Source organism: Canis aureus, chromosome 1 (genome assembly GCF_053574225.1).
Source record: "Canis aureus isolate CA01 chromosome 1, VMU_Caureus_v.1.0, whole genome shotgun sequence".
NCBI classification, from domain to species: Eukaryota; Metazoa; Chordata; class Mammalia; order Carnivora; family Canidae; genus Canis; species Canis aureus.
This window is the reverse complement of record NC_135611.1, coordinates 3,055,949-3,116,896: the sequence shown is the minus strand read 5'-3', so window position 1 is coordinate 3,116,896 and position 60,948 is coordinate 3,055,949. Positions and strand designations below refer to the sequence as shown.

At 43.0% G+C, this 60,948-nt stretch overlaps 1 protein-coding gene across 1 annotated transcript; it reads left to right on the top strand.

The window, feature by feature from the left end:
* Positions 1-1,233: 1,233 nt before the first annotated feature.
* GALR1 (galanin receptor 1) lies at positions 1,234-21,950 on the top strand. The gene is made up of 3 exons (XM_077875570.1): positions 1,234-2,622; positions 6,992-7,057; positions 13,622-21,950. Exons 1-3 carry the CDS (start codon positions 1,951-1,953, stop codon positions 13,937-13,939), a joined length of 1,056 nt encoding a protein of 351 aa, XP_077731696.1. The 5' UTR covers positions 1,234-1,950; the 3' UTR covers positions 13,940-21,950.
* The last annotated feature ends 38,998 nt before the right edge of the window (positions 21,951-60,948 follow it).

The window sequence follows — 60,948 nt, the reverse complement described above, 5'->3', positions numbered from 1 at the left end:
CATCATATCTGTTCCATGTTGAAAATAATTCATAATTATTAAAAATTATGTGGCAAATGCCTGGAAGCATTAAAACAACTACCATCTACATCTCTTTCCCAAATCTGATTACAAATGACTTCCAATATAACAGAGCCACCCAGCACAGGATCCTATGAACATGTAGCTCAGAGAATCCCTTGGAGAGAAAAGTAAAGGCTGGACAAGATTTGGAGGCATCTTCCCCGGAAGGTAAGAGCCTTCTTGATTTAGTAAGGTGCTCTGCTAAACAGGTTACTTAAACTCAACTTCGTTCTATGGGAAATGTGTGTGGACATTAAAGAAACAGTGAATATAGGTGAAGTACTTGCTATGGGGGTGGAGGTCCAAGGAACTGTCTCAACATTTTCCTGGAAATGAGGCAGAGACAACAGGTGAGGCAGAATGAGAGTGGGATGCCAGCTACCTGCTCCCCATGCTCCCCGAGGCAGCTTTGTGCCTGCACTTGTCCTGTTCTCTAGATAATCTCTGTGTCACATGCACTAGATGCACTGCACCCCACTCGTCCTCGAGTGACCTGTGTCTGGCACATAATGAGCCCTCAATCATCATTTGGAAAGTGCTGAAAACACGGTGATCTCAAAAGTGAATTTAGAAATATCGTATCAGCGCTGCAAATAAATGAATCCGCTTCAGCTGTCTAGTTGGGACCTAGCAAGACTATCCATCAGGATAATGCTCACCCGCTCTCCTCCCTCAGCTCAGTTTCTTGGCGTATTCACGTTTTACAACAGGGATAAAATACTAGGCAAGTTCTTTCCACCTCACAAATCTGTCAGTACTTCTGCTCATGTCACTCAGATGAGAAACACAAGGTAAAACCGATCTAAAGTTGGATGATGTGAACACATCCTTAATATCGTATGTTTAGGATGAAAGCTCAAGCAGGCCATTCATGGGGTTTTTTCCTGCTTATTTCCTCTCTGGCGGTGGAAGGGTGGGGTTGGGGTTAGCAATTTCACAAAACTCCGGGTTGCAGCGCCAGTCCCTGATTTCCGGGGCTGTATTCCCGGGCGCGGGGCGCTCTCCGGGACCGCCACCCCGAGGCAAGAGGAGCGGCGCGCGCCGGCGGGTGGGAGGCTGCGCACCTGGCCTCCCCGCCCCGCGCGCGCCGGAGCGCGCTCCGCTCCCCCCGCCGCGGGCCCCGCTGCGCCGCCCGGCCGCTGCCGCCGTCTCTGGCCCCCAGCAGGTCCGCACCTTGCGGAGCGAGCGCGCGTCTGATCCCAGCCAGGAGGTGGGCGGCGACTCAGCCCGTTAGGACGCGGACACTCTCTGCGCGCGCCGCGACTTCCGGGGGGACGCGGGAGGCCCCCAGGGGCGCGGGTTTCAGCGGGCTGTGTCTTCCACGTCTCTTGCTCCGGAGAGGCCCCGGAGCACCCCCTCTGCCGGCCCTCAGCCCTCGGGAAAGCGCCGGGATCCCTACAGAAACTGGGAAGGGGGCCAAGGCGCCCCGGGCGTGGAGGCGCGGGCAGCCCTCTCCACGAACTGCGCCGCGCGGTGCAGCGCGCCGCCTGTGCCCCGGGAAGCGGCTCTGCATCAGAGCAACAGGTGCCGCCCGAAGCCACTCCCGGAACGAGGGAACGGCCGGCAGGGACCCGAACCGGTAAGGCGCCGGGGGTCTCCGCCTCTCGGCGGCCGCGCGGAGGGCAGAGGGAACCCCGCGCTCTCGGGACCCACCCTCGCCCCGGAAGGTCCAGATCGCGGCTCCTCGCGGGCGGCCTGGCACAAACCTGGTGCGAGTAGGCTCAGCCGCAGGGTGCAGGGTGCAGGGTGCAGGGTGCAGGGTGCGTGCCCATCGCGGAGCCTTAGGATCAGAGACTCGCGCTCTCCGTGCTGGGGCCAGGACCCCGCGTCCTCCGAGCCTTCTTCCACGGCGGGCACCGTCGCCAGCGCGCCCGGGCCGCTTGGGGCATGGAGCTGGCCGCCGGCAACCTCAGCGAGGGGAATGCGAGCGGGCCCGAGCCCCCAGCCCCGGAGCCCAGGCCGCTCTTCGGCATAGGCATCGGCGTCGAGAACTTCATCACTCTGGTGCTGTTTGGCCTGATCTTCGCGTTCGGGGTGCTGGGCAACAGTCTGGTGATCACGGTGCTGGCGCGCAGCAAGCCGGGCAAGCCGCGCAGCACCACCAACCTGTTCATCCTCAACCTGAGCATCGCCGACCTGGCCTACCTGCTCTTCTGCATCCCCTTCCAGGCCACGGTGTACGCGCTGCCCACCTGGGTGCTGGGCGCCTTCATCTGCAGGTTCATCCACTACTTCTTCACTGTCTCCATGCTGGTCAGCATCTTCACCCTGGCCGCGATGTCGGTGGACCGCTACGTGGCCATCGTGCACTCCCGGCGCTCCTCCTCCCTGCGGGTGTCCCGCAACGCGCTACTGGGCGTGGGCTTCATCTGGGCGCTGTCCATCGCCATGGCCTCCCCGGTGGCCTACCACCGCCGCCTCTTCCACTGGGAAGTCCGAAACCAGACCTTCTGCTGGGAAGAGTGGCCCAACCAGGGCCACAAGAAGGCCTACGTGGTGTGCACCTTTGTCTTCGGCTACCTGTTGCCGCTTCTGCTCATATGCTTCTGCTACGCCAAGGTGGGTGCGTGCAGGGCTCGGGCAGGGGCGCGGGCAGGGGTTCTGGCTCAGGCTCCTGTGATTCCAGGGTCGCCACCCCTCTGGCCCCTTTAGGAGCCCTGCTGCCCTTGCCGGCGGGGTGGATGGTGTGGGAGACGGTGCGCCAGAAAGTGACTTGGAGGCTGGGAGCGGCTGGGAAAGTTTGCAGGTCACTTCCAGGAGGTCCCGCCTCCCCTTGGCCTCCCTGACTTTGTCCCAGGGCCTCCAAATGCTAGAGAACCCCCTATCAGAGGAGGGGTGGTGCTGGGTTTGGGGCACTCACACCCGGCATAGCCTGGGGATCTGTGGGCCACCTGCAGAGCCCCAGGGGGAGCTCAGTCAGCCTGAGCAGGCCATGCCCCTCTCTCATGCTCCCCTCCCCAGTGGTCCCCCAGGGCCCCTGCTCCTCTGTGAAACCCCTGCTCCTGGTGACAGCAACAGCACTTTGAACTGGATTTTACCCCAAGCTTTAGCTTTATAAACCCAAGTGCTAAAAGAATATTTCTTCACAGAATCTTGACCTGAGGCTCCAGAGGACTTTGGATGCATGGGTTTCAATTCTGTTAAGAAGGGTTGTGTAGACAATATAAAGTGATTCAGGCCCAAATCCCTGACTCTCCTGGAGACGGGCATCATTGACAGTCTGGCCCAGCTACCCCCTCCCTCCTTACCCAGAAAATTTCCTACCCTCCCTTCCCAAAGCTCTGCAGAGCTCAGCACACTCACAGCGTCTCTCATTAATAACACAGGGTTTTGCAGATGGCATCCTGATCAGTCTTCAACTTTTTGGAGACACTTGTTTGTGTTTGAGTAAGAACAATGCTCTATCATGTGAACCCCAGGTCCCCAGCACACTCTCAGAATGTCATCGCCATAAGGAGAACATCTCTGTAGCCAAAGTTTGAAGTTCCCAGCATTTTATTTTCATCTTTCTCTGACTCTCATTCTGTTCCTGATGAGGCCATGACTATAGAGCCACGGATAACCAGATCACAGAGAGCAATAATTACCCACATTCAATTCATAAAGTGGTTTCCCCAGCAAAAGTGTTTACCACAAGCCCCCTGCTTTCTTTGTACCCTGCCCCATGTCATCTGTGTAGAGTTATATCTGTTTGAATGGTGATAGTATTGGATATTATCTGCAAGAGTGGCCTGCATCGAAGGGTTATATATAAGGAAACACAGAGGAGATGGGGCAGGAGAGGGCATTTGGAAGCTAGCTCTTTGATAAACTGCTGGTTTATTCACTTAGCCTTCTTCAAATGCAAAAAAATAAAAATAAAAATAAAAAATAATGTGGTTCTACCACTGTGGTAATCCCGTAAGCAGCTGTCTCACTGGAGCAAGCCTGTGAGTGGGAGCATCAGGGAAGGGCTTGGGGGATGTAAAGCAAGGGCCCAGATGATGACACTGGTAAATGGTTCAGAAAGGGTCCTAGGGCAGTTTCCAGTCACCGGGGAAGGGCCCTAGGGGCATGAAGCTCAGGACTAGAAGTGTTCTTAGGAGATTTGGTGTGACTCACTCACCTGAAGTAGAGCTGAAGCATGCTCTGCTTTCACCTCCCAGAACTCTATGAGTCTTCTCGATGGAAATGACAAGGCAAACTTTTTAAGAAAAATTAGCCTAAAAATTTCTATCATTTGAAAATTTATGAAAATCACACATAAGGCAAAGTTTCATCATAATTCTAAAAAATTCAACAAACACATGAACATCAGGATACTTTTTATATGGAAATAGCTTGTTTTTAAGCATAACTGGAAATTTCTTTTAAATCCAAGCTCATATTGGCACATTCGCTACAGGGCTTGGATAAGAGCTTAGGTGTTTTTTTCTAGCTGCTTTTCTTTGGTTCCATCATTAAAGAACGTTGTTGAGGTAATGATTCTTCTTCTTGAATGTGAGGTTCAGAACTGGCCGTTTCTCCAACGCCCAAGACTGATGGCCACAATGAAAAATCACAAATAGTCCCAAAGTCACCTGAAATTACATTTTCCCCTTTTTTTTCCCCAAGAAAGGAATTGCATTCAAGTGTTACCTTCTATTCCCCAAACCTTACGACTTTGTGTACAACAGTTTGTGTCTGCCAGTCCCTGAGAAACATGGAGAATGCCTGGGTTGGTGTGTACTTGCATGGGACTGTCCTCTCCTTTCTTGGAGGGAATTCTTGTTTGGGACCCTCCACCATCTGATCTGAGTGTAAACTCTTCACATGCCCACATGCCAAGTTCTCCCACATCTGATACCCAAGATGACGTTGGCTCGGGTTTGAACGTATGCCTCCTACACACACTCCTAAGTGCATAGAACCCGGGAGTGATACCATGATGCCATCATCATCCTTTAAAGGAATGTAGTTATAACCCATCATGATACCTTTGATGACAAGACCTCATTGAATACACATCAATATATGCATTGTAACACATCAGTGTGTGCTCATACTATGGGCTGTTGAAGGAAAACACAGTGAAGAAAACTATACTTGGGTATTTTTCTGTTGACCACTCAACAACATTCCACAGGTGGCCTCAGGTCACTGAGTTGTGATGCAACTGAGTTTGCTGAAGGGATGAATAGATCTCGGGCAGTGTTATGAAGCAGATAACATTTGACTTTTCTGTTTGGCCTCCTCTCTAATTGGCCCTTTCTGAATTTGTTTTGTTGCCTGTCCTCTGATCTCTCTTCCTGTCCTTTGTCCTCAATGACCAGTGTCCTCTTGTGGTCTCTTGGGGGAAGGCTGCCAGCAGGGAAACTCACTAGGCCCGTCCTCTCCAGACAAGATCCTGCAAAAGCTCCTCTGTTTTTCTCTTACCTTCAGTTCAGTTGTAAATCCCTACATATAACCCAAATGTTTCATGTCATTTCTCCTGAGTATTACACTGGCAAGAGAAGGCAAAAATAGTTTCTCATGAATGAAGCCAGCATCTCTCAGGAGATCCTCTGACAGGGATGTTCATTGTAAAACCTCGCAAAATGGTCTCTATATCCCCCAATCTCTGTTGGCAGAACAGTTAACTAATCCACTGTCAATCTACGGAAAGTGATCCCAAATGTTACTGTACCAAGTGATAGACTTGTCTTGTTGGAGATGATGCTGAGCCACTGTAGGAAGTGAGAAGCAGTTTAGTATGGCCGAGAATCTGGAGTCAGGAATTCACACCCCCGTGATGTCTGCTTAACTCACTTAGAGCTCATGGAGTTGGTAAATAAATCCTGTAGTTTCTTAATTAGGGTATAACTGATCACTGCAGAAATCCTGCATCTAGCTGAGGGCGGCAGACTTTTGCAGTAAGTCCAAACTGATTGCATTATTCCCACGCTGAAGTGCTGGAGGGAAACAAGACAGTGTCTGGAACGTGGTTTCTAGTTCTCTCAGAGCCTCATTTGGCAAACTACGGACAACCCAAAGCCCTTAGTCACCCAGAGGCTAATTTTTCCTTAGATGTTCACTCAGATGGTCTATAAAAATGAACACCAGCATGGGTCTGCAAGCTTGGCCCTGTTGGCAAGACCAAACCTCTGTTGTAAATCCCTACATGTAACCCAAATGTTTCATGTCGTTTCTCCTGAGTATTACACTGGCAAGAGGAGGCAAAAATAGTTTCTCTAATGAATGAAGCCAGTGTCTATCAGGAGATCCCCTGACAGGAATGTTCATTGTAAAACCTCACTAAATGGTCTCTAAATCCCCCAAGAAGCTGAATATCCCACATGTGAGTTGTTTAAAAGCACAGCACAGTGGGCAGGATTAGAATAAAGAGCTAAGGGAAACCAGGTGGGTGAGTATTTGGTGTAAGGACCCCACAACAGAAAACAGAAGGAATGAGAGGAGGCAAACATTGGCAGCACTGGACATCGGTCAGCGCACATCATCTGGATTGGCTCCCTTGCTTGCTTCCTCCATTGGGTGGTGCCCTGGAGGGACACCTTTAGTAGTTCCACACGCCTAGGATGTAGCCTTGCACCTGCCGTACAGAAAAGACCTGCTGATTGTTAAAATGTGGAATCTTGGGGAAACCGAGGTGGAATGTAAGCCAGTAAGAATGCATATGTGGGTAGCAGTGTGGTCCTTTCTGGACAAAACCTCAGAGCCACCCCCACCCCCCCAGAACTCTCTTCAGACAGATTCCGTGACCACAAACTGCCTCTGGATAGTCCCAAAAGGTAGAGAAACAGATGCAGTTGGCAGTCCATGTGCATCGTTACTTTGGCTTCTTATGTGCATTTCTATTTGAATGATTATTTTAAGTCATAGGATTCCTATGTCAGGTCGCGGATTGTCAGCGTGAATCAGACCATGAACAGTGGGCACCAGGTGGATGCTTTTATTAGTCTGTGTTTTCCAGGTGCTTAACCATTTGCATAAAAAGTTGAAGAACATGTCAAAGAAGTCTGAAGCATCGAAGAAAAAGGTAATATTCACAAATATATATTTATGTAGATAGATTGCTTAGTTGATTTTTAAGCCTGATTGTCCTTCTGTCCATTCACTGTCATGAAATTTAGGTTCCTTGGTACAGACATTTGAGACAAACCTCTTAATGTGAGGCACAGGATAGGGATGGAAAGTCGGTGCCAGAGTGCATCCCAGGTGACCAGATGCTGCATCAAAACTTAGACGGAGGTTTGGAGAGGTGAGGGAAGGGGTAGTTTTTTGGATTCTAAGCCTCTTTAGGAGGTGTGTTCTAGGCTGATCATTGTAGAGTTGCTGACATCCGTGATCTGCACACAACCATTTTATTGTATGTTTGCCATCACTGATGTGATTCTAGAAGGCTCTGGCTTGACTGCCTTTTCAGAGAATGTTACTTTAATCTCTCCCCTAAGCCCCAAGATCAGAGGCATTGTCCTTCTGTCTTCCTTCTGGACCTGAGTGGACCCTAGTCCTCCTAGGGAGGCAGGGGAGGGGCCTTAAGGGGACTTCTATTCATTTTTGATTGTCTTTCTCATCCAATGAATCCTGATTTAAACAAAGTTCTCCTGAATCGTATTAAAGCATCTAACATCCTGGTATTTATTATAGTTCACATTCTGAGACAAGACTATGTCACAAGTCAGAATTAATCTCACTCTTAACACAATAGCTGTGTAACCTCTGGCTTTAGAAAGTGGACTAAGAGTATTGGACAAGATGTTTAAGGAGGGGATCATAGCCAGACACCGTTATCCCCAAATGTCAGTCATAACATCCCAAAGTAGCTTGTTTGTCCTTCTAAACATTTATTATGATCAAGGACACATAATTGGCAGAAATTATAGTTTGATCACATTTATTTTAAAAAATTCTACTTAAATAAAGCCCTTCCTGACCTTCCCTGCTTATAACACAGCTGAAACCATGTCTGTTCTCAGACTGGATGGAAAGAAGTGGTAGGAACTGGTGAAGAAGCCTGCCGTGTAACCTGCGTTCCGAATACGGTCATGTGGTGTTTATGGTAGCCACCGAAGGATGAAAGGTGCAGCAGAGATAACAAGCATGTCTCGCCTCTTCCATTCATTGGTCCGTCCTTCCATCCCAGCCCTTTTGTGGGCTTCCTTCTAAGTTTCTGGATTCCTTTAAACAGCTGGCAGAGCGTATGGGTGGAGTCATCCCTGAAGCTGCTCTTTCTCTCCTCCGTTTTCAGGGATGTTGTTATGCTGGACTCTTCCCATTTCTTTAGTCTGCCTTTTAGCTTGTCCTCTGAGCCACTGTCTCCAAGAAAATGATTCATTACAAACAATTAAGGATTGTTTGTTGTTCCCCGGGGTAGTTCTGTGTGGAGCACCCGCCTGCCCTCTGGGCCAGAGCTGACCCTGTGGGACAGACGAGGACTCTTCCCATGTGGAGCTTGCCGGGGGGAGGCCCAGCGTGTGCCCGTGGGAGGACCTGGCCTGCCCACTTCCGCCGTGGGGATGCCCCGGTCCACGCCGTGTGCTTATCACCCAGGCTGGAACCAGTCGGGCTGTGGGTCCCATCAGGCGCTTGTGGTCACCAAGTGTTTCAGAGAAGCTGGGGAAGTTGGCAGTGAAGAACAAAGCAATGAGAAGAATGAAAATAGATCTTGTAAAAAATAATTGGAAAAGCTTCTTCTGCTTTACGGTGAAAATCTCTACAGATCAGTTTAACAGTTTCTGCATTTGGTTTTACAGATACGTATGTGTATGGTGTGTGTGTACACGTGTCTATATGCATCTGTGTGTGTATATTATATGTGTTTTATATGTGAGAGTGTATGTGTGTGTACAGGTGTGCATTTACCGTGTGTGCATGTATATGTGTATATGTGCACGTATACAACATATATGCACATATGTGTGTCACACAGAAGAAATATGTATATATACATGTGTGAGCACATGCATGTGTACATGCACACGTATATATTATAAATGCACACTTGCAATATGTGTGCATGTATGCACACATGCGAACATATCAGAACATGTGTGCATATCATATGCACATGTGTGTAAATATAGTTCTTATCATAGGAGAGGATTTAGCATTTGGAGGTGGGAAGGTTTTCTCTTCCATTGGCAAATCTTCTGACCCTTAACAGCCCTGAACAGATGTCAGATCTCTTTTGATACATTTAATTGCCTCCTTGTTTGCATAGAACAAACAAGGTGTGGTGCTGGTGGTGGTGTGCATGCCCACGTCTGAGCAAGAGGCAGCAGGGAGGTGCAGGGACAGGTAGGAAGAGGGCAAAGGGCGGGGAAGGGGAGGAGGCCTGGTCTGGTAGAGAAGCCCGGGTGGGCCGCACCTCACTGGTGGCAGAGACAGACCAGCTCCTGGTGGTTTTCCCCGCGGGTCTCCGCCCAGGCAAGTGTGTGACATGTGAATGCTCAGTCCCTGGGGGACAGGGCTCTGCTTGGTACAGATGCCCTTGTTCACTCATCTCAGCTGCACAGGTTTGCACCACAGCTCCTCCGCGGTGTAGAGCACCCTTCCTCCGCGCTGCCTCCATCCATGCAGGGGCTCTGTGTTCAGGTGCACAATGCTCGTGGGGTGGAGAGTTAGGACTTCATGCTGAGCAGTTATTCTGCGTGTTTGGAGGAACAAGGAAGAACGTGATCTCCAATGTAGAAATAATAGTAATGATAGTGCAGAGCGCTGGGGTTGATTGGACACTCTCCTATACACGAGAGATGTTTCCTGGCATGAGACTGATCAGACACGGGCCCGGGACTCTGTGGTCATTTCTGGAAGCCTCCAGAATGGGACATACATGTATGGGATGGGCATCTCTACGGGGAAACCGGATTAAAGGCTCCCTTGACACCTGTCGCCTGGGTTCCTTTAGCAGCTGCCCCCCCGCCTCCCACCACCACTACCCACATACCCTGGGCTTGAAGTAAGTCTGCAAGCTTCCTGTTGGGCATTTACTAGCTTAGGAAATGTTTTCATCATTCTCTTCTCTCGGCTAAGCTCCATTAGATGTATTGTGAGTAGGATTCTTTGAAGGAAGAACAGATGTCTCAGATGACTTTGAAGGAGAACATCTCACAGGAGGAAGAGAGATGAATATTTTTCAGATACTATCAGTATAAAGAGAAAAAAAGGAATACCCAACAAGGTTATAAAGGACTCAATCTCAAGGATAATGAGTTAGAGATTTTTATACATGACTTTAAAGTATGCTTTCTTTCTGTATCAAGAATCAGTGTTGGGATTCGATCCGCTGTACAAACAAGGGACATCACACATACCCTGGGTATGACTTCCTCTCTGATGATGTCAGTGATGGAATGAAAAAAAAAAAAAACGTGTAAGAAATTAAGAACAGTCAGCCTCATTCTCCACAGAGAGGCATCCTCTCGTTACAATCTGACCTTTCGAATAGAAAGAGAGCAAGGAGCTTCCCCCACAGTCTCTCCGAGGCAAAGACATGGTTTGGCGTCCATGGCTGTCAAGCTGGCGACAGCATCGCCTTTCATTCGAGGTGGATAAGGGCTTTCATGGCAGCTTTTATGTAATTCCCCAGAGGTTCTTCGAACACCACCAAGCTTTTCAGAAAGGCAAGTACCTAACATCCTTACCTACTGCACCAAGCCGTGGCAGCGAGGGGAGGCCCAGAGCTCTGTGTTTTCACAGGCGGCATCCTGGGTGATGACGGGCGCCCAGAGATGACGGCCCAGGTCTGGGGTTGGTCCAGTGCATTATTCTGAGCAGCTCTGTAAGTCAGAGCTGGTGTCATCGGTGCCGGCGGCCTGAGGGCAGAGCTGGAAGCCGCGGGTGGTGACAGAGGATGCCGTCTGCCCGTGCGGCCTCCCTTCCTGAGCGCGGCTGTGCAGAGGACCTGCAGGAGTCTGCGCCAGGGGGACAGAAGACGACAGACACCTGATGTCTCCGGCCACGCACCTGGACGCCGCAGAGGCTGACTGCATATCAGAGACTATTGTCTATTGTAAATGCAACCCTGTCGCATTCAACACCATGGATAGACCCAGAACAAAGCCTTGTTCTGGGTTCTGAGAAGACCCAGGCCATCACTAAAAATAAAAAGGTAAATTTTGAATGCATTGCAACGCACACGTACACAAAATATCCCACACTCATGCAATTTACCTGTGCCCCACAGATTTTGATACATTATGATCATATCAATAAGCTGCTGGGGCCTATTTCTGTCCTAGGCTTGGCACTTAGTAGAAACTTCCTGAGAGATGCTTGAAACGGGATCTCCAGAGGGTATTCATTTGGGGAAGTAGAAACATGTCCTCATTGTCTTAGAAGGAAAAGACGATGTGCTCTGTTCTATTTGTAGGTATAATTATGTCTAGATTGTTTTTGATGAAATCATCTGGGAAGGGAATCTCTCGTCCACTAATGGATAGTGGATTGATAGCAGACAATCTGCTAATACATGTGAGCAAATTTCATGTTTGCTTTGTGTATCATGGAGTAATTGGCTTTAATATGTAATCCTGTCACCCTATAAAAAACCTGTTGTCAGATTTTACCTGAGCTGTGAGCGTCTGAATGCATGAGGCATGGTCAGAGTCGTTTCGCCAAGGCCCAGGGAGGTTACCTCCTCTTCCTAAGGCTGCACAGCCAGGTTATAGCTGGCATTTGCACAGTTCTGGGCGCCTTGTGATGGTGAGCTGTCCTGTCACCCCTGCCGCTCCCGATGGGGTTGCTCTGACCTTGCCCTGGAATCCCACTCCCTCCAGCCTTTCTGCCCCCACCTGGTTACAGAATGCTTGGCTTCCAGCCCATGTCTTGGAGAGATGTGTGCGGTGTGTGGTTCACTGCCTGGCATGACAGAGGGGTCCTCACCGTGGACCTACATACTGCATCCTGCCCTCGCTCAGGATGCGAGGACATGAGAGTGAGCATCCCTGTGCTCTTAATTAAACCCTCTTCCTTCTGTCTGCATCCATCCTGCCAACCCTTCTCCCCCCTTATCCATCAATTCTGGTCAGGATTCGCTTTTCGGTGGAAGGGAAAGCCCTGGCGGGGACCAGGAAAAGTGTGGCCTTACCCTTTCCTGTGTGGGTCGGGTGCTGGTGACCGGGACATCAGACTTCCATGTTTCCACTGCACAGATTCACGCAACCTGGGCTCAGTCTGAGAGAGGACACCAAGGGGCTTCCAGCCTGCATCGCTCCTGTCCTATAGATCCCCTTGCTCTGCGAGGAGTGGGCCTACTGGTGGTGAACTGGGAGCCGGACAGCGGTGTACAGGGGGCTGGGACCGTTGTTCCGTCTGCGGGCCAGGCAACTTTGGTTGCCCACCTAGGTGCCCTGATGCTCTGCTTAACCTGCCGGCAGCCCAGGCAGTGAAGCAAAGCAGTAGACGGGCTTTAGTCTACTAAAGTCTACTTAGTCATGGGGGTCACATGACCTGGCTTCTGGCTCTAACGTGGCATTTGCCTCTGGAGCATTAAGGCACCTGTCTCGACCAGTCCAAACATCAGCTTTCTCATCTTGGACCCATGATCCTGACCAGGTCTGCTTCCTGCTCATGGCCAGCAGTCACACAGTGAGATGCCCAGTCCCCCACCACCACCCCGGTACCGCTGTGGCCATCGGGGGGTCAGGACCCTACTTGCTTCCTGAGCCACCACATGTTGGCAGGCTGGGCAACCTCTTAAGGAAGGAGCCAGCTGATCATGTTGTATGGCAGTTTAAAGAATATGAAGAGGCCACTGTCTTTTGTTTGAAGCCACAGATCGAGTTTCCAACTGATCACAGCATTAGTATCTAGTCATCGCCTTTCAAATGTGTACCAACCAGCTGCCATGAAACATGGAAAAGGTGGTCCTCAGGCTCAATCCCACCCACCGAGGAGGTAACAGGCACTAACTGGAAGCCAGAGGGAAGGCTCCTCTTGGGTTGAGGTCCAGAGGTCCTTAATCAGCTTCTGCTTTCTTACATCCCCTGCTTGGCCCAGAGCTCAAAGGAAACATGCGAGTCCTGCCTCTGCCTCTGCCTCTAGGTGTTTTCTGATTTAGGGGTGGCAAGGGAAGGGTCATGTGCAAGCCAGGAAATGGAGCTGACTGGCTCCCAGAAAGAAATGGAGGTGTCTCATGGGAATGTGTCAATGTGTTGAGGTCTTCCACTTGCCAGAGCTTAACAAGGAGAAACAAAAAAAATACACCATCTGTCGGGGCAACCGGGGGAGAGGGTGTGAGTGCTCACTGAGCTGCCTCTCACCTGGAACTGTTTCAGCATGCACCCTGCTCAGAGCTTTGTAGGTTTTGGAATTTAAAGATTAAATAGTGTTTCGTCTCTGTGCATTTCTATTCCCATGATCCAGTGTTTGCTTCCCGTGATCCTCAGGCATTTCACATACGTGGTGGACTTATTCCAGTGCAGGTCCCAAACAAGTGTTGAACAAAACCATGTATATGAAGTCCCGGTTAACACTTAAAGCAAAGTTTGATAGTCTTATTTCATGGCAATAGGCATAAAATGAGCTTAGAGCGTGTTTTAAGGCTCTGGATGCTTTTCCTGTGATAATTGATATGTGTGTTTTCCTCTTCCTCTCCTAGACTGCACAGACAGTTCTGGTGGTGGTTGTGGTTTTTGGGATATCCTGGCTGCCGCACCACGTCATCAATCTCTGGGCTGAGTTTGGGGTTTTTCCGCTGACCCCCGCCTCCTTCCTCTTCAGAATCGCTGCCCACTGCCTGGCGTACAGTAATTCCTCGGTGAATCCCATCATATATGCTTTTCTCTCCGAGAATTTTAGGAAGGCTTATAAGCAAGTGTTCAAGTGCCGCACTCACAGTGAATCGCCTCTTAATGATACTAAAGAGAACAGAAGTCGAGTAGACACCCCGCCATCCACCAACTGCACTCACGTGTGAGAACAGCAATAGCGCTCTTGTGCACCAGACACAAAGCTGTAGGGGAGGGGTTGAGCAAGGCTGCAACTTCTTATGCTCACCACCATTCATGTCATTCCCATTACATTACACTTGGTTTTTAAAAAAGTGCTTTGATCCGTTTGGGAAATCTCTAGGTCTAGTAAAGATTATTTCTAAATTTTATTTCAAAAACAAAAGGAGATGCTATGTAGTTTCATACTTCTACAGAAATGAAAGTTTAGTAGAGTTCCCTAGATATGATCAGTTCTTCATAGAATGAGGACTAAGGACCTATATATTGTTGGGAATATTGGCAATCTACATTTTGAAGCAACTTTATTTAGAAAATACAGCTACATGTTGATTCTTCAATTTTAAGAAAAGAGGTGATATTGTAAGCTGTGTGTTTTAGAATGTGATCACGGACACATGATCAAAGTTTTACCTGAATTTAATTTTTGTGGCTGTTTGTAGAGAGACACATCTATTAAGTGGAAGTAAGACTTGCCAAGCTTATTTGCACAGGCTGCATTTGCTGCCAACTGTAAATAGGGAGCAGGGTTTCTGGGGATGAGCTGCTCCCACCTGTGGTCTTGAGGTCCCTTAAGTATCTTCAGACATCAGCTGCTGTGTAGCAGTGATTCGGCGTGGCAGCCGTGGGTGCCGTCCTTACAACTATCCTGTGACGTAGGCTTTGTAGAATTAACTGAAAAAAAAAATCAGGGAAAAAAATGCCAAATACAACTATTCTGATAGTAGAAGCTTCAAGTGAGATTCGAGAAGGAAACTGGTCATTACAGTTTTACAAATCTACTTGCCTGGGGTATTAGCTGTGCCTCGAACAGAACTGAGCCAAAAGATAGTTAAAAAATAAATCAGTGAAGACACTGTGTAAATAACGATTTCTATGGGGCCAGAGAGAAGTCAGAATTCAGTGAGCCATGTGTGGCAATGGGTGTGTCACGTGCAGAAACCATACTCAACGTCTGATCCAGAAAACGTTTGAAGAAAAGGAATCTTCTGAACAGGTATACCCAGGGATATATGTTGTACAAACAAATGCTTTTTTCATTAAGTTTGTAGTAATGTTAAAACGCACATTTACCCAAAATATTACTTCCTCTGGAAATGTCACTTTGAGGTTAAAATGATCACAAGCTGAATTTCAGATGTGGGTTTCACAACAATTTCATATTTATTCATGTTTACAATGAAAAAAAAGGGATGAAAAGATTAACTTATCCTATCTTAGGACAGTAGTTTTCAGACTACAGGACTTTGATATATTTTAGAATACAAAAACAAGACTTTTTTTAAAACAGGATTAGCATAATGTACACCTGTGTCAAATCAAAATTCCATATGAAATAGCAAATTTTAGATAAAAACAAACTTGATATAAGTCTTTGCATGTTATGTATTTATTGTCACTAATTATGTTCCTCCCACAAACAATATTGACATTTGCAATGGTCTGATTTTGCCGCCAGAAGAGGAGAAAGTCTTTGAAAGGATGGGAAATCATGAGCTCTCATGTTGGGTGCCTAGAGAAACAACTTGTGTGTATGCATATGTGAGTATTTTGAAGAATAGTTTAAGTCCTTTGCATGGAAAATTTTTTGCACTTTATTCAAGTAGAGCAGCGGAAACATTGTGTCTTGATGATGATACCTCATGTGCTTTGTGGAATTTGAAGTTGCAATTGCAAATGCCACAAGTTGTGTGTGTCAACTCACACAGAGAAGTGCCCTGGCTGCCTTTGGACTTGCACAGTTGGCAAAGGCCTCCTACACCACAGCTGTTCATGTTCTCCCCTGCTGATTCCTCTACACATACATGGAAGTATTCAAGAAAAAATACAGTACCTAATGCTGCTATTTTGTAAGAAGCATGCGGAAGATGTCCTTGAACACGATGGACGTACTTACCCACATTGACTCCTCTGGTCTTTCCTATTTGTTTTTGGCACGACAGACGCTATTGGCATAGTCCCTAGCTGGTACCTGCAAAACCTCAAATGTGCTGCGTGTAGATGCAAATCACTTCATTTCGTATGTAGAGCCAGTGTTTCTCCTGCCCAACATCATTCCTCATATTCAGAGTGTAGGTGGTCCCTTGTATAACCAATTTCGATGTGGAGGGTCACTTACATCCTGCAAAGATCAGACCCTGTGAAGCTGTCTGCATGAGGAGTTCCGAGGGACAGTAACAGACTTCATCGCCCAGACAAGTGTTGGAGCATCTGCTTCCTAGGGGGCTGTTTTTCTAATATATCATCGATGCCACCAATCCAGAAGCACCTTTGCATCCTTCACTAAATAAAGAAGACCTCCCAAGGACACGCTTTTTCTCGCAGCAGCCAGAGTAAAGGAGAAATACAAAGCAAAGGCAAATACAGCACTGTATTTGCCTTTGAAGTTGAGCTGCTTGAGAACCATGTTTTTCATTGACCTTCAAAGAAAATTGATGTTTTCCCCTTAGATTTGGCTGCCTCAGTGTCCCAAAGTGGCTGTTATTTTTCTGGACATTTGCTTTCACATTTGTGGACTGGCTCTGCAATATTAAATAGCCAAATTCCTGGCAGCTGCATACGTGGGTGCCCTGGCTTCAGTCTCCTACTGATGAGTGTAGAGACGTGGTTGGAAAGACTTTCTCATCCTGCATTCCCAGGAGATCTGTTCAATAGATGCTCTCTGCTCTTCCAACCATGTGCGTGCTCAGAGGCCATTCTCTGAGTGTTTTAGGTACATATTTTTTATTAATGCAATTGTTCTATATCCACGTTGGGAGTAGAATAGTCATTTCGACCTCTTCCTCCATCACTCCCCCTTGTGTTTCTCTCAACTCTTGCTTCCATCTGAGTTTCTCACTGTGATGTTTACCATAGTGAAATCTCTCCTTCGACTCAGACGTACTGAGTGACAGTGAAGAGGGGACGTGGCTGCTGAGCTGCATGAACCACTCATGCAGCTAGAAGCTGCATGCGTTTCACTAGAAGCTGCTCTTGAGTCACTTGGGGTCTTGCAGACGACTGTGTTTACCCAACACCTTGGACACCCTGAGACCGTGCAGTTAATAGTTTCTACATGTTAGCTGAAAGCCAAGGTCAGACTTCTCCCGAGCAGGAGAGAGGAACCTGGCTGGGCATCCATTTCCTTCCCACAGATGCCAGACACTTGTGAGCCCCAAACTGCTCCTGTTGAAGCAGATTGCATTAAATAAAATAATGGATAGCTTCGCCATGTTCTTGCTTCAAGGGATCTACTAAATGCATGTATATAGACTACACAGTCATAATTTGGGTAAATATATCAATGTGGCTACTTCCTCTGGAAATTCGTCATCTAAAATTTGTAAATTTGATCTACACTGACTGCAGATTTCTCCCAGGTTTTAGATTTGTAAGTGGCTTTCTATGTAAGGTAATCTTGTTCTTCTTGGCCATTAAAAACTGTTGCATATTAGGTTATTTGTCTAGTGGATGTTAATGGCTTGTTTACGTAGAAAAGCCATATATAGCAAAAGTAGGTGGCTTAAAACGCTGATGGTTGCCTATTGCTTTGGAAAGAAAAAAATTACAGAATGCAATTATATCTGATTTTAATCTATAAAGTATTTTGATTTTTCCCTTTTAGAAGTGGAAAACTTGAACCTGCTGGACAAGTTAACACACGGAGAACCTCTGATGCAGGCTGTGTCTACATGACAAGCACGTCTAAGGATAGGGTGCGGATATTGTAATGCATTGGTTAGGATGTTGTGTTTGTTTACTCTTCTTACCAGGGCAGGTTCACTTACACCTACCTTTTTAACTCTGGCTGTCTGCCTGGGATTCTGAGGTGGGCACATCTACTTGTTTGGCAAGATCTTTAGAAACATTAACGGGCCCTGGGCATTTGCTTCTCTACTATGCTGGGCGCTACTCACTGCTGGTTCCTGAGTGCATGCTCAGTGCACCCCTCACCAGCCCTTGCTCACGTGCATCTGGGAACTCAGGCTCTATCCTGGGTGCAGGTGCACTGGGAGGGGCCATTCTGGTGGGTGGGGAGTAAGCTATTAGTGTTTGTGTACATTGTGGAAATAGCCTCAGCTGGACTTTCTCTCTCTATCTGTTCTGATGCTGGCTAAGTTACCCATGTTTAAACAATTGTTTGGAGAACTGGTCCTATAGTTAAAGATTTTGATGTGATTTTTGGGGTGGAAAGCCTCATCCTTTCTGCTGGTGATCAGATGTCTGGATATCTCTGGTATCTCTGGGTATGTTGTGTGCATCCAAATTTTCAGCATGAGAGAAGTCAAAGTAGAGGTCAGCAGCTGCTGGAATAGATGGCAAGTGGGATCGGCCATTCGAATTCCTTACTCTCAGGCAATGGTGATCAATAAGGTAACCTATCAACTGGGATGAATCTTAGGGTCCACTGTGGGTTTCCTAGGGGACACCATGCACTACAGCACCTTATTTCAAAAGATTGAACAGTGACTATTAAAACTGAAACATTTACGTGTCTTTCTGAAGCCCACTGTGGCTCCATTGAGCTCTTTTTCCCCTTTCAGTGAGCTTATTTTGGGGAGTCGAGGTAACATGCCATCCGGCGGGTAAAAGTGGGATGGCCCTGGCGCTGGAGCTGGAGAAGAACAGAAGTGTCTGGCTGCGCTTTACAGTGTGGTAAGCACCAGAGCACGTGTGAGGCACTCCTCCAGGACCAGAAAGGTAGTGGAGGCAAATCTCACACGGGACAGCTTACGTCCGCGTGACAGGGTGCACCTGGTGCCTGCACCGCCAATGTGGCAGGTGACATAGAGGTTTTGTTGTGATGGGATGTGTGTCAGCCCCTAGGAGAAAATAGGTGAAACCCCCGCTTATGAAGCAGGGCACCAGGGGTGAGACCGGAGGCCTTCGGGATGTAAGGGGCCGTGGCTAGTGCCTAAAGGGTCGCCAAAGGAACAAGGAATCACCGAGTGCCGCCTCTGTGTCGGTGGCAGAGCCTGCTCCTCAGGGCCCTTGGACGTCGCAGACCTTCGGGCCAGGCACTGGGCTGGGGAGCAGACGCCGGGCTCCTCCTCTGCGGTTCCGCCCGCCCCAGCGCTTCTGCTTCTGTCGCCCCGGACCTCCGCGTCACATTCCCCTGGAAGCTGGTTAGAGACGGCTCATCCGAGGCGCACGCTGCCCACTGTCTGTGTGGGTTTTCCTGGTCCTGCCCCACTCACATTTGCATTCCTTACACACCTGGCCTCTTCCCTTCTCCCCGGCTTCTTTCTTCAGATCAATCATGTTTCACACTCGCCGTCTTCCAAATTTGTCATCGTTGTGGGGTCTCCAAATGACTTACACTTTTTACATCTTCTTTCTTTGGCTGGACTGATGACTTTTTCCTGGTTACATTGTACCGTATTTCTCCCTTTAACAGTAAAAGGTCAGGGGATCCCTGGGTGGCGCAGTGGTTTGGCGCCTGCCTTTGGCCCAGGGCGCGATCCTGGAGACCCGGGATCGAGTCCCACGTCGGGCTCCCGGTGCATGGAGCCTGCTTCTCCCTCTGCCTGTGTCTCTGCCTCTCTCTCTCTCTGTGACTATCATAAATAAATAAATTAAAAAAAAATAACAGTGAAAGGTCAGAAACACATGGTTTAGAGAAAATCACTTTTGTAAGGATCACAGATGACCACTTTTTTTCAGAGAATGGGGAGTCCGTAGAGCAGGTCCATGGGCACATCTGTCCAGAGGGCCCCCTTTTGAGTGCTGGCTCTGGTGATGCCACACCTTCAAGAGCTCCCCTGTGCCCTCCCTGAGGCCCTGCCTGGTTGTGCTGGATGAGTCTTCCCAACCGACTCCGCCCCTCCCTGCATCCACTTTGCTAAGAGATTCGAGCAGGTGAATGGCCTTTCCGTGATGCCTTGGGCTAGCTAGAGCTCTTTCCGATCTGCCATGACTGAAGATGAAATTTAGTGGAGCACTTTGGGGAACAGAACAGCCAAGGGGAAAGCACCAGAATCCAATTATAAGTGGGTGTCTTGCCATTTAACCTGCTACTGTGGGTACCACTAGTTAAACAGTCTCTTTTTAGAAATGACCATATCCAAGAAAGCAGCAGTGCATGGGGGGGTCACATTGATTTTCAATGGAAACCTTCCCATCTTGTTAGAAAGAAAAATAGAAAAATCATTGTAAACATGCAGTTATGGCACATTTTTTCCAGCTTTGACTAAGAGAAACTACGGATGGAAAGCACATCATTTCCCATTAAAGAGACTGTTGCTGGTGTGTAGATGTAGCTAATGAAATGGATTGCAATGATGCAGCTCAGGGTTGAGCAGGGCCCAGTGATACAGGGAGGATCTTCAGGCATGTGTGTCCTATTTATCCTTGTCACCTCAGGGTCCCATGGGGAACCTCACAGGAAAGATAGTGAGTGAGCAGATGCCTTGTGTGTGATATTTTCAAAACAAGGCTGGCATTGATAAAGAATTAAATTTAATAATCCTTTTAATATTAAATCAGATTATCATTTAGGAATATTTACAAACTGAAATGGATACAGAAGTATCACTTTCCATTCACTGATTTTCTACGAGTCATACTTTATTGTCATATATTTCATAAAGATTGAAGATTTGACACCAAGGGATAGAAATGCAAAGTTTCCTTAAACATTGTTGGTATATCTTTTAATTTCTCAGGTTATACCTGCCTGAGTGAGGAGAGCTGTGCATTGTACCAAAGGTCATGGATGTTAGGGTACTTAGGGAGATTTGGTTTAATCCTGTTGGTCAGCTGCTGTTGGAAACACCGTCTTTGGCATTCTCACATATAAAAGAAGACTTGAAAGAGATGAACAAGTCTCAGAAACCCATTTGAATGAACTGAGACTTCTACAAGAAGGTACCAATGATGCTCTGGCCTCACCTTAGAGCCATGGTTCTCAATCTTGACCAAGTATCCGAATCTCTTGAAGAGCTTGTTTAAACAGATTACTGGGCCTCACCTCCAGAATTTCTGATTTGGTGCATTTGGGGTAGAGTCCCAAGATTTGCATTTCTAACAAGCTTTTTGGTAATATTCATTCTGCAAGTGCAGGGATCACATTTTTGGACCTCCTTCCCAATTTGAGTGGGTTGGAGATGGAGCCCAGGCATCTTTGTAAGGCCTCAGGCACACTGCCAGAGTTAAGAACCACTCAAGTTAAGTAGATGGCCCTCTGCACATCCAAACTTCTGTGGTTCTATGAAAAAGAAATTGCTTATACGGGATCTAAAGCATTCAGATTTTATTGTTTACATTGATCAGAGTCATAAAATATCTGTTCAACTATTATATTAGCCTATCTGCAGAAATTTACAAATTTTCAAAGTGTGAAGGAGTTTGATAACATACATTTAAGGATTTCAGAAATTATCATATTTTTCCCTTCAAAAAAATAGCTTGGTGGGAAAGGACACTTGTACATTAATTTTGTCCCCTCCCCTCCAATATATAGACTATAGCATTCTAATGTTACATGTGAATTTTTGAACTCAATGTTTAACTTAAATATATTCATGTCTTTCTATGCGACTGCTGATTTTTAACTACATTATTATCTCTAAGAGATAAATGTAACTTCTCTGTCTTTAAAGTTTTCAATTAATTATCTCATGATAATATAGTAGTATGGATAAAGAAGAAAATCTGTTTATATTGATTTTTTATTTTACTAATGTGATTGCTTAAACACTGCTGTATAAATAATGATGAGCATGGAACTTCTTATACCAGATGCTGTTACAACTACTCTCTGAGGTTTCTTTCTCTAAAATTTATCTTACCATCTATAAATTTAGTATGACTATCATATATAAGTTTAGCATGAATACCAGTAAACTTGCAAAGCCAAACACCAAAAATTGAGTTTATATTAATCCACTTAGTACCAGATGTGGTCATCCCCAATCACTTTGTGTTCTGCATGAAGTCTAGGTGGAATTTGTGATTTGAACCAATTTCTTGAATTGAAAATAAAATTTGTTCCTCGAAGTATTCTTACTTATGAGTATGCTATTTTCGAACAGAGTAATTGCCCCATTTTATAAGGCATATTTCCCTAAAGATAGGAATGCAATACAAAGTTGTTGAATTATATTAGTTTCACTCTTAGGGGAACCACTGTGGAAAATACAGAGGAATCATGTTGGTGGAAAACTGATGACTATGTTGATAAAAGTTTCCCCCCCCTTCCCTTCCTCTTCCTTTTGCCTCTCCTTCTTCCTCCTCTTATTCTCTTTCCCCTTCTCTGTTTTCTTTCTAAATACATGTCTATTGTTTTGTGAAAATGACACAGGATTACTATAAGAAATTATAAAGAAGAAAGAGCCATCATTAACATCTTTTAGACATCGCTTCAATGAATATACATACTAACAAAGGATGAAAGGAAGGGAGGGAGGGAGGGAGAAGGAAGTTCAGAAAAATTAGATCATAATATGCATTCTATTATAAATAATATTATTGACTTTAAAACTACTTGATTTTAATTGGCAAAATACAAAATGAAGTGAAATAAGAAGAATTGTTAAATTTTAAATAGTTGATCACTGTAAACTAAAACCAAAGATTATGTAAAGTTAATGGGAATCAGAGCCAAGTTGGTAACTACTAATACATTTAGGTTTAGACAGTATCTAATTTTCTTTCTCATAGAAAATTATTTTTCAAAAATCTTAATTCTTATTTCAGTTGACATATTGTTTACCAGTAGTTTTTTTAAAAAAATTCTCATATGAGCTCTTTATTTGGATTCATCTTGTCAAGTAGTATTTTGTTCCTCAAAGATGCTGTATTCTTGAGTTATTACATGTTGTAGAAGATTTATTTGTTGCCTTCATATATGGAGAAAAATCAAATATAAATTTATTTCATTGTACTGTATTTTCAAATGTATCTTTAGACCCAGCTCATAATTTTGATATTACTGGGAAGAAGTTGGGAGGTAAACTGATTTTCCCTATTTCAGATAACTAGCTTTCCCCCCTCCTCTGGATGCCCACTTGCTTTTTAGAATTATTGATGCCGGTATTTTCACTAGGATGGGTATTTTCATCACTCTCTAATGCCTGAGTATTCTTTACAGATTGAATTATGATTCCACACAAGTGAAAGGAATATTCATATCTTCTTAGCCAGGTAATTTCCAATCTTTTGGAATGTAAGGATTTTTTTTTTGAAACATAAACAATTACCAGGCTTTTATTATGAGAGTAATTGTGCTTTTAAAATATATTGATAGAGAAAGAGCAAAATGAAAAAAGGAGCGCAAACTACAGACTAATATCTCTTGTGAATATAGACATGAAATCCTCAATAAGATATTGGCAAATAATATCCAGCAATGTTTAAAAAGAATTATACACTGTGACCAAGGAGGATTTATTCTAGAAATGCAAGGCTAGATCATCATTCAAAAATTAATCAGTATGGGGAACCTGGGTGGCTCAGTAGGTTAAGTGTCTGCCTTTGGCTCAAGCCATGATCCCAGGGTCTTAGGAACGAGGCCACCAATCAGGCTCCCTGTTCAGCGGGGAGCTGCTTCTCCCTCTCCCCCTTACTCATTTCCTCTCTCTCTCTTTCTCTCTTTCTCACCATCTCTCTCTGTCAAATGGGTAATAAATAAAATCTTTTAAAAAATTAATCAGTGTAATCTAATATTAGCAGGCTAGTAAAAAAATCATAGGGTCATAACTGATGTAGAAGATGCATTTGACAAAATCTAACACCTATTTATACTTGAAAATTTTGAGCAAACAAGGAACAGAGGGGAACTTCCTCAACTTCATAAATATTATTTACATTAAACCTTACAGCTTACATCATACCTAATAGTGAAAGACTGAATGCTTTCCCCCTTATATCAGGAAAAAGACAAGAATATCTGTTCTTATTCAACATAGCATGGAAATTCTAGCCACTGCAATAAAGTAAGGAAAAATAATAAAAGGCATAAGATCAGAAAGGAAGGATTAAACTGTATTTGCAGTTGGTATGATTGTCTATGCAGAAAATCCTAAAGAATCTACCAGAAACCATTTGAACTATGAGTGATTTTAGCAAGGTCACAAGATACAAGATACGTACTAGATACAAAATACAAAATGAAAGAATGCTACAGCAAATCAGTTACATATTTAAATGATTTATACTTTATTAATCCCAGCATAATTTACATGCATTCCATGGAAATTAGCAATCCACAGAGTGAGAAATAGTAGACCCGTCTGCTGACAAAACTCTTTCAGATTTAACTTGATCATTGGAGAAACTTCAGAGCTCTCTACATCAAATTATGGGGCTTGATTGTACCCCTAAATGGGGGTCTTGGCCATGGTCAGGGGCTTTTGAATGTCCAAGCTTGGTCTCAAGATTCATCAAATTTAGTCTCCCTTTTCTGTCATGCTTCCTTTTCACTTTCTTGTTACGATTATAATTTTGAGGGACAGTGAAGTGAAATCTATCCTGAGTCCAATAATGCCTTTTAATATTGTTTGCTCTATAGTAAATTCTTCTGGCCAAATCTGCGGTGTGATGGAGGGTTGCATAGTGCCTTAATTGTGTCTTGACAAATGTTATTATCTTATTTAGTAAGAGGATGCTCCACATTTTCCTTTGGGTTACATACACAAATTTGATATAATTTTCCCTACAATACAAGAGAAAGATCTTGATTCTTAGGAATTTTGTCTGCTGTCAAGATAATTTTAAAAACAAATACAAAGATTACTATAATTATGATACATGGTATCAATAACATTAGTGGGTCATTTATGCTTCCTTTAAGTGAAAAATATTGTAAAAGTTAATAGTCTTGGGAATTAAGAGAAAATTGCCCCAATAAAAACCATTTTAAAATGGATATTCCAATTATCATTTTCCTTGAGTACAGGTACTACCTAATGACACAGTAAAATATCAGTTAAAAGTGGGAAAGATTCCATTGCTAATGGTATCCTGTAAATACTTACCCATTAGACATAGAGTTGCAATAGTGTAGACAGGCACATCTATCAGTGAGTTTGTGTCACAGCATAGCATCCTCTCTGTTCCTTTTTTTTTTTTTTGGATCACAACTTTTTACCACACTCAACAGTATCAACTGTGTCTCCCAGAACTTAGGTTGTTTGGGTCAGTTATTTTCTGTCTTAGACTCTTCAGGCTGCAGTGATAAAATACCACTGGCTGATAAACAACATAAATTCATTTCTCATAGTTCTGGAAGATGAAAGTCCAAGATCAAATCACAGGTAAATTTGGTGTCTAGTGAGGACCCATCTTCTTACTGTGTCCTCACATGGCAGAAGGGGCAAAGGACCTTTCTGGAGCCTCTTGTGTAAGGATGCTAATCCCATGTATGACCTAATCACCTCCCAAATGCCCCACCTCCTAACACGATCACAAATTAATTTGCAGAGGGGCACACACATTTAGTTGGTAACATCCTCCTTGATAGTCAGGGCCTGACCTACCATGGTTCTGCATTCCCCACCTTGCAGTTGCCCTGCTCACCTGCCCTGCAACCCCATGCTTGCAGCACAGCACAACATCTGGGTGAATTCGGAACCATCCCTACCTCATCCAAGACCCTCTTGGATGTGTCGATGATATCGGAAGGGGATCTCTGCCTATACCTCCTCCCACCCTTGATATCTACGACCTTTTTATGTAAATTGGATGGATGCAGGTGGCTAACACTATTTTCTTTGCTCCTAACCCATTAGTAACTATGACACCAGGGTTTCTCTGGGGCAGTGAAGGGAAGGCAAGTTCTCTCATCTGGGAACCCATAAGTCCAGGACATTGTTCCTACAGAGATGCTATAGCCCATGCCCACTAAATTAACTTCCAGTTCTAAGATTATAATTCTACTTTTTGAAGTCCAGGCCAGAGATATATCTACAGATAATATTATGTAGGCAGTTGCTTTTTCTATGGCTACATCTCCCCCTGAGGAGTACATTATTAAGTTTTAAAGTTCTCATTGTATAAACTTACAATAGTAAGCTTAAACTTCTCATTTTTTACACTGTTAGATAAAATATGATTTGAATGTGTTTGAGAACTGTGAGAAGAGAAAATGCTTGTTGACACTTGCAATAAGTATCACTACTACACACACATGCCTCTTCATCCTCCAAACTTAGAGGGTTTGTATCACAGTATGTCATTGAGATGTTGTGACGTCACTGAAAATGGCAGTCAGGACCTCTCAAGATCCACCCCTCTGTCCAAGCAATGAAAAACCTGGCAAAAATGGTCAGAATCAAGTTTTTCAGAATCAAACCATTGAAAGTCAAAACAAAGAGATAACTCTTTAAAGCAGCAAGAGAGTGTAACTTATCAGACACCAAACATGATTTGGAGCTAGTTTCTCATCAAAACCATCAAAGTCAGGAGGCAGTGGGGTACTATATTCAAAGTGTTGACATTTTAAAAGTCCTGTCAAGGGGATACCTGGGTGGCTCAGTGGTTTAGTGCCTGCCTTCGGCCCAGGGCGTGGTCCTGGAGTCCCAGGATCGAGTCCCGCATTGGGCTCCCTGCGTGGAGACTGCTTCTCCCTCTGCCTGTGTCTCTGCCTCTCTCTCACTCTCTCTCTGTCTCTCATGAATAAATATAATATTAAAAAAATAAAAATAAAATAAAAATCCTATCAACCAAGAGGTCTATATCTGTCAAAGCTATACTTTAAAAATGAATGGGAAATTAAGACATTCCCAGATTAAAAAAAAAAAAAAAACTGAGATCGTTTGTTGCCAACAGAACTGTCCTGCAAGAAATAGTAAAGGGAGTCCTTCAGACTGAAATGGGGAGGACACTAAACAGTAATGGATCTGGATGCATTCTGGGCATCCCCTGTGGGTAGGTGAGATCTAAAAGTCTTTGAAGTGTTTGTGTTTTCAGGAAAGCACAGAGTGGTTCCAGGTGGCAGTGCTCTGTGATATGATTGGAATTTTCTCATTTTAAAGTTCCTTTATCCAAAGTATTTCCTTTACTCCCCCACAGACAATCTAAAGAAGTCAAATTTCTACAATGTAGGTCATTCCTCTGTGGCCCACAGAACCAGTATCTACTGAACACTATATTATTGATAACACAGTATTAACCAAAGTTCACATGAGAAACAAAACTATATGTGTGCATGAAGAGATTTATTGTCAGGAGTTGGCCCACATGATCATGGAGGCTGAGAAGGGCCAACTCAGGGAGAGCCAACGGCAATTCCAGTCTGAGTCCAAAGGCCTGAGATGCAGGAGAGAATGGTGTTGGATCCAGACTGAGTCCTTTGTCCAAGCTTGAAGACATTCAGGAAGAGAGAGAATTCTCTTACTTAGCCTTCTTGTTCTCTCCAGGCTCTCTGTGGATTGGATGAGGCACAACCACACAGGAAGGCCATCTGCTTTACTCAGTCTACCGATTTGAGGATTAATCTTATCCAGACATGCCCAGATAATGTTTAACCAAATATCCGGGCATCCAGTCAAGTCGACACATAAAATTAAGCATCACAAATGCCCAAGATAATTATTGCTCAAGATTCTTTGCATTGATTATTTTACAGCATAATAAATCTATGAAATAAGTACCACTGTTCACATGTTACAGTTAAGGAAATGGATGTTCACAGATATAAATTGGTGTGCTCATTCATAGAGCAGAAATGAGTGGCAGGATTAGGTCTTTTTTTTAATTTTTTTTTTTAATTTTTATTTATTTATGATAGTCACAGAGAGAGAGAGAGAGGCAGAGACACAGGCAGAAGGAGAAGCAGGCTCCATGCACCGGGAGTCCGATGTGGGATTCGATCACGGGTCTCCGGGATTGCGCCCTGGGCCAAAGGCAGGTGCCAGACCGCTGCGCCACCCAGGGATCCCACAGGATTAGGTCTTAATCTCAGTCTATGTGATGACATAATTTCCCAGGATGCCTGGGGTCAGCGTGTAGCTCCTTCTCACCTGGTACTGACCTGTTATGGCCCAGCCTGTGTTTGTATTTCCATGGCAGCTGACCAAGCCTGGCATGGAGCAGGGTGCCTGAGGATGAATACAGGTGGCCAAGCCATCCAGGGTCCTTGAACATAGGAATGGTAGACTGGACACATTTCTGTGGGGAAGACAAGCTGGTAGGGCTGGTGTGCCTGGAGAGTTGCAGGGATCAGAGGCTTGAGTCAGAAGAGAACGTGGGGTGGGAAAGCAGATGAGAAGATGGAGTGACAGAGGGACAGACTGCCAGAGGAAGGGCAGGGGTCTCTACTGGAGCTCACCTGCCCATGGGCACCTGCCCCTTTATCAGATCTCTGCTCACATTGCCCCATGGAATCCTCATCCCCACCTCCCTCATGGTGTGGGGAGCTGGCATGGAGGTGCCACGTTGGTTGAGGAAGGCATGTTCCATGTGTTCAAGGCCTCCGGGGCAGCTGGCCTCCCATTAGTGAGCAGGTGAACCCCAGTGGCAGCCTGGCCGGTGGCAGACCCTTGTCCTTAGATTAGCCCTTGCTCCCACCCAGAAGAAGCCCTGCTTCTGTGAAGGTGTCTTTCTTTCTGAGAAGGCTGTTAGCACCTAAAATGCAATTTTATATGAAGAAAGTCTCTACCAGGAAAGGCCTTAGAATTTATGGATTTTTTGTTTGTTTGTTTAGTTTTTTTGATTTGTTCTTTCCCTGATCACTGTCAGATATTTTTAGCTGTTTTTGAAAAAAATGATTTCAAAACAAGTCAGAAGACTATACATTCGGTTCCTAACACAGAATTCCAATTCGCTCAGCACACAATTGGTGTCTGGGTCCCCTCTTGTTTCGTTTGGACACTAACCCCAGGCAAGGCCTCCCTCCTGGCTGGTTTGTATGGACTCACTGCATGTGTACAGTGGAGGTTCTCCTTGTGTTTGCTGCACGCAGAGCATTACATGCAAATGCAGCAAAACACCTCTCTGTTGGGATGGCTGCTAGCATCACAGATGGTCGGAGGAGCCTTGTCAAGAGTTAACCACCCTCCTCCAGGCTACTGGTCACTGTCATCACCATCGTGGTGTTTATATGCCCTGGCGCTGGAAGCAGGGCTTCAATTCTGCAGTCCCACTCTGAATCCTGTTAGGACACAGCCCTATCCTCCTTATCCTGGGATCTTCCTGGGGAATGCCTTTTGCAGGGTTGGCATGAGTCAGAGAGAGTTGCAGACCTTCCCCTGCAGCCCTTCTCCACTCATAGCAGCCCAGCTCCTACCCACGCAGGCGGCAGGGAGCCTGGCCTCGTGGGGCCACCTGGCTGGCCTCTGTCCTCCTCCCTGGCTCCTCAGCCTGATTACAAGGATGTCTCTAGGCCTGTGGTGGGTCCAGTGCCTTGGGCTCTTTGCCCCCAGGTCCCCTCTGTCCTCTTTAACCCTGAGTTTTCTCCTCTAATACCTGCAGGTGGATGAGAACTCAGGCACATTTTTCGGGTCCCTAGGTATCCATCAGCTTCCAGGAAGCCTGGGACCCAGAGTGTCACGTGTCAGTGCTCTCTGTGTGACTGCCATGTCCCCTGTCTCCCGGGGCCCCCACTCATCTATTCCCACTCTACCACATGGTGTGCATTGCCCACTGTACTGTGAGCCCCACCTGCTGCTCTGTGCAGTGGCTTCTTACCTGTGTCCCTGGAGACAGGATGGGGTGACACACCTGGCAGGCACTTGATGAACATTTGCTGCACCTGTGAAGAACCTTATTTAAAACCCCCGAGGGCACAAGTAAATTCAAATCCTCACCAAGGACAGGTGGAACAGTACGGTGTTCAACAGCGTAGGTCTCTGTTCCAGGGGATCTTTGATCACCCCTCCGTCTCGGTGTGGCTCAGCTTCATGTCTCTAAAGTGGGGGAGTGACAGTGGTAGCATAAATACTCTACATTTCAGTTGTGATTCACATTAGCAAAGGCTACTGTGGTCATGGTGGCAGTTTTCTGGTTTATGCCCTTAAATTGTAGAACGTCTTTATTTTAATCATATTGACCAGGCTGTAGGAATGTGTGTATATATACATGGATACTACATACATTTGTTAATTTACTGAAGACATTTTTATTGATTATAATAAATAGTTCTTCTATGACTTCTTCCCAAAAAAGTCATTGGTTTTAAATCTAAAACCATGAAGGTACACAAGAGAAACACACATCTGGGAAGTCAAAGGGCACACGTTGCTGTCACCCAGTGGTGCCACAATCAATGACCTATTATTTGGGGGGGAAGAGTAATGCCCTCATTTCTGTGTTGAGTCAGACTTTCATTCCAAACTTGTATTCAGCTAACTGCATATCATATATTTTCTTGATACTCTAAGTTCTTCAAAGATTTTGTGACTTGCATTTTGATGACACTTTCAATACCATGTTTTGGTTATTTTTTAAATGGAAAAATCCATGCATTTTCATCCACTGTGAGCAATCACAACTGGATGCCTCTCCAGGCTCCAGGAGCTTAAAAAATAAATGGTTCTCTTACTAACCTGTGTTGCACACAGTTTATTCTGGCCACAGACTTGACTTTGACTGTGTCTGATGTTGGGAGATGTGAAGGACCATTGATCCTTGCCTTTCTGAAGCTTCTCTTTACAATCCTGGCAGATAGCTGCTGTGGGAAGTTAGACACTCTCGTGAGTCATGTGTGGAGGTTAGGACACTTGTGGGTCATTCTCAGAGGTTAGGATACTTGTGGGTCATACTTTTAGGTTAGGACAATTTTGTGGGTTGTGCTGGGAGGTTAGGACACTAGTGTGTCATACTTCAAGGTTAGGACACTCTTGTGGGTTGTACTTTGACCCATGGCAGACAGCTCACACTGCATCAGAGCTATATCTTATTTGGCATTGCAAATATGTGGCTCATCAATGGTGTTTGTAGTTCTCAAAATGATATTACATTCTTACTCTGAGGAGTTGGTATTGTGGTTGGTTCATGAGTGAGAACCATAGCTCACTGTAGACTCTGACCCTCGGTTTTTCTTTCAGAGCCCGGTGGACTCTGTGAGCTTAGGTTTCCTTGTATGTGATGTGAAGAGGTCAGTACCTACATTACATGGAGGTCACAAGGAATGCATGACAAACCAATGAGGCTCAGAAAACCTATTCAATCAATGTCAGGTTGAGCAAGTCTGTGTGAGAAGATGGCATGGGGTGTTCACTGCCGGTGCCCACTGTTGGGCACCCCTTTTATTTCAGAGAAAAAACATGTCAATGACTCTATCAAGGTCAATGAAGACAGTGACAGGCCCAGAGCTGTGTCCCAGGCCCTCCGATTCTTGTACTAGAACAGTTGTTAATAGGCAGTGCTGACTGCTGCGTGCACGTTAGTTCAAGGAGGCGACCATGCAGCTAGGGGAAGTGAGAGCAAATGGGAGAAGTAAAAGGAAATTGCGTGCAGCTAACCCCACAATATTATTTAGAGGATTGTCTTCCTTAAGCAGAGGACAGTGATGATGATGGCAATGAGATAAGATACTGAAATACAGACATTTTACCCTCAGGCATCAGGGCAGTTCCAGGCATGAAGTGGCTGCGCACACAGCTGATATTGCCTGGTCCATCCTTCCTTTTTCTCTTCACTTTGCTTCTCTGCTTTGCTTCCTCCTTGCGGGTTCCTGTCTCTGTGATGAGCATGAGGATTGCCATTGGTCTTAGATGTGCACTGCCCAAATTCAATCAACAGCCAGGCAGATACATCTAGAGGGGACACACACACAGTGGTTAGGTTTTGGGGCACATGTTCAGAGGGGTGGGTACTCTGAGCCCCTGTTGCCCAGGGACACTGTGATGGGTTTCCCAATGGAAACACAGGAACTGGGGGAGGAGCACCACCCATGGCACATTGGGCATGATTATCAGAAGATGGCTAAGAAGAATATGGTTTAAGGCACCTTGTTAGGGTGCTTCCCCCTGTGCTTTCTGAATAAATGGACCTAGCAAGCAATAGCACATCTTTTTCAACACCCTACTAGGATATGCTCTCAAAATCTTTAAAGCAGATATGGAGCCTAAATAGCCCCAATCTGGTGGGTGGTTAGCAGACACCCTCCTGCTTTGCTAAACTGAAGAAAGTGGCTGAAAAAACCTTGAGAATTTTTTTTATATTTTATTTATTTATTCATGAGAGACACACAGAAAGAGGCAGAGACACAGGCAGAGGGAGGATCAGGCTTCCTGTGGGGGGCCCAATGCAGGGCTTGACCCCAAGACCCTGGGATCATGCCCTGAGCAGATGGCATGTTCAACCACTGAGCGACCCAGGCATACCTATTCAAATCTTATTCAAATCTTAACTAGAAGGCTTGCATTTCCTAAAAAACAAAATGAACTATCATTAGCTATAAAATTTCTTTTGCTCAGAAGTATAAGTGTCTGTTTGTCTTTGTCCCAACAGTGAGTGATCCCTGTGTGTGGGGCATTGGCTAGGTGCTGGAATAATGTAGTCAAACAGTATATCCTACCTGTTTGCATTATCTTTCTGACCTAAGTCACTTCCTTGTGCTATTGCAATAGGTACTTGGTATTATTTTTCATTATAATGCATTAAAAAACACTCCTAGGGGTGCCTGGGTGGCTCAGTCAGATGAGCATTGGTCCAACTTTTGATCTCAGCTCAGGTTATGATCTCAGAGTCATAAGTTCAAGTGGGAGCCAGATGAGGAGCCTACTTAAGAAAGAAAAACAACTCCTCAAAAGTCTAACTGGGTGAATATGAACCTTGGAGTTGAAAAAACTCCAAGGTAATGATCATAATCACCATTAAATTTTTGATGTAAAGAGGCTTTGAGAAATAAAATTGGAAATAAGCCTTTTTCAAAAAATCTGAAGGGGAGTATATTTCTCCAGTTTCTTTGGTAACAGATCTCCACACATTAAATCATTAAAATTATCACCAATTATATAATCTTTTAAGATATGGGTTCCCTGTGCACGTGGATTATGAATAAGAGGCACACTCAGACCAGCTCTGGGCACACCACCAACCGGACAACGTTCCCTTGCCCTCCTGAAGCCACGAGAGGACTCCAAAGGGAACACTGGTGTGTGCTGGAATTGACATGTCTGAACTAACTTCGGTAAAAAGTGGTGACAATCATTTAAACTGTTTCTTTTTAATAAGCCATTTATGAGTGATAGCAAAGAGAACAATGGAAAACCTGTGTTAGATCTCTTTCCTCCCCAGCTCTGTATGTGTGTGTGTGTGTGCACATGTATGTGTGTGGGTGCATGTGGGGAGGGCATGTGCTTGTGTGTGCATGTGTGTCTGTGCAGGTATGTGTGGGCATGTGGATGTGTGGGGGTGGGGGCATGTGTGTGCATGTGTGTGTTTGTGTGTCTATGCACATGCATGTATGTGTGGGCATGCGCGAGTCTCCTACATAAAATTAGCACTAAGGTGATGAAAAGGGAGCATTCCCGTATGAGTGTTGTGAGGCCGTTTGGCTGCACTGCAGGAAGAGTTGCCTGGTCTGCACCTTTCTGGGCAAGAGAGAGAGATTTGCTCTGCGCATCGTGAAGACGTGGGTCTGATGGAGTCTCAGGGAAACACTGCTCCTTGAGAGGTGAGAGAGCACACGGTGTGGTGTGGACATGAATGAATGGCTGGAGTGGGCTTGGGTCTTCTAGAACATGCTTCGTCCCTGCTGGGTGCTGAGATTTCATGCTGTGAGGCCTCCAAAGCCCTTTCCCTGGGGATGCATAGTCAAAGTGCATCTGTATCCTGCTCGCTGGTACTTTTACATTTTTAATTTATAATTTTATTATTAATTATAACATTTTGTTCATAATTTTATTATTCTTCTTTAGCTATTTTTATTGAGATACAATGGAAATGTGACATTACATTTGTTTCATGTGATGACATGACTGGATATTTGTGTATATGGGAGTATAATCACTGTGCTAAGTTTAGTTAACATCCATCACCACAGAGTTACAAGGTTTTTTCTCCTGATGATGACTTTATTTATTTTTTTAGAGAAAGAGAGAGGGAGAGCTCAAGTAGGGGGAGAAGCAGAGGGAGAGGCAGAGAGGGAATTCCAAGTAGGATTATCACTAGTGCAGAGCCCTACATGGGGCTCAATCTCATAACCCTGCAATCACAACCTGAGCCGAAATCAAGAATCTGTTGCTAAACTGACTGAGCTACCCAGGCGCACCTTATGATGACAACTTTTAAGACCTACACTCTTAACAAGTTTCAAATATACAATACAGTATTATTAACTACAGAATTTCAGTATTCTTGAATTTATTTTAATAATGACACATAGTAATGTAACTTAAGAATTTCTAAAATTATTGCCCTAACAAATAAGCTAACCAATCTACCACCAGGGTTTATAATGAAACATTCACTTCATAAACATTTCCTGGTTTTCTGCAATTTAAGGTGCTGACTTAAGATGGCCTGTCTGCCATAGGTAACCACATCATACTATTTGGAGAATGGAGGTTTTGTTTCTTTTTTTATGTCAGACTAGATTTTATACAAAGTATGTAGCAAGAGATAAAGATGGTCATTATATCATAATTAAGGACTCGCATACTTCAAGAAAATCTGACAATTCTAAATGTTTCTTCATTTAAAAAACTCTTTTTCAAGAACTAGTTTTGGTTTTATTGATTTTATTGATTTCAATTTTCCATTTTATCAATCTCTGCAGAAATTATTTTAATCCATGTGTTGCTTATTCTCCATATATTTTGGAATTTTCTAGTTATCTGTTTTAGCTTTCTATGTTCATGTTTTCCTTTTGGCTCTGACAGAAAATTTCTATGAATTCTCTTGTTTTAAATTTTATGAGGTGTGGGAGTTTCTTTCCCTCTGAACGTGGTTATGGTAGTCAATGCTCCACCTGAGTTTGGGAAGACTGTGTGTTCTGCTGTTTCTAGATAAAATATTTCCTAAATGTCATTTAGCATTGATCAAAATGACTGTTCAGTTCATCCTTAATACCTTTATGCCTGATGCATGTATCAGTTACTGAAAAACCAGGGTTTCATGCTGGATAACAGATTGGGAGTTTGAATGGCTATCCAACAAATGGATTTGTCCATTTTTCTTTCCAATCTTCAATACTTTTTGAATCACATACTTGATGTTGTGTAGTCAGATACGTTTACATGAAGGACTTGTTATGTCTTCTTGGAGAATAGACTCCTACCTCTTTAGGTAATGCCTCTCTTTACACCTGATCATTTTCCTGGTTCTGAACTCAGCTTTGTGTGAAATGCATGTGGCTACTCTGGGTTATGTTTGATTTGTGTTACCATGGTGGCTTACCTTTTTCTGTCTCTTTATTTTTAACTTCTTTGTATTGTGATAAAGGGAGTCTCTTGTAGAAAACGTATAGCTGGTTCTTATGTTTTTATATTTATTTATTTACTTATTTATTTATTTATTTATTTATTTATTATTTATTTATTGTGTTTGTAATACTTTTTTGTATTTTTTTATTGGAGATCGATTTGCCAACATATAGCATAACACCCAGTGCTCATCCCATCAAGTGCCCCCCTAAGTGCCCGTCACCTCATCACCCCAAACCCCTATCCACCTCCCTTTCTACCCCCTTGTTCATTCACAGAGTTAGGAGTCTCTCAAGCCCTGTCACCCTCTCTGATATTTCCCACTCATTTTCTCTCCTTTCCCCTATAATCTCTTTCACTATTTTTATATTCCCCATATGAGTGAAACTATATAATGTTTGTCCTTCTCTGATTGACTTACTTCACTAAGCATCATACCCTCCAGTTCTACCCACATTGAAGCAAATGGTAGGTATTCAATTCATCCTTTCTAATGGCTGAGTAATATCCCATTATATACATACATACACACACACACACACACACACACACACACACACACACACATACACCATATCTTCTTTATCCATTCATTTTTCGATGGGCACTGAGGCTCCTTCCACAGTTTGGCTATTGTGGACATTGCTGCTAGAAACATTGGGGTGCAGGTGTCCCGGTGTTTCACTGCATCTGTATCTTGGGGGTAAATCCCCAAACAGTGCAATTGCTGGGTCGTAGGGTAGCTCCATTTTTAACTCTTTGAGGAACCTCCACACAGTTTTCCAGAGTGGCTGCACCAGTTCACATTCCCACCAACAGTGCAAGAGGGTTCCCCTTTATCCACATCCTGTCCATTATTTGTTGTTTTCTGTCTTGTTAATTTTCTCCATTCTCACTGGTGTGAGGTGGTATCTCATTGTGGTTTTGATTTGCATTTCCCTGATGACAAGTGATATGGAGCATTTTCTCAGGTGCTTGTTGGCCATGTCTATGTCTTCTTTGATGAAATTTCTGTTCATGTCTTTGGCTCATTTCATGATTGGATTGTTTGTTTCTTTGCTGTTGAGTTTCATAAGTTCCTTATAGATCTTGGATACTAGCCCTTTATCTGATAGGTCATTTGCAAATGTCCTCTCCCATTCTGTAGGTTGTCTTTTAGTTTTGTTGAGTGTTTCTTTTGCTGTGCAGAAGCTCTTTATCTTGATTAGGTCCCAGTAGCTCATTTTTGCTTTTGTTTCCCTTGCCTTCATAGATGCATGTTGCAAGAAGTTGCTGTGGCCAAGATCAAAAAGGGTATTGCCTGTGTTTTCTTCTAGGATTTTGATGGATTCTTGTCTCACATGTAGATCTTTCATCCATTTTGAGTCTATCTTTGTGTCTGGTGTAAGATAATGGTCTAGTTTAATTCCTCTGCATGTGACTGTCCAATTTTCCCAGCACCATTTATTGAAGAGACTGTCCTTTTTCCAGTGGATAGTCTTTCTGCTTTGTCAAATATTAGTTGACCATAGAGTTGAGAGGCCATTTCTAGGCTCTCTATTCTGTTCCATTGATCTCTGTGTCTGTTTTTGTGCCAGTACCACACTGTCTTGATGATCATAGCTTTGTAGTACAACTTGAAATCTGGCATTGCGATATACCTGGCTCTGGATTTCTTTTTCAATATTCCTCTGGTTATTCGGGATCTTTTCTGATTCCCCACAAATCTTAAGAAGATTTGTTCCAACTCTCTGAAGAAAGTCCATGATATTTTGATAGGGATTGCATTGAACGTGTAAATTGCCCTGGCTAGCATAGACATTCTCACAATATTAATTCTTCCAATTCATGAGCATGGCATATTTTCCCATCTCTTTGTGTTTTCCTTAATTTCTTTCAGAAGCGTTCTGTAGTTTTTAGGGTATAGATCCTTTACCTCTTTGGTTAGTTTTATTCCTAGGTCTCTTATGTTTTTGGGTGCAACTGTAAATGGGATTGATTCCTTAATTTCTCTTTCTTCAGTCTCATTGTTAGTATAGAGAAATGCCACTGATTTCTGGGCATTGATTTTGTATCCTGCCACACTGCCAAATTGCTGTATGAGTTCCAGCAATCTTGGGGTGGAGTCTTTTGGGTTTTCTAGGTACAGTATCATGTCATCTGCAAAAAGGGTGAGTTTAACTTCTTCTTTGCCAATTTGAATGCCTTTTATTTCTTTTTGTTGTCTGATTGCTGAGGCTAGGAATTCTAGTACTATGTTGAATAGCAGTGGTGAGAGTGGACATCCCTGTCATGTTCCTGATGTTAGGGGAAAGGCTCTCAGTTTTTCCCATTAAGAATGATACTTTCTCATTCTTTTCATAGATGGCTTTTAATATGCTAAGGAATGTTCCCTCTATCCCTACACTCTGAAGAGTTTTGATCAGGAATGGATGCTGTATTTTGTCAAATGCTTTCTTTGCATCTATTGAGAGGATCATATGGTTCTTGTTTTTTTCTCTTGTTGATGTGATCTATCACGTTGATTGTTTTACCTGTTGAACCAACCTTGCATCCCGGGGATAAATCCCACTTGATCATGGTGAATAATCTTCTTAATGTACTGTTGGATCCTATTGGCTAGTATCTTGGCGAGAAATTTTGCATCTGTGTCCATCAGGGATATTGATCCATAGTTCTCCTTTTGGGGAGGTCTTTGTCTGATTTTGGAAATAAGGTGATGCCTCATGAAATAAGTTTGGAAGTATTCTGTCCCTTTCTATCTTTCAGAACAGCTTTAGTAGAATAGGTATTGTTTCTTTCTTCTTTAAATGTTTGATAGAATTCCCCTTGGAAGCCATCTGGCCCTGGACTTTTGTGTCTTGGGAGATTTTTGATGACTGCTTCAATGTCCTCCCTGGTTATTGGCCTGTCCAGGTTTTCTATTTCTTCCTGCTCCAGTATTGGTAGTTTGTGATTTTCCAGAAATGTATCCATTTCTCCTAGAGTGCCTAATTTATTGGAGTACAGCTGCTCATAATACATTTTTAAAATCATTTGTATTTCCTTGGTATTGGTTGTGATCTCTCTTCTTTCATTCATGATTTTATTAATTTGAGTCTTTTCTCTTTTCTTTTTAATAAGACTGGCTAATGGTTTATCTATCTTATGAATTCTTTCAAAGAACCAACTCCTGGTTTTGTTGATCTGTTCTACAGTTCTTCTGGTCTCTATTTCATTGAGTTCTGATTGAATCCTTATTATCTCTCTTCTTCTGCTTGATATATATTTTATTTGCTGTGCTTTTTCCAGGTCCTTTAGGTGGGAGGTTAACTTGTGTATTTGAGTTTTTTCCAATTTTTTGAGGGATGCTTGTATTGCGATGTATTTCCCTCTCAGGACTGTTTTTTGCTGTATCCCAAAGATTTTTTTTTTAATTTATTTATGATAGTCACAGAGAGAGAGAGAGAGAGGCAGAGACACAGGCAGAGGGAGAAGCAGGCTCCATGCACCGGGAGCCCGACATGGGATTCGATCCCGGGTCTCCAGGATCGCGCCCTGGGCCAAAGGCAGGCGCCAAACCGCTGCGCCACCCAGGGATCCCTATCCCAAAGATTTTGAACAGTTGTATCTTCATTTTCATTAGTTTCCATGAGTCTTTTTAATTCTTCTCTGATTTCCTGGTTGATCCTTTCATCTTTTAGTAGGATGCTCTTTAACATCCACGTGTTTGAGTCTCTTCCAAATTTCTTCATGTGATTGAGTTCTAGTTTCAAAGTATTATGGGCTGAAAATATGCAGGGGACAATCCCAATCTTTTGGTATCAGTTGAGACCTGATTTGTGACCCAGTATGTGGTCTATTCTGGAGAAAGTTCCAAGGGCACTTGAGAAGAATGTGTATTCAGATGCATTCAGATGCAAGGTTCTGTGTATATCTGTGTAATCCATCTGGTGAGAATGGAGGTTTGGATGAGAGTTTTAAACCAAATGGAGAATGTCACATAGTCCCATGCAGTCAGGGAGTGTTATAAGTGAAGTGACTCCATCCCCTTCCTCTACATCAAACTTCCACACTCCTCTCCCAGTTCCCTTGTTGGAACTTTATCCCACATCTGCGTCCCATGTTTGCATTTATAAATCAGTTTGAGTAAGATCTGTACTCTGAAAACTATAGAACACTTATGAAATAAATTGAGGAAGACACAAATAAATGGAAAATATTCCATATTCATGGATAAGAAGAACAAACATTGCTAAAATATCTGTGCTATCCAAAGCAATGCACTCCAATGCACTTCCTATCAGAATATTATTTCCATTTTTCACAGAGTTGGAACAAATAATCCTGAAATTTGTATGGAACCAGAAAAACCCTGAATAGCCAGAGGATTATTAAAAAAGAAAACTAACACTGGTGGCATCACAATTACAGACTTCAAGCTGTATTACAAAGCTGTGATCATCAAGACAGTATGGCACTGGCACAAAAACAGATGCACAGGTCAATGGAACAGAAGAGAGAACCCAGAAATGGACCCTCAACTCAATGGTGAACTAACCTTTGACAAAGTAGGAAAGAACATCCAATGGAGAAAAGACAGTCTCTTCAACAAATGGTTCTGGGATAATTGGACAGCCACATGCAGAAGAATGAAGTGAGACCATTTCCTTACATTATACACAAAAATAAATTCAAATGAATGAATCACCTTAATGTGAGAAAGGAAGCCATCAAAATCCTAGAGGAGAACACAGGCAGCAATCTTTTTGAATTTGGCTGCAGTAACTTCCTGCTAGACACATCTCTACATACAAGGGAAACAACAGGAAAAATGAACTATTGGAATTTCATCAAGATTAAAAGCTTTTGCGAACCAAAGGAAACAAAACAAAAGACAAACTTCAATGAGATAAGATATTTGCAAGTGATCTATCTGATAAAGGGTTAGTATCCAAAATAAAAAAATAACTTACCAAACTCAACACCCAGAAAACAAATAATCCAATCAAGAAATGGGCAGAAGACATGAACAGACATTTCTCTAAAGTCCTACAAATGGCCAACAGATGCATGAAAAAGTGCTCAGTATTATTCAGCATCAGGGAAATACAAATCAAAACTACCATGAGATACCACCTCACACCAGTAAGAATGGCTAAAATTAACAAGTCAGTAAATGACAGATGTTGGTAAGGATCTAAAGAAAGGGAAACCCTCTTACACTGTTGGTGGGAATGGAAACTGGTGCAGCCACTCTGGAAACAGTGTGGAGGCTCCTCAAAAAATTAAAAATAGAGCTACTCTATGACCCAGCCACTACACTATTGAGTATTTACCCCAAAGATCCAAATGTAGTGATCTAAAGGGACACCTGCACTACAATATTTTTAGCAGCCATGTCCCTGATAGTGAAACTGTGTGGAAAGGGCCCAGATGTCCATTGACAGATGAATGGATAAAGAAGATGTGATACTACTCAGCCATCGAAAAGAATGAAATCTTACCATTTGCAAGGAGGTGTATAGAACTAAAGGGTATTATGTTATTGAACTAAGTCAGTCAGAGAAAGACAAGTATCATACAGTTTCACTCAATCGTGGAATTTAAGAAACAAATCAGAAGATCATAGTGGAAGGGAGGGAAAAAATGGGAAGTTGTCAGAGGGAGACAAATAAGAGACTCCTAACTCTAGGAAACAAACTGAGGGTCGCTGGAGGGGAGGTGGGGACAGGGTCACTGGGTGATGGGCATTAAGGAGGGCATGTCATGTGATGAGCACTGGGTGTTATATACAACTGATGAGTCACTGAGCTCCACCTCTGAAACTAATAATACAATATATGTTGATTAATTGAATGTAAATAAATCAAAAAACCAAATAAATCGGTTTGAATTTCCAGCTAACTTTTCATATGCATTGTCTTATTTCACCATATTTTACAAGTATGTAATCCTTTGTATCCCTCCCTGTAGTTAAAGAGTTTTAGAGAAGGAAACATCAAGAACACACACAACTGACTTTGTCAACATGCTGTAACTCTGACATAATTGGAATCTTCCAGCCAAGGGTGCACCTCTTAAATTGGCTAATGTCTCTTTGGCTGCCATGCCTGTGGGATTCCTCTGTGTACTTGTTCACTCAAGAAAACACCACCGCTGTAATCCTGTTCTGCAAACATGAAAAATAGTCCTGGTGCAAGCTCCCAGGTATTCCCCCATGTAGCCTCTTCCCTACTTTGCATTCCTTTATCTATTCAACAATTTCTGGGGACACTTATATGTGCCTGAAGCAGCAATGCTCACTGAAGAGATGAAGATAAGTAGGACTCCAGGGTTTATGCACTCATGATGGAGACAGATATGTAAACAAACAAACATACAGCACTATCTGAGAAATAGATAATTGGAGCTCCAGGACCTGAAGCATTAGTAGAATCTTATGATGTTCCCTGTACATTATTAAGAATTGATTGAAATGAGGTCATTTGCTTCTTGTATAATCTACTTTGGTTCTCAAGGGCTGCTTTTCATGAGGTTTGAATTAAGTTTTATAATTCCAAGTGGAATGTTTGAAAATATTCTCATTACATTGGCAAGTTTTTGCTATTTCTCATGTGAATTTCTCTCTTTTATAGTTAACTGGGGGGGAAAGTTTTTGAAAACTGCAAAATGTTGTAGAGCTCATTCAATGCCATGTGCAATGCTACTAATATAATCTCATTAATTATGCAATGTGAGGAAGGCTGAGTATTAGATATATTCCAAAAAAAAAAAAAAAAAAAAAACAAGGAAAAATTTCTACCACTCTACCTTAATCATCTGTCTTATGTGGTAAGCCATCTGGTCCAGCCTCTGTGGTGTGGTGAGCTGGATCCAGCCCCAACACCTGCCAGGACCCCGAGGAGAAGCCCGCCAGATCCTGACCAGGGGAAGAGACATTGAGCAATGGCTGTTGCCAGGAACTAGTTTCCTTTGAATTTGCTCCAGCCACATCCAAACAGCATTGCTTTTCATGAACCTGAAAGCTGCCATCACAACATTTTGATCCCAAACTGTTTTCCTGAAAAATAAAAATGTTCTCTTGTGAGGCTTTGAATTAAAACGGAATAGAAATGAGATTTTCTATTTTTACAGCAGATGTTGCTCATTATAGATATTTGATTTGTTTGAAGAAATAAGATGATAAAAAATATGGGGAAGAATCATGGGAGGTTAGCCAAATTAGACTTTGGAGATCATGCAGTTAAAGGCCTTTGTGTTTTAAGATAGGATAGGGCTCCAAGGTTAAGAAAGTTGCCTAGGGCCATATAGACTCACAGCTCATTGATAGAGCTAGGGTTGCTCTGTCCCACACTGTTTTTCCACAGGATTTTTTTTGCGTGAAAATCAGCTTACCAAAGTCTACTAATGGAAGGAAAAACGACTTTCCTCTCTATGAATGTAACAGAAACCCTTAGTAAAATTAGAGGGTCAGTGAATCCTTCTTTGACTCAGTATCCTTAGTTTTGAGATTAATTATTTAAATATTTTAAATTATCTGAAGGATAACATATTGCACTAAATACACTAAATACTAAAGTAGAATTACCAGTTTGAGAGTCAATTCTGATTGTGATTTCTTTCATTTTCTCTGTGAAATAGTATTGCTTCAAAGAAAAAGCTGGAAATTTGCAATGCTCCTAAAAGCTAACAGACATCCTAATGTCCATGTCTGGGAGAAAATTTACTGCCTAAAAACAGCAAGATTGGTAAGAAATGCACATGGGCTTTTATTCATTGCATTGTCCTGGTTTTGCATCATAAGCACAGACTGTCTGATAAAAGGAACGAGGACATTTCACACCTCTGCTATGGTCTCTATGGAGACCCAGGGCTCATCAGCCGGGATGAGTCATTTTGTAGGAGATTCTTCAGTCCCCAACCTAAACTGTACCCTTTCAGAGATAGAAAATTCAACAAAACCAATCGGATAGGACAAAAGGAAGAAATCTCAAGTCCTTGTGTTGAATTTTGGAAATCTGGATTCTAGCAGAATGGAAGATGACCTCATCAAAGTAGAAAAGCATTAGAAATAGTGACTGAGTCAAAAAGGTGCTACCACATATGACAGAGGAAAGTAGATATGACAAAGCTGGAAGAAAGTGAAAATACTGTTATGAGAATTAAAATATTATTGGGCACGTGTAATGCTTTGCACATCAGAGGTGGGAAAAAAGTTTGAGAAACTCCCACAAAACAGTCAAGAATTAAAAACTACGATAGCAAGTAAATACAGGTGGAGCACAAAGTGTAGAAATCTCCAGCTCCCCCAGGAGAAGCCAAAGGACATAAAATGGAGACAATTATCCAAGACATAATAGAAGAAAAAAATTCTGATCCAAAGAAAACCCGAGAACAGGGTGGGTTTGGCCCACACTAGGAAATATCAAAAGTAAGAAACTGACATCTACACAAACTGTAATTTTTTGAATGATGAAATAAGGAAATTTTATGCAAACTTCCAGGCAGAAAACAGGTGACTTGCCAAGGAACATAGATCATCCAGCTTCAGCCAACTCCCTGTTGAACACTGACGTGGGCACCAGTGGTGCAGTCCTGCCCACCAACCTGCCTTCCTGAGTGAGAGACGAGCAGCCAAAGCCATGGCATTTTTCCCAGTTAAGCTCGTATGCCCATGGAGCCTCCACAAAGGCATTTTTGAAATGTGAACAAGCTAGAAAACACTGCACACATGCACTCTTCCTGAAAAACATTGCTGGAAATTTACTTCAGCCAATCATAAAAAGATGAAGATCAGAATGACAAAGTTGTAACAGAAATAGACTGGTAACTGAGCCTGTCCCTTGGCAAGTTTAAGTAATTGCTGTAAGGAGCAGAGATTGAAGATTATTGTATTTTGATTGCAGTAAAATTCACATAACATAAAATTAACCATTAATCATTCAGGAGTGGACAATTTGGTGGGATTTAGTAAGTTGACAATGTTATACAGCCATCACCCCTACCCGACTCCAAGTTATGCTCACCTCTCAGCAAGCAAACCTTGTATCTATTCACTCATCAAATGGCCACCCCAGGCTTCCTTCCCCCTAACCTCCACCATCTGCTGTCTATAGACTTACCTGCTGTGGATATTTCATATAGATGGAATCATACAACATGTGACCCTTGGACCCAGCTTCTTTCATCTAGCATCATATTTTCTATGTTCAGCCCTGTGATAGCAGATATCAGTACCCTCTTCTTTTTTATGGCTGAATAGTATTCTATTGCACGTTTGTCCACCTGTCAGTTGATGGACATTGGGGTTGTTTCCACCTTTTGGCTAGCATGAATATATTTCTAAGAATATTTGTGTGTGTAAATACCTGTTTAAGTCCCTGTTTCAGCCCTTTGGGGGCATACACTTAGGAAAGGAATCTGGGTGACATGATAATTCGATGTTTAACTTTGGGAGGAATCATCAAACTATTATATTCATAGCAGCTGACCTGTTTTACATTCCCACTTATAATGCATGAAGGTTCTCTACATTCTCACCAACACTTGATGTCTTCTATCTATCTATCTATCTATCTATCTATCTATCTATCATCTATCATCTCCCTACCAATCATGTATCATCTATCATCTATCTATCATCTACCTATCCAACTATCATCTATTTTAGCCACCTGTTAGATGTGAAGTGATATCTCACTGTGGTTTTGGTCTATATCTCACTAATGACTAGTGATGTTCAACCTCTTTTCATGTGCTTACTAACCATCTGTATATATTCTTTGGAAAAAGGTCTATTTAAGTCCCTTACTCACATTTAAATTATTCATCCTTTTGTTTTAAATCTAAGATATATAATTTTCAAAAATTCATAAAAAGTTCTACATAAACCTTGGTTATAAATAAACTCCCCACTCCATGAATAAATAAAAGCCAATTAAGAAAATGGTAAAAAAAAAAAAAAGAAAATGGTGAAATGAGAATACCTCAAAAAAGCTATGTGATTTTGTTAACATTCTAGTATTAGGTAAAGGAAAATGTCAAATTATTTAGAAAAATGATTGATTTCTCAATAATTGTTATTGGTAAAACTGGCATAACATTTGAGACATCAAAGGTAGATCCTTCATTCACATCATAAAATGAAATTAATTTGGGGTGGATAAGCTTAAATGAGGTTGTAGAATGAGAATATAGGCAAGATTTGACCTTAAGTCATGGGAATATATAAGGAAAAAGAATAATGGATTTGATCACGTGAAAATTTAAAACCAAAGACACCTGACACCATAAAACCACACATAGAAAGTCAGGTGTTGACCTTGAAAAATCAACTGCCCATCATCTGACAATGTGTCTGTGTCTTTACCTGCGTGTGCTATGTCAGTCAGCAAGAGTAAAGTGACACAGATTTTGGAGCAAGATGAATATAGAGAAGAGGGTATAGAAATGATCAATAAATATAGAAAAATCTTAATCTCAGAATTCCTTTTTTTAAGATTTTATTTACTTATTCATGAGAGACAGAGAGAGAGAGAGAGAGAGAGAAAGAGAGAGGCAGAGGGAGAAGCAGGCTCCATGGAGGGAGCCTGACCTGGGACTCGATCCCGGGTCTCCAGGATCACACCCTGGGCTAAAGGTGACGCTAAACCACTGAGCCACCAGGGCTGCCCAGTCTCAGAATTTCAAACAGAATTAAAATAAGATTTTTTCATCTATCAAATTTAAAACACTATAAATGGAGATGTTTAGTTTGTTGAGTGAAATGTACATTACCTTAGAGAGAGCTGTGCTAACAGAGGTAACCTTTCTAGAAATCAGTATCTGTATCAGGAGGCTCATTTTCTTGTTCCCTGTTGACTCATCCTTTATCCTGAAGATATAATAATGGATATGGACTAGTATCCATATCCATGTAACTATTGTGTAACTATTTACAGCAAAACTTAGAAACTACCTAAATGTCCAACATCATGGAATAGGAACACTAGTTATGATCTGTCTATATGATGAGATGCTTTTCAAGTATTCTGGGAAAGAATATTCAATAACAGAAAATTTCTGGCAACAATGTTAGTATTTATTTCCTGTTGTCAGGCATGGACAGGCTTGTGACAGAGGCAGACAGGGCACAAAGCCTTCATGGAGCCCACCTTGTAAGCGGTTTGCACAGACAATAATAGCTATTTGCACAAAGTAGAAAGTTAAAAAAAAGTACATCTCTGCTGTGTGTGCACACGAGCACCTTTATTATGCACGTTTCTTATAGACATATATTTAAGACCAACTGGCAAGAATTATGGATCATTCTCATGTCTTTCTTTGTACTTTAATATACTTTACAAATTAATTAAGTTAATAAGTAATAATTTTCCAATAAGAAAAGCATCATATTTGTTCCTCTTTAAAAACAGAAAGCTGATCTGGAAGCAGTCTTTCACACTGTTGCATGGGGTTGGTTCACATTCTTATTTATATTTCTATAAATACTTTGCCTACATCTTAACTTTTAAAACATGAAAAAGGAATATATATTGATGTATATTGCTGTGTAACCCAGATGCTTCAAGCTTCTTTAGCATAAAGATACCATATGTCCCTTTAGTGGGCAAATTATAATACACTGAAACCTTTCCCGCTGGATCCTAGGATGTCCAGATCCCTCCCTGCCTGCCTTCTTCTCTTCCCCCCTTCCCTCCTTTTCTGTCCTAACTATATTTCTTTCATGAAGTAATTCTGGGAATTTTCTCAAAAGAGTCTTTGTGTTTTTAAAAAAATTTATTTATTTATTCATGAGAGACCCAGAGAGAGAGGCAGAGACATAGGCAGAAGGAGAAGCAGGTTCCCTACAGGAAGCCCGATGCAGGACTGGATCCTGGGACTGCTGGATCAACCCCTGATCCAAAGGCAGATGCTGAACCACTGAGTCACCCAGGCATCCATCAAGAGTCTTAAATGCTCCCACAAATCTGCCTTTGTTACAGGGTATCAGCTCAGGCAGCTGACATGGATGCGTCTGTCTTTGACCAGACTCCGCCTGCCCACCTGGTCCCTCTCCTCCTGCCCTCCATCTAGTCCAGAGTCTCACCCAGAGAAGGCACAGAGACTCCTGTTCTCCTGATGTTGGAGCACATCACTCCCAGCCTGTACCACTAAGTGGAGTTTGACCGGGTATGTGGAAAGAGTGCAGGGCAGGATGTGAAGAGCATACACCAGAGGGTATGTAGAACTGGGGGACCATGTGATCCTGTTCCTTGACCATGAGCTCTAGCACTGCTCACAGTACCCAGTACTTGGAGTTAAGATGCACTAAGAGGAAACCAAGTAATACCTCCTCTAGTGGAAGCTAATCCATAGTGATGTAATGTCCCTTGCAATGCAGATGGCCATCTATCTAGTTGTCTACACAGTTCAGCACCTTATGACCTTTTCAAAATCTACTTCATTCTTAGAGTGGTTTCAGGTTCACAACAAAATTGAGTGGAAGGTAGAGATTTCCAACATGCCCCTAAACACACACGCACACCCTCCCCCATCATCAACCTCCCACCAGGTTGTGCCCATGACTATGAGGGACCTCCATGGACACATCATTATTACCCACAGTCCGTACTTGACGTCAGGGGTCCCTCTTGCTGGTGAACCTTCGATGGGTTTAGACAAATGTACAATGCCACGTGTCAACAATTACAGCATCATGCCGAGTAGTTTTCCATGCTAAAAGTCCTCTATCATATGCCTATTCATCCCTCCCTCTCCCTAAATCCTGACCACCACTCATCCTTTTACTGTCTCTGGTTTTGCTTTTTCTAGAATGTCATAGACTTGGAATCATAAAATATGTAGTCTTCCCAGAATTGCTTCTTTCAATTAGAGATATTCAATTAAGGTTCTTTTATATCTTTCCATGGCTTCACAGCTCATTTCTTTTTAGTGCTGAATAATATTCCATGGTCTGGATGGACCACAGTTTATTTATCCATCACCTACTGAAGGACATCTTATTTGTTTCCAAGTTTTGGTGATTATGAATAAAGCTGCTATAAGCACTCACATACAGGTTTTTGTGTGGACATGTTTTTAGTGCATTTGGGTAAATGCTAAGAAGTGGGATTGCTGGATCGTACAGTAGGAATATGCTTATTTTTGTAAGAAACCACCGAACTGTGTTCCACATTGGTGGCACCATCTGCATTCCCAGCAGCACTGAGCAACTCCACATCCTTGCCAGCACTGGGCATTGTCAGTGTTCCTGATTTGGGTTGCTCTAGTAGGTATCTGGGGGCATTTCGTTGTTGTTACTCCTCATGACTTTAACCTCTTTGTGCCAAGATACACTCTTTGTTTACCCTGTATTGCTAAAGGAGCCATCAAAATACTCCACCCTATGTAAAGGAATGAGTTGTCAGTAAGGGCTGTGTGGAGCCCCCACAACTAGAAAATCTGAAGCATCGGTTGCTGGTGTAAATTGCTCTCCTCCAACTTTAGCCATTGAGGTTTTCAACACAGTATTGGGGTTTGGTCCCTGGCAGAGTGCCAAGTCTTGGGCAGTAATGTGACATAAGCCATCCAAGTCCATCCTTCTGCTGCTGGTCATCTGGCTACAGACCAGGAGGGAAGGGGAGGTTCTCGAGGCTCTTCTCTCTGTGCCTTGTCCCTCCTCTGTGTGTTTCCATAACCAGTCACTGGTTTTGCCCAGATTTTTCTGGGGTGAGGATGTATGGCTCCCCATGACTGTGCTGGGACTATGCAGGTGAATTTATATGCCTTCTCTTATGTAAGCCTCACAGCAGCCATAGAGGGTAGATGCCCAGAGAAGGTGCCCAGAAGGCTTCAGAAATGGTGAAGTAATATGTCTCAGTTGCACAGCTGGTAAGTGATGGGTGACTTCACTGTGATTTTGTGGGGACATTTTTAATTTAAAGTAGGTTGGGTGGGACAGGCCAATACCAACATCTTAAAGGAGATTTTCAGCATCGCTGTCTGGCTGCCTGCCTTCGGTGCTCTCTATTTGGCTCCCAAACATGTTTCCATTCTAGTGCTTAAGATACTTTATTTCAGTGTTTTAAAGATTTTATCTGTTTACTTTGAGAGAAAGAGAGAGTACACATGAACTCAAGGGGGAGGGGCAGAGGGAGAGGGAGAGAGAATCTCATGCAGATTCCTTTTTTTAAAAGATTTTATTTATTTATTCATGAGACACACACACACACACACACACACACACAGAGGCAGAGACACAGGCAGAGGGAGAAGCAGGCTCCATGCAGGGAGCCCAATGTGGGACCCAATCCCAGGTCTCCAGGATCGCACCCCAGGCTGCAGGCAGCACTAAACCGCTGCGCCACCAGGGCTTCCCTCTCATGCAGATTCCATGCCCAACATGGAGCCCAATGTGGGGGGCTCAATCCCTTTGTCAAGGAGGTATGAGACCTTTTTCCTTACAGAGGTTCTTTCTCAAATGCAGATAGGATTTGCTACCCCTTAATATTAATTAATAATTAATTAATTAACTAATGCAGGTACTTTTCCTTGGAAGATAAATGATTCATTTTCTTAAAATATTTGAATGTCCAGAAACCAGGAAGTTTGATAGGTTTGGAAAAACACACTGAGGTTGGAGTGACAGTTGGGAAACCTTCCAAGTCTCTAAAAGCATGTTTGTCTTTTCAAGGTGGCTGAGCTCCAAGGCACTCCCTTACCTGCTTTTGACAACCTTTCACAGCACTTGTATTTTGAAACTTTTTTGACTTTGTATTGAATTCTTGGAATGATCCAAGGTAGAGTAGAAGATCTGCTGGGACTTGGACCTTAGACAGGTTCCCACTCCCCGGTTTCCTAGCTCACTTTGGGCAGCAGGTACATGTATGTCATGTGGATTCACAGTTAGCCTGCATGGTGAAGAGTGGGAACATAGAGTGTCGAGAAGCTTAGAATTACTGCAGGGTCATTCTTTACAATCTACTTTTAATTCCACTAATTTAACAAAGCAGCTTGTCCTGGAACTTCATTGTCTAGGTTGCATTGCATGGAATTCTATTCCTTCACCAAGTGTCCTGCTCTGACGTGGACGGAAGGACCATTCATAAGAGCTTCCGAGGTTGCAGCCTCATGATGTACAATAGGAAAGCTGCTCTGTGATGGAGTTCCTGGGGGACATTTGACCAGGCTGAGACCAGAGGTTCTCCCCTTGTCAGAGAGGACCTAGGAAAGTCATACCCTCTGTAGGCAACTCTCCTCCTGTGCTTCCTGGGGAGCTACAGGAAAAGTCAGAAGTGTCTGAATGGAGAGCGACACCACATGTGACGTGGGTCAGTCCCACCACATCTTTTGGGCTTCACCTCAGTTGAAAACTAAGGAGGCTATTCCTATATTCTCTCCAGCTTAACATTGGAAAGTTTTTTTATTTATTTTTTCTGAAATATGAGTAAAATTCTCAGAAGAGTTCCCTAAATATTGCTTTATTATATTATTCATTTTCTGACAATTGTACTTTAACATTAAATTTGCTCTGTTAACATGTAATCATTATTTGAAGGTCCAAGACACCGAGAGAGACCTGGTTTCTCCCGAAGGAACAAGCCATAACTGGGCTCCTAAATTGCCTCCCCATAGCACTCAGCATTATTAGATTTTTAAAAATTTGATAGCAGTCCCTGTTATCTGTATTTTTATTATATCCTTATTCATTTAAGAACTTTTTTCTTATACCCATAAGGCATATACCTATCTGATTACTTTATGAATAAAAACAAAATTAAAATGCAAATAAACCATGGCCAGATCCCCTTGGATATGTTAGTTTGCATAATTGTAAAATTCTAATATATTTTACCAATATTTTTATATGTTAAGTTTTGCTGTTGCTTTGGGTGAACATTACTTTTCTGTGTCTGAGATTTCTCAGAATTTTGCATATTGTAATATATTAGCTCTATTTTGTGCACAATAATACAATAACTCAGGTGATACAAATACCTTTATGAAGTGTCAGTTTGTCCCTGGTAGATTTTTAGAGGGTTTTAATTTTCTCTGGATGGTTTTGAACCATGTGTGTTTTACCGGGAGTCTTTTCCCTCCACATCTCTGTCTGTAGGACACACTCAGGTTTCAGCTCTCCCAGCAGAGGCAGGACCAGCTCCTCAGGCCACACAGATGTGTGGTCCTCCACAGGGGATGAAGAAGCACAACAAAGGGTTAGGATTCACGTTTATTCATCGCTTTCTCTTTTTCCCATATCACCTCCTCCTCCCCTGTATTCTTGCAGAAAACTTTAACCAGAATTGTGTTTCCTTAAATGTGTGTCCCTCGGGGTGACCAGCTGGCTCATCAGTGGAGCATGTAACTCTTGATCTCAGGGTTGTGCATTTGAGCCCCATGTTGGGTATGGAGATTTAAAGATTAAAAAAAAAAGATTAAAAAAATTTTAAAACTGTTTCTGTCACTTAATTACCTAAAGAATTTTATTTCTTGGTATGAGATAGAGAATACGTGGAGCTATGCATGTTGAATGAAAAAGAGAATTAAAACCTTTATAGACCATGGAGGTTGTGAACATTCTTTCTGGCCAGCTCCACAAACAGCTAGCACAAAGCAAAACATGGAACCTATTCCAGAACCTGGAATGGATCTGCCTCCCATGCACTGCACTACAGATATTCTGGTCCTTGTGAGATTAATAAGTGCACCAGCCTGACTTGAAAGAATGCAGACATTAGCAAGAAAACAAGCATTTGGAGATGCCTTGGGATGGCACAGACCTGGGATTCTTAGGTAACTGAAGCAACTGGTGGGTACCTGTTCCCCCAGGACTCGGTGTTAGGAGCCCCAGGTGTGAAACCCTTTTCCACTCTGGCTGTCTCGTTTCTACAAGTCCCCGAGACACACACTTATGTTTCCACTGCTGTTAAATCTGCGCTAGAAAGCTCTCGTAGGAGCTAGAATCTGTGACCAAGGAGGTGCTGAGGGAAACTTGAAAAAACCAGAACAGTGTGACATAATTTCAGCTGTAAGATTTTGAAGTCCTGTAGAAAGCTCTTTGGAGTCATTTCAAGGGAACCTTATGAAAATCTATTTGCCCAATCTTTAAACATTAAAAAACAATATATTTATATTTAATACAAGTTTAAGTATATATTTAGTATAGTAAGTATGCACTGCATATCAAATACACATTATGATAACACATATATTAAATACAAATATTTAGCACATCAGTTTATTACATATTGGTGTAATATATTAAGTACATTTAGTGCATGAATTTTTAATATATTAAGTATTGATATACATTTATTAATATTTAATGATACATATATTGAACATATTTTAATGTGTGTATACATGTGTATTTCTATGCACACTTAGAATATATGGATAATACATATGCACAAACTCATATATGTGTGTTGTGTATATATATGAGTGTGTATGCACACGCATAGATTTTTTAGCTCCCCGTGCATGCTGTGGTTCCATTCTTTCTGAGCTGCTCCCCACTTTCTAGCAGCCCAAGTCTGCCCCCAAGTTCTGGCCCCCCTGGGCTGGAGGTCTGCACTCAAGTCCTGGCTGACTTTCACAGTGGCTCTGAGGAGCACCTGCAGGTGAAAGCCACGCAAAGGTAAACCTACTCTGAACTCTGTTTTTCAAGGGGAAGCTCCCCCCAGTTTTTACCTGCCTTTCATCACTCCAGTGCTTTCAAGAGTAGCTGTGTATTCCACTCTGAGGCCAAATGTACTCTGCAGAAGGGCTATTGAGGACTAGGAACACAGCCCCCACTGGGAGAGGACAGCCGCATTCACTACATATGAGAGAGCGGAGGACGAACATTTAGACAAGTCCAGGAAAGGGCCGGAGGGTGGGACGGGCTCCTCATGGAGCCAGTCTGTAGCATCTCTCTGGGTGATGGGCAGAGGACAGCTAAGGGCAAACCCTGCAGTTGAGAATGGCGCCGTCTGGGCTGGATGGAGCCAGAGGGCTGAGTCTCACAGCTTGTGGGCCACCCAGGGAGTTGGGCTGCTACCCCATGGGTGTGGGTAGCTCTGATGGTCAGCTCACTGGGCAGGTTGTGGGGGCGTGGGAGGAATGGGGATTTACATGGAAATACATGGAATTCTCGCTAGCTGCAGGAAGAGAGAGTGACCATTCCCAAATCCCAAGCCCTGGAAGATATATTTTCGAAAGAAAAACTCAGAAGTATTTGTGTATATTTTCTGCCGTCCCACCAATTGCTGGGAACTTTGATGAAATCAGAGATGATATGAGTAAATAAACAGAAAGTCAGTGCCTGAAAAGAAGTTGTGCTAAATTAGAAGATGCGGAGTCAGAAAATGTTGCTGTTCATGCCATTCATGCAGCGAGAGTACAGGACGGTTGCTGAGGCTTGTGTGAAGCCCTTAGCACGGCCACATGAGTGATCCACTGGGTCCGTTTAACACTATGTGGTTATACAGATGAAACAACACCACTGAGACTTCTTCACTTGAAGTTTGAGTTTAGATAATAAATCTCAAGCAGCAGATATATTCATGGTGGAAACCTCCCCAAATATCCAGCAAAGGGCACGCTTCAGCAAAGCTGTGTCCTGATGATGTGTGCCCAGCCCCAGCACTCACAGACAGGTGGATACTCACGTGTGACTGACAGCAGAAACAAAAGTGCATAAAGGTGTATGTCTGTCCCGAGGGAGCATTTTATGAACATAGGAAAGCAGGGCTTATTTAGAAAATTGCTTATTATAACAAGCAAATTGTCCTTTGAAAAGGTTCGGGTAGTCAGGAAACACTCTATGGGTTGGGAGTTCGCTAATTGCATCCAGCAGGTAATGATCTCATGTCCCTAGTTAAAGTATATTAATGTGAACTGTGTGATCTCAGAAGGCATTTTGCTAAGTCCAACAGCACCCAGGAGAACTGTTTTCTAATCTCCTGCCCTGAACACTTAGCCATTAAAGCCAACAAAAGACAAGAAAGCAGCACCACTGCCAGAAAACTTATTTCATTTTGTTTCTTGTTTTATATTTTTTCTTTTTTTTGTATATTTTTTATTGGAGTTAAATTTGCCGACATATAGTATAACACCCAGTGCTCATCCCATCAAGTGCCCCCCTCAGTGCCTGTCATCCAGTCACCCCATCCCCGTGCCCACCTCCCCTTCCACTATCCCTTGTTTGTTTTATAGTTTTTTTCACTCACAGTTCTCCTATCTCTTTACGTACAAATGTCCCGTCAGAGTTTCTTCAGGCTGTCTGTAGAGACTATAAGATGGATGGATGAAAATTACACTTTTCCTTAATAAACACTGAGTTTTAAACAGGCAGGGGATGCAGAACAATTTGCATGAAAACAGTTATTCGTGGGTCAGACTAGCAATTAAAGATACAAAGAAGGTGCAGTGAATAATATCTCAGAAGTAACTAATAATACTTCAAGTTGTATCCTTAGTGACACACAGCCGATAGCAGGAAAGTTATTATCAGAGACCAGAATGTGCCACAGGTGACGCCTTCGAGCAGCATCAGACGTACATACGGGAGATTGGTAAACCATGGCCCATGGGCCATGTAGCCCTCTGCCTGGTTTGTGTAACCCGTAGGGTTTTTGCATTTTCAAGTGGTTGAAAAAAAAATAAAAAAGAAGAATATTTTGTGATGCATAAAGATGATATGAAATTCAAATCTCTAGTGCGCCTAAATGTCAGCAGAGCACGGCCTTGAGCAACTTCTGTTGGTGCTCTGGCGCTGCAAGGCAGAGCAGACCAGCCTGACAGAGCCCCTCGAGCCACAATGCCTAAAATGTTTAATATCTGGCTCTTTACGGAAAAAGTTTGCTGACTCTGGTGTCCACCGGTCTCCATAAAAGCGGAAGCACCAGGTTATCCCTGAGGAAAGGCCTTGGTACAGATGTGCCTGCGGGCTGGGCCCTGGCTCCCCCAGCAGGGCAGTACCTTGCGGGGGGGGGGGGGGGGCAGGAATTGGGTGTGTCCGAGTCAAAGCCAGGTCTCTGGGTCACGGTCAGGCATCACCTGGCTTCCTCTCAAAGCTTGCCAGCCTCTGGTCCCTGGGACGGAACCTGTCGTAGTTCTGTTTGCTGTTTGCTCTGAGTTCTTTCCTGTCCTTAGTGTCTGGAATGGTCCATGGAACTATCAGAGGCTGGGCTCTCTGGGCTCATCCAACCCAGAAAGGCATTTATTATTGGTGTCGATTTGCAGGGAATCCTTTTCCATTTCCAGAAGCCTAAATTGTTTGTTTAGCGCTGGGTTTGCCGAAGCGTGTCTGCCAGCGTACCAATCGTGAGTCACCGTCCAAGATCAGAAGTAAAAGCAAAAACCAAAACCAAGCAAAGTCTGAAAGCTTTCCATACACTTTGAATCTATAGCATCTCTGGGACACATCACATCTGTTCTCTGTGATGATTCAGAGACGCCGTGGCACTCAGCCTCTCCAATGATCCGACCAAAGAACCCCCTCCCAGCCCGACACATGCAGGTCTCACCATTTTGGGGAACTGGCTCCCAGCAAGGCCATGGGCATCTGACGCTTTTCACTGAGCTCAGCCTATTCCTGTTGAGGGTCGGATTTCTCGGAGGTCTAAAGAAGATCGTCACATTCATATTAGCTGCAGCGTTGCTTTCCCTATGGCTGGGAACATTTTTAACATCCAGACTATATTGGGAAATGGACATTGTAGTACATCGAAACAGCATTCCATGGCAGTGAGTCACGTCAAAGATTTCACCTGTTGACAATATGCTATTCAAATAGAGTTCATTCTATTTCATTTGTGGAGAATTAAATCATAATATTGTCTCCTGTGACTATTTCTGCTGCCTTGATAAAATATATGGATGGCTTTCACATTTTCACATAATTATAGAGGTAAGACAAGTATAGGTAGAAACACACAGGACAATGAGAAACTATCCCTAATTACATTATCATTTTCTTACAGCCTGCTTTTCTAGTTGACAGAAAATTGTGATCATATTGTACCATTAATGGATGCATGCAATAGCGTTTCTTTATGCCGTCTTACCATAATTCATGCAACCAATTGTTTTATATCTAGATTTCTTTTCTTTTGTAAACAAAACTATAGTGAACTGCAGGACAATGACATTTCCGATCCCATTTTACCTTTTATCTTAGGATAAAGATGGAAGTAATGTGCCTGCTTATACACATTTATGCACATTTTAATTTTAATATATTTTTTCTTATTTTCTTTTTTTACATTTCCTTCTTTGTTGATATTAACTATGGTAACATCAAAGCAGCAATCTGTATTTTTGACTGATGTTTTAAGAAAAGTTTTTAGAAATTCCAATTGTTGGGGCACCTAGGTGGCTCAGTGGTTGAGTGTCTGTTGAGTGCCTGCCTTCGGCTCAAGTCCTGATCCTAGAGTCCTGGGATTGAGTACAGCATCGGGCTCCCTGTGGAAAGCCTGCTTCTCCCTCTACCTATGTCTCTGCCTCTCTCTCTGTTTCTCTTATAAATAAATATATAACATCCTAAAGAAATTCCAATTGTTGAGATTTTTCCCTTGGTGTGTGTGTTACAAAATTTTAGACTTGTGACTGTGGCTAGAAAAATGGCCTGTACAATCTCTTTTTTGGAATTTGTTGAGATTTTCTGCCATGGCCTGATGAATGGTTTCTAGGAAAGCAAGTCAAACGCTGTCTGTACATGTATTAAATCTGACAATAAACATAAACTGAAGTTGGTAAATGGTTTACAGATAGGGCCAGACTGTAAGTATCTGTGTCAACCAGGCAGCTTTGCTGTTGCCACATGAAGGCAGCACAGAGAGGACAGCGTGCCTCTGCTCTGCACTCATGTCAATGGCAGGCAGGCCCGTGGGCCGAGGTGTGCTGACCCCTAGTGAAAATCCTCATTTCGGTTGCTTGATGGAGGGATGGGCTCGAGTGTTTTACTGCTATGGGAGGTCTTTTCATTTTTTTTGATTTAGTCAGAGAGAGAAAGAGAGAGAGAGTAATTCAAGACTCATATCCTTAGTTATACCCTAATTGGGACATGGTCTATTACATCAATCAAATGATGAACTTTTAAAAAGCTGATTAATAACTAATGAATTAATGAATTAATTCTGTGGACATTGTGTAAGTGCATTTTGTGGAATTTGTGTGTGTGTGTGTGTGTGTGTGTGTGTGTGTCATGGTAGCTGTTGCTGATACTATATGTGTGTTCCATGAGCAACTTTTCTATTGGTTTTTCCCTTTTAAATAGGATGGCTCTACTTGAAATAGTTATTTGCTTAAGTAAAGTGTGAGGAGGTGTGGATAATGAGGTGGCAAACAGGTGGCCTCTTCTTGGCATGTTTAAGAGGCTTTCCTGTCACCCATATGTTTTGCTGTGTGTGTGTGTGCAAATGTTGGCAGAGGGGCACATCTTCTTTGGTTTTGGGTTCTTCTCCACTTGGACGGGTGTTTGTCAGCAGAGTGGGGGAGAAGGCCTGCTGAGGTGGGTTGTAGGGTGTGGTGCCCACATTCCCCACTCACGGCACCCCCTATGTCCTTAAAGAGAAGGGATCCTGTCTCACCCCTGGTTACACATCTTTGCCTGGACACACAGTGACTCTGCAGGTACCTTGCTCTGGAGCTGCCAGGGGACCTGCCGAGTGCCTGGCTGCAGCGGCTCAGTCCTACCCCATCCACTCTTTTCCATATGCATTTCCAGGATGACCCAGCAGAACACCCCCATGCCCATTCCCACCTCAGACACCCACAGAACCAACAGTCCACGTGGTGATTTAGAGCTTATTCTTCACCCTGGAAATTCTAGTCTGGTCTGCAGAAAGGAAACATCCATCTCGGCCCCTCCTCTCCGGGATATAAATTTCACCTGTCATCTGGATGCTTGCTTCTCAAGTGGATTCTGTGGGCCTAAACCCTCACATGCTTAACAAAAAAGTGCTCTGTGTTCAATAGATTTTGAAAGGAGTGCTGATTATATTTCCTGCTTAACAAATTAGAATATTAACAACCTTGAACGATTGCATCATTAAGAACCTCATTTCAAGGGGAGTAATTTGGCATTTTTCAAACATATTTGCAGGAATTTCTTTTCTTATGTAACATTTATTAATTTTTTTTTTTTAGAATCATGTCCTCGGGAAATTTTCTTGTTGAAGGTGGCTCTAGAATGCTGACCTTTAGAAAGCAGACTTTCAGCTGACCATTGCAAGCTCTGAGAAACTCTAGGGAAACACTAGTTTGAGGGTATCATTCATTTCTAAATAAAGAAGCTGTAACATTTGCTAAATCATGACACTCCTGGATTCTAAGCAGTAATTTTTCTGTGTTGAAGCTCACATCTACCAGTGATTTATGTTTTACTTGGGTCCAGGCTATATTCCCATTTCCATAGGTCAATAGCAATTCAATTGGCTTAAATTTTATTACATACCCATATATCATTTTCTTTATGAGGTGATAGTGGAAGGAATTTTGAATTTGGAGTTGGAAATATGAGTTATTATTTGGTTCAGACAATGGGACCACCAAGCGTTCAGAGGCTCCATTTCTCATTCATTCAAGAGAGAGAGAACACCATGTACCTCATCTTTAAAGGTGGCCATGAATCTCACGCGGAACCTGAACGTTATTGGTTGAGTTCATTGGTTTTTCCAGGTTTTTGAAGGCAAAGAGTGTGTCAGCAGACACAGCACACGGAACTGTTGATGAAGTGCATCACTGGAAAGTCTGCCTGACAGGAGCCACTGAGCCCCATAGCTCTCCCTGTGGAGGAGACAACACTCTGGCCTATATAGACTCTGCCCTTTCTGGGTACTTCCCAGTGAAGTTACAGTGGCAGAAAGGATCGAGGGGCAGCTATCTTCCACTCCAATAGCAGCTGCTGTGTTTTACTTCAATTTCTCAGGGAACAATGCAAGTGTGTTCTTTCCATGTGATTTCTTCACATCAGATTTCTGGAGATTACAGCCTGTTGCTGAGACAGTGATCGCTTTACTAAACCAGGGTCAACTTAGTTACTGGTTATCTGATGAGTGAGAGATTTTGAAGATATGAGATGTGAAAATTAGCCTATTGATTCATCAAATACTTGAGGAAACTCTCATTTCAAGCTACATGCCTTTCTATTTCCTCTCTGAGGAAGAATAAAGTAATATAAGTGAATCCAGACAACCTGCGGCCATGGACAGTGGGGCATTCTCCCTCAGGTAGATGCACTGGGCCCCAGATAGCACCAGAGCCCACCATCCTGCACAGCAGACTGACAATGACTTCCCGTGAAGCAGACTGGGTGTCCACATCTGCCACATACCACTCAGTGTAGACACAGACACCCACTGAGTCCTTCACATTGGGCAAACTCAGCATATCTTCTGCAGTTGCTGGATCTCTAGAAAGTAGTATTGTTATGTGAAAGGCTTCAAACTGTTCCTTCTACAAAAGAAATAAGCTTTGGCATTGCATCTGACAGATGTATCTTACTGTTAAAAACAAAATGAAATGGTGCTTTATCACACTTTTAATGAGAACTGACAGCTGGGAAGTAAATATTTCAGTATCTCATATTCGGATTCACACTTAGGAATTGCAAGAGAACAGCAGAATCTGGTTCACTCTAGGTGGAATTTTTTTTTTAAAGATTTTATTTATTTGACAGAGAAAGAGGGAGAGAGGGAGAGAGAGAGAAACAGAGAGAGACAGAAAGAGAGAGAGAATGATTAGAGGGAGCAGCAGGGAGAAGGAAAGGGAGAAGCAGGCTCCCCATGGAGCTGGGAGCCCAACATGGGGCTTGATCCTAGGACCTAGGATCATGACCTGACCCAAAGGCAGACGCTTAACCGTTGGAGCCACCCAGGTGCCCCTCCAGGTGGGATTTTAAATTCATGATGGGACAGTGAGAATGTCTTCTTTTGTAGTTAGGGATCAAGTCTATAGTGTCAACTCACTGAATCAGATAATTCTGTTTTATGATTGTAAACACCTGTCTTTAATGCTCAAGATTGAATCCAAAATAAAAAGGTTGAAAGTAAAGTCTTCTCTGAGGTATGGTTTTCATTTATTCATTGTTTAAAACTTAGCTTTTTAACAATAGAGTAGTGTTTTGGAAGTCAAACAGGTAAGAGTCAAAATTCTTGAAAAAGTGTGATACATAGGACATATTTGTGAAAGGAAATTTAACCTGGTTATCAGCATCAGGTTACCATTTTTTTCTTATTCTTAGGAATTCAAAGGAAAATCTAGCAGTGGGAAATTATATTCTTATCTGTCTCTATACGTCTCTCTTGAATATTTTAGTGTTTATATTTTTTTGTGTCTCTCCTAAGCACTCAGAATATTGCTCATTCTTTAGCAAAATCTCAGTAGATGTTGGTTATTGGTAAAAAAATAAAACAAAATACTCCAGTTTGGTAGATTATATAATTCGGTGGGAAAACACCTCCTTAAAAGTATTTTAGGTCATAGTGTTTTACATTTTCAGTAAAAGATTTTATTATCAAGGCTTTAGGTATTTTAATGAGAAGCTGAAAATCATTCACATGATCTTTTAAAAGCAGAAATGAATTTTTCAAAACATACTGAATTTAGCTTTTCCAACAATGTACTACATGTCTGTGTGGAAAAGACACACATACACACACTATAGAGATGCAAGAAACTGTTACCAAATCCTTTGTTGCTTTAGGATGAAAATGATTGCATAAATGTATAGTATACCTACAACTCATTTGGCTAATAAA

What these genes read in the sequence shown, in the direction of transcription:
- GALR1 (XM_077875570.1), top strand. Translation starts at nt 1,951, where the DNA reads ATGGAGCTGGCCGCCGGCAACCTCAGCGAGGGGAATGCGAGCGGGCCC. An exon ending in TATGCTTCTGCTACGCCAAG is followed by an intron (nt 2,623 to 6,991) that starts GTGGGTGCGTGC and finishes TGTGTTTTCCAG; the next exon opens with GTGCTTAACCATTTGCATAA. An exon ending in CTGAAGCATCGAAGAAAAAG is followed by an intron (nt 7,058 to 13,621) that starts GTAATATTCACA and finishes TTCCTCTCCTAG; the next exon opens with ACTGCACAGACAGTTCTGGT.